This window comes from Pinus tabuliformis, chromosome 5_2 (assembly GCF_031772625.1).
Source record: "Pinus tabuliformis cultivar Carrire ecotype Pingquan chromosome 5_2, CPIR1, whole genome shotgun sequence".
In the NCBI taxonomy this organism is placed as follows: domain Eukaryota; kingdom Viridiplantae; phylum Streptophyta; class Pinopsida; order Pinales; family Pinaceae; genus Pinus; species Pinus tabuliformis.
The window spans coordinates 426,110,873-426,182,961 of record NC_142306.1 but is presented as its reverse complement, the minus strand read 5'-3'; the positions used below and the strand labels follow the sequence as shown (position 1 = coordinate 426,182,961).

At 36.9% G+C, this 72,089-nt stretch overlaps 1 protein-coding gene and 1 long non-coding RNA gene across 9 annotated transcripts; one reads left to right on the top strand and one right to left on the bottom strand.

The window, feature by feature from the left end:
* Nucleotides 1-3,152: 3,152 nt before the first annotated feature.
* Nucleotides 3,153-4,206, top strand: LOC149159426 (uncharacterized). Its single transcript, XM_089434307.1, has 2 exons — nt 3,153-3,302; nt 4,098-4,206. The coding sequence occupies exons 1-2, from the start codon at nt 3,178-3,180 to the stop codon at nt 4,204-4,206; spliced, it is 234 nt and encodes a 77-aa protein (XP_089290433.1). The 5' UTR covers nt 3,153-3,177.
* Nucleotides 4,207-21,193: 16,987 nt separating this feature from the next.
* On the bottom strand, nt 21,194-61,396 carry LOC149159425 (uncharacterized). Of its 8 annotated transcripts, none has more exons than XR_016261123.1 (3): nt 61,255-61,396; nt 50,010-50,076; nt 21,194-21,218 (listed from the first exon to the last, which is right to left on the bottom strand). It is a non-coding gene; the product is annotated as an uncharacterized LOC149159425 (long non-coding RNA). The 8 variants fall into 8 exon arrangements; XR_016261117.1 differs by lacking the exon at nt 21,194-21,218 and adding an exon at nt 49,131-49,741; XR_016261118.1 differs by lacking the exon at nt 21,194-21,218 and adding an exon at nt 49,131-49,729.
* Between the last annotated feature and the right edge of the window lie 10,693 nt (nt 61,397-72,089).

The window sequence follows — 72,089 nt, the reverse complement described above, 5'->3', positions numbered from 1 at the left end:
ATAAAAACAAAACATTTCAAGAAGATCAACTTATGATTAAGAGAATCAATGCAATAGTTGCATGAGGACATGCAACATCTTCAATTTGGGGGTATGTTGGACCTACAAAATGTCATCCACTTTTACCCCCATTTCCATCATTTTACCCTCATTTCTCAACTCTATAACCCATAACCTTACATTAAGTAACAATTTTCATGAGTGTATGGATTTATCATTATTATTTTTCCAAGTCATTTATTTTAAGTATTTTAAGAGAATTTGTGATTAAATATTAAGAAATTAACATGATTTCATATATATCTAAAAGTGTAATGAGTTTTGTGGTATTGTCGACTTACTTGGAAATTCTAGAAGGGTCCTATTTGGCTACTACCACAAAATCGAAATTCAAATTCCAACTCATGAAGATTAGTGGAATAATTGTAGAAGATGTGGAACATTAACTATGCACATTCAAAAGAGAAAAATCATGGATGAGAGAATTTTGAGAGGAGTTGTATTTTACATTTTTAGGTGATTGGTTATAACCATAAGAGATAAATATGGATCTAGAAGAGATTTAAAGATCTATATTTATTGAATAGTTATCCTCAATTTTTGTACAAATAGGAGTGCACCCTTCATACAAAGGATTGTAAAAGTTATTAGAGGTTAGAGGTAGCTAGTGGCTAGTTGGAGGTTCCAAGTCCCATCCAAGATGTGATTTGTAAAGTGGGGATAGAGATTGTAATTCATTTTATGAAATACATATTGCCACTTTGATCTCCAAGATGTGATAGTTGTTTAGCGTGTTTTCTATGGAATGGAGGACCCCCATCAACCATAGTTTGCACATATTTATACATATTGGTAACATAGTGTTATGTTATTTCATTTATTTTCAGCGGGTGTGATTTTCTTTCCAGCAATTGTGATTTCAATTATGCAAGTGTGGTGTGATTTCAATTATTCAAGTGGGATGATTTTCATTTATGCAAGTGTAGTGTGATTTCAATTTCTTTATGTTTGGTTTAGTTTGAATTAGATTGATTTAACTTGTTTTGTAATTAGTTTTAATTGCATTAGATTAATCTATTATGTTAAATAATCATCTAGTACATATAGTACAAGTATACATCGTCACTTCTATGAACCCCGGGTTTACAATTGATGACAGGGATTTAACTCACAATTAAATCACCCAACAGATGGTTAGCTTGATATTGCAACATTTAGTCATAGAACAGAGCACCATTGAAATATTTGTACGAGGTCTATGTACGTAGATATTTCCTTTAATGTATATTTTCAATGTCAAAACTAAAGATTCAATGAATATAAACTAGGTATGAATGGATATGTTGTTCTTTAATCTCATAGTTTGTTCAGTGTTGTGAAATATTATGCACAAGTTTTGAATTGTCTCTAATTTGTTTGATTATTAATCATTGGTTGGAGATTTGTAATCAAGTGAAACAATGTAATCTTTGAAACGGGAACTATATACTCAAAACGAGAACTCTAGCCAAAAGAACATGAAAAACAACCTAAAAAAGAAAAATATTGATGTTGGAATATTGGAATGTCAGAAAATTTTAAAATTTTGACAATTTTTCAACCATGACATTATGAAAAAAAATTATGACTAAAAAATATTTTAAAATGAATCCTTGAATGAAAGATCCATTATACAAGGAGTAATTTTTTTTTTTTAAATGTTAAAAATGTGACGACTTTAAAATCTTAGTCTAAGTCAACTTGACACACTGCAACAAAAATTTAGAAGTCAACCATCAAATTTACACACAGTGTAAGCAAACTCGACCCATTGTAATGAAAACTTAAATATCAACCATAAAATTGACACATTGTAAGGGCGGACTCGATCCTTTATAACGAAAAATAAAAAATCAACAATCAAATTAAAACATAATGGGATTGGGTTACTAGTCGTGAATGACACAAACCGTATACAAAAGAATAAAATAATAAAAATGAAAAATATAAAAGAACACACAAATTAAACATTGAAAAAAAACACATACACAAGTTTAAAAAATAATAATTAGTAAATAAAAATATACATAATAAAAAAATAAACATGACAAAAGCAAAAAAAACAAAAAAAACATTGAAAATATAAAAAAAAAAAAAAAAAAAAAAACACAAAAATAAATAAAATAATAATAATATATATTAAAACATATAAAAATTAAAAAACATAGCAAAAAACAAATATAAAAACATGGCTAGAAAAACACAAATATAAAAAATATACCTAAAAGACAAAAATAAACCCAAAAAAATGCTTAAAAATAAAACATTAAAGAAAAATGTAAAAAAAATTATAAAACAAATATACAAACAAACAATGTTAAACCAAAAATGAAATAATTTTAAATAATTCAAAAAAAACATTCAAATTAAATTAAAAATAAAATAAAATACATATACAAAACATTAAAATATATATATATATATAGTCCCTGTCCGGACTATAGCGTTCGATCGAACGTTTGACCGCCTATTAATCCATCTGTTGACCATTTTTTTTTATGTTTTCTTGTGTTTTAACCAAAGTTTAATCGTAGCAATTTTGTTCACTTAAATTTTATCCAAAGTTTTAACTCTGAAAGCGCATTGTACCTCTTATTGCAGGCTTCATGTGGCCCGATGCAAGAAAATTGTGGCAATACTATTTTAACCAAAGTTTTGTCATTTTATATACCATTTCCAATTTGTATTTTATCCAAAGTCTGGAAAATTATGGTGACAAACATGAAACTTAGGTGCATGCAAAGTTTATTATATAGCTGCCACCTCTCACGCAGCTGGCTACCACTGTCTGCCACCGTCTGCCACCTCTCAAGTAGCTCGCTACCACATTAAGGTACCTTCCTAATTTCTAAAGGAAAGGTGATTCTGTAAGCCAAATTGATCGACACAATTTCCATTGCTATGCTGGATGGATGGATTGAAATCTTTAATTTCTCTGGTTTTAGTTTAAACAATTCATGGAATATTTCTACATTTTCTGCAATAATAGTTCTTCGTTTATTTATTTATTCTTTCCTGTTTCCTGGGCAGAGCACTGAGTGCAAAGAGTTGATTCATATTTGCAAGGTACCTAGCAACTCCGTCCCAACACTTCTGATCCAGAAGAGAGAGCTTTAAACATAATTTGCTCTGTGGAAGATGGCCATGACAGCCAGGAAAGAGGAAGAAGCGAAGGAGGAGGAGGAGAAATTTGGAATAAGATTTATTGAAAAATATCCCTCACAGTCTCGTTTGGCTGAGCTTGGCATCCAGTCATGGCCTAAGTAAGTTTTTCTCTTATGCTTTCAAAATTTAAAAAACTTTAGTGTTTTTAGTTTTCTGCCGGTGTCTCTGTATTGTTTTTAGGACTCTAAATTCCTTCTTTTTTTTTTAATCCCTGCCGCAGAGAGATGTTAGTTATCAGGTTTCTTCATTGCGTACATAAAATAAAAAATTAACATAAACCCATTTAACCTTCAAAATATGCTAAGAGATTCTGATTATTGTGTTCATTTTTCAGTTTATTTTTAAAGTTTAAAATTAACTTCAAAATTTTAACTTTCCATAACCTCATCTATTTTAATCTTCTTAATTTTTTTGCTTTAAATCTATTTATCTTTTATTAATTAATAAATATGATGTTATAGGTTTAAATTCATTTCCAGAGAGTTTAATTCTCAGAAAACATGTTATTTATTGTCAATAAATATTAATTTGAGTAATTTAGTGAACAATTCATTTCCAATAAATTCAATTTTCACAAAACATATTGCTATTTACAAATTTGTAACATTTATAAAATAACTGTATCAAATTATTTATTTCTGAAAGCTACCAATTTTCCAAACAATTATGGTTATAACTATATATATTTTGAAGGTTACCAATTTCCCAAACAATTATTGTTATAATTATATATAGTTAATTTCTATTTTTTTCTCAAAAAATATGTGTTATTAATTTCTACATGTTTTATATCGAATATGATGTAGCTTGTGTAAATTTTACAGTGTTTATAGATGTGGTATGGTGAAAATTTTCAATGCGTAAAATGGGTGTGCTTTTTTTTTTCTTGGCAGGTGGGGCTGTCCGCCGGCCAAGTTTGCTCTGAAGTTTGATGCAGAAGAGACATGCTATCTTGTCAAGGGGAAGCTTTTGGTCGTGCACAACAGCCAGCTGTTGGTGTGACTTCTAGCAGGTGGCAGCTGCCGGTGCTTGTAATACCGTCTTGTAATACCGTGTTGAGGGCAACCGTTTTCCTTTCTAATTTAGGAGATTATGACAAGGAGAACACAGCCTGGCGTCCATACAATGTATCAGACCGTGGTTGGCTCTGTCTATCTCAAATTTGATGAAAAAAGCCCTTGAGATTCTTCATTTCCGTGATCGAAAGGTTTGTATTGTTATCCCCGTTACAAGTCTTATTGTTGGTTTTTTTTTTCTTCAAAGCTCTGACAGAGCCGCCCAGGGTCTTAATACGCTCTGATGTATAATCATGTGCAGTCCAAAGAGTCTCATGGCGCAACCTTAGTCTTTTGTGGAATACAATTTATAAAAGTATCTTATCTGCAATTTGTCAATTTGTTAACTTATAAAAGTATCTTATCTTATCTGCAATTTGTTCGGTGAATTTTATTTTTAGCTAGACGTGGTAGTTGGTATGAAGAGCATGGCGCCTCAAACATGAGGCTGCCTCGCATGGTTATTTTTGAACGTGGAAAGCATGGCGCCTCAAACATGAGGCTGCCTCGAACATTACTTAGCTTTCAAGTATTTCTCTTAAATATTTTTTTCCATCGTCGAGAATATACTAAAAATATATATAAAATTGGTATTCCACAATATTCTTTATCTTATCTCTTTGCTTAATATATGCACGCAAATAATTGATAAATCTTATCTGTTTTCTTAATATATGCACGCAAATAATTGAATTTATCATATGTTAATATGCTTCTTCAATTTTAAAATCTTTAAAAATGGTGAAGGCATTTTCTCTATCTATATTTAAAATAGAAAAAAACCCAATCAATTTGAAATTGGTATTAGGATTTATAATAATTAATTTAAATTTTAATCGTTATGAATTACATTTGGGCTTTATTTGAGACTATTTTAAGTGATATGTTTTATTCATTATAAAAAATAATTTATTTATTTTTTTTAATTCCATCTTCATATCTAAATTTAATTATAATAACTTAAAATAAAACATATAATTCATTTCACATTCCTAACCTTAAAATAACAAATTCTTTTGACATTCCTAACTTTTAAATAACAAAATTCAAAATCCGACTTTTAAATAACAGAATCCAAAATCCACGCAACGTGAGAAACATAAATTATATCTATATATGGGTTCATTTAATATTTTGAAAATTTAATTCCCAAATTCCCAATGATAATTGCACAGGAATATATGTTAATATCTTTGATTGAGATTATTAGACATTGATCTCATTTTGTGTATGTGCATCACCAAAAGAAGCCTATGTAGGGACATCAACATATACATGCTCTCTTCTTTTCCATATAACAAAAATATTGATAACATTTATGAATATTTAACCGCAGGTTTTGCACTCGAGATTGTGCTGCTATTAACTATTTTTTTCTTTTAACTTTTTTTAACCTTTTTGATTACTTTTCACTTTTATGATTAGAACAGTTCTAATATTGACATTAACATTCCCAAGATATACCTCAAAGGAAAAATTCTGCTATTAACTATTTTTTTATTTTAACCTTTTTTAACCTTGTTAGATTACTTTTCACTTTTATGATTAGAACAGTTCTAGTATTGACATTAACATTCCCAAGATATACCTCAAAGGAAAAATTATGTTACAAAAACTTACGTCTCTCTCATTAATTTCTCACTCTAAAATGTATTGCATACCCACACTTAGCCTTTCTTGGCACACTCTTAATCCCCACGGCCTGGGATTCCTACAACAAGAGGTTGCAATATGCGTGTACTAAATACAAATACAGGAAGCAACATATTTCTGCATCCCAACGGTATTATACAACTAATTTTCATGTTAAAAGTTGGCCACCTTCCGTGGAACGAAACGAGAAGTCTTTAAATAGTCTACTGACATGTTGACTGTTTTCACAACGTGTTGAGCTGACTTAAATAGATGGAGAGCGTTTGTATTGTTGTTGTGGCAGACTTCTGAATTTTTTAACAAATTACACATTGAATTCGCATGTTGCAGAAAGCGTTTGTATTGTTGTTGTAGTAGATCCTGGCTTGTTGTGGCAGACCCCGGCAGGGACTACCGGCTGCATGCAGCACTTGTTAACATCATAATAAAGAAAAACAAAATATGATCTCTGGAACCAAGGTCAATTTTTGGAATCGGCCTGCCAAGCCTTGGCCCGCTCGGTCGCTGGGCTGGGCAACTCCCGCGCATCTGCCAAGGCCGCCCAGCCCAGCGGCCGAGCAGTCCTGGATTGGACAGTTGGTTCTCAGCTGGCCAGCCCAGGGCCGTTGCGCTGGGTGGCCTTAGCGACTCTGCTCAGAACTGCCAAGGCCGCTCTGCCGCTGGGCTGGGCAGCCTTGGCAACTGCATGCAGCCGCTAAGGCTGCCCAACCCAGCTGCCGAGCGGGCCAGGGCATAGTAGACAGATTCCAAGAATCAGTCTGCCAAACCTAAGCATCCTATTTTGAATTTTTTTATTATAATTTTAATAAATTTCATTTTTAATTGTGTTTTTTTTTCATATTTTTATTTTTTTTATTTTTTTTATTGTTTTTTATAACCTGTTTTATGTTTTTATTATCACAGTTTTTATGTTTTTTATTTAATTTGAATGTTTTTTAAGTTTTTTTTTAATTATTTAAAATTGTTTTTACTTTTAGGTTAGATTTTTAACTTTTTATTAATTTATGTGTGCTTTGAAATTTATTTATTTATATTTTTACATGTTAATTTTGTTCATTTATTTTCTATTTTTTATCTTCTTTTGTATTTTTGAGGTTTTTATATATTTTTTTTTATTTGTTTTTTTAATATATTTTTAACGTTTTTTTTTTTTTTTTTAATTTTGCAAAAAAATAAAAACATAAAAATTTATTATAAAAAGCATTTCAAAAAAAAATACTTGTTTGGAAAACCTTTTAAAAACTATCATCCTAACACGAAGAGAAATAAAATAATTTTAAAATTTGTAAAATAATCAACATTATACCAAAGTGCCAAAAATGTCTTAAAAATAAAAAATAAATAAACGCTTATGTTAGTGTTTTTCAAAATCCTCATGAAAATCACCATTTAAAAAAAAATTGTTCATATACATAAAATAAAAATTAAGTTTCAAAAACATGTTAAAAAAAAGTATTATGAATGTTTTTCAAAATCAATTGATTTTTTTGCAACCTTGTAAAAACAAGTAATCATGTTAATTTTTGTTTCAAAATTTACATTGTTGTGATACTCCTAAATTTTATTCGAAAACAATAAAAAACCTCATAAATTTTCACATATCACAAAAAATAATTTTCATCTCATATAACATTTTCACCCATTAAAAATAGAGTTTCCTCCTTACAACAAACACTTGTAAATTTTCTTAGAGCCTAGGAAGTTTCCTTTTATCACAACCTTCTAAAATTTGTTGCGACGCAATATTTCGCACCCATACAAAGATTGTTGAAGTGACATATTACATCACAGTAATCTTTTGTTTGGTGGGACGTTTCACACATAAAAAAGGTTTTCTATTCAATATGTCACATGAGAAGATATATTTTCCAAATGCAACAAGAAACATTAGCATGAAAACTTTTAATTAAAAATTTTGGAAAAATTATGTGTCACACCACTTAAATGTTTAGTGCGATGCAATGTATCGTACCAAAATAAATTTGGTGCAATGTAATGCAAAGAGGGAAACTTTTCATGACCAAAATATAACACAAAAAGAATTTTCAATACAATACATTGCAAAGTTGGAAACTATGTGTCAACATGATAAACAAAGAGTTTTGAAACAAGATTAATTTTTAACACGTCTAAAACATGGTACGTCTTGAGGTTTTATTTCCATAATGAACCATAGGTATCACAACATCATAAACTTTTGAATGTTGTGATGTCTTGCACTAGAACATAAAACCCATGTGAAATGTTGTGTGTTGTGCCAAAACATAAATCTTATGCCAGATAGTGTGTACGTGTGTATGGTATGTAAAGAAAAATTAGGTGTGTCATGGTCCAAGTAGCCAGGTCACATCAACTAGCACATGTACCACATTAGCAAAATGTGCCACATCAACATGTTGATGTAGGAAAGAGAAATTACATAAAAACTACTTAGTCTTGGTTGGACAAATGCTCTGGAGCCCGATAAAAGTTGTGGGTTGAGTTACTAGTCACATAGTCAGGTTGGACAAACGCTTTGGAGTCCTGGATGGCTGGGATAGAGACCGATCTGATGATGGTTTTGTGATCTCTGACCGCGAAGTGGAATCATTGTTTGATGGGTTGAGGTGGATGGCCTCTAGAAGCCTTGGATGGTTTTTTATTGATGTGTTCTATGAGATCCCACGTTCATGCTTGGAATATGGCACACGGGTGAATGGATGAAGAGAAATTTGGCTCAGCCATTCTACGGTCGGGTGGAACGTGGAAGTCCCACCCTGGGTTTGGATTTTGCATCATTAATGAAAAGGTATTTCTCCTTGTATTTCTATGAGCATTTTGATGGATTGTATGTGATCCATATGGTTGTACTTTTATAAGTATTTTTGTCCCGATTATGATGGTTATGTATGTGTTTTATGACAACAACCATGTTTGGCTTCCCTCATGTTTTTACTTGTAATTGAATGATCAATATATCTAATGACTTAATGGATGGAATGGTAGTTGACGTGTTGAGGAATCAATGGCTCTTCACGATTCTAAGCTAAGTATGAAACCCATATGCTCAGAATTGTTAATTACCCTTGTAGATTACATGAATGCAATATGTTTGACAAAATCCCTATCATGGCTAGTAGGGGTCTAGTCAAGGTCTTGAACAAGTATTTGCTTTAGTACTGTCATTTCCATGTTATTTTACTAATCTCAAGAAATGGTTCAATTCTAGGTAGTGACCTGGGCTCTGGGCCTAAAAAAGTGGCTCAAATCACATAGTCGTTGGCATAGCACTGACAGTTTTGGTTTCTGATCGCTAGCAGGCAAACCTATAAGAGCAACTTTGTGTTGTTGGTCGCACTCATGCCTATAGCATGGGAGCAACTGAGCCTTAAATTGTTCAAAAGCTTAGTGGGACCCCAAGGCAAGTTGTTTAAAGTTTTGGATTGGTTGTTGAGGGTCATGTAGTTGATAATTAATTTTGTATGGGGTGTTTCCGTCGGTTCCACTTCCTTAACGTGACTTAGAAGGTTGAATCATATTAGAGTGACTTATCGCCGCATGTTTACCCCAACTGGTCAATTGCTTGGGTAGATATGGGAGGAGGGTGTTACAAAGTGGTATGAGAGTATGGTTCACCCCTCAGACTAGATAGGCTATGTGTTGGTCATGCATGCATGTCAGTTGCATGTGTCTATCACCCTTACATTCCATGTGCTTATTGCATTTGCATGAAGTTATTCATGGTTGTAGTGATGTCGTCATGTGAAATCTGAGGGTGGAACGCATCACCGTGAGTGTATGACTGGTTACATGTTGATTTATGCCGCTTACATGTATCGTTGTAGTATGCTTGATTACATTATTGCATGTTTGGTTACATTCTTGTATGCTTGGTTGCATGTATCATTCTTGTAGGTTTGATTTCAAGTATTATTCCTTCAAGCTTGGTCATATATGTTTATGCATATGTGTGGATGATTATGCATGCTCATGTTGCATGTGGTCAAATGTATAACGTTGTAATGATGGTGGTTGTTGTCATGCATGAAATCATGGTGTGTGTTGTTATTGAGGTCATGCATTGATAATTGGACCCTAACTAAAGTGACAGTTGCATGGTCGTATGCATATGTTTTATGTTTCTATACGCTATCATGATTATGTTATACATGTATCACGCTGATTTGTTGATCTTGCGGAGAAGATATCCTCCCTGAGCTATATTAAGGTACGTTGATTTATTGTGATTTGGTTTCACTAACATGATGTACCTTGCAGAAATAAATATCAAATGACTAGCAAGATGGTTGACTACAAAGACTCTCCTTATGAATCCAAAGAATAGTATGGTGTTGGGAACTCTTCCAACTTGGCAGTGACACTGAGAAGCTTAAAGGAAGAGATAAGGAGTTGTAAGGCAAATAATGACAATTATACAAGCACAAGAAAAGTTAGCAGGAGGTAAATGCAGTCATACTTCAGAGCTTGTCAGATTTGCAGTGACAGGGACTACTTCGAATCAACCATGAGCAAGAAGATAAAACTAATGGGGCATATGGTAGTAGATCGCGTGGTGGTCATCGATCAGAGAGATATTACACAATCAGAGATGGCAGATTGTTGGACACTCCGATAAGAGAAAGGATAGACATAGGTATGATTCTAATTCTGATTCAAATAAGCATTATGATCGTCATCGGTATCATCCTTACAGGAGGAGTGATAAGTGGTATTTGCCAGATGAGTTTAAGAAGGAAAATCCACCTACTTTTGATGGAGAGGTAAAGAAATCGCAAAATGCAAAGGCATGGTTGCTAGGCATGAAGAAGTTCTTCAGATTGCATGACTATTCAGAGAACGTGAAAGCTAAAGTGGCTACATTCAACCTCAAAGGAAAAGCAGACATTTGGTGGGAAGACGTGAAAAATGTCAGAGGTATAAATGAAGAAGATTTCACTTTGAGTGAGTTTGAGCAGCTATTCAAGAAGTATTTGTTGGAAAGATACTTTGATGACAGGGCTAAAGAATTCTATGAGATAAAGATGGGATCCATGACAGATGATGAGTACACTAGCAAGTTCTTGGAGTTACTAACGTATGTGCCTTACCTCGAGGAGGAGAAGGCTAAGATTCAGAAATTCATTAGTGGGTTAGCAGTTGCATTCAAAGATAGAATTGAATTTGATGAGCCTAGATCATTGGAGGAGGCCATCCAAAAATTGAAACATTTCTATGAACAATTGAAGCATCGAACTGAGATGAAGCCAGATTAGAGAAGTAATGCAAAGATCAAAGGAAATGGGACAAGAAGTGAGTAAGACCACAGGATTCAGGTAACAAGGAAAATGTTACACCACTTAAGAGGTTCAATGTATCAGATAGAGGACAGGGACATAGACTTTTCAATTGAGTTAGTGCCAAGGGCAGCGTCAATATCAAAAGCACCTTACAGGGTGAGCACACCTGAGTTAGTTGAGTTAAAGCTACAGTTGAAGGAAATGTTGGACAAGGGATACAATAGGCCAAGTGTATCACTATGGGGCACACCGGTATTTTTCGTAAAGAAGAAAGATGGAACACACAAATTATGCATTGACTACAGACAGTTGAACAAAGTGACTATCAAGAACAAGTACCCTTTGCCAAGGATTGATGACTTGTTTGATCAGCTGAAGGGAACAACGGTGTTCCCAAAGATCGATTTGAGATCTGAATACCAATGTACACATCAAAGAAGAGGATATTTACAAGACCGCTTTTCGGACCAGGGATGGGCATTATGAGTTTGTTGTTGTTCCATTTGACTTAATTAATGCTCCAACGACATTTATGTGCTTGATGAATAGTGTGTCGCGTCCATATTTGGATAAGTTTATTATTGTGTTACTGGTATATTCTAAAAAAGAGGAATAGCATGCCAAACATTTAGCAGTAGTATTGAGGTTGTTGAGAGAGCTTCAGTTGTATGTTAAGCTCAACAAGTGTAGTTTCTTTCAGACTGAGATACATTACTTGGAAAATGTTGTCTCCAAGGAGGGCATTGCAGTAGATCTAGAAAAGATAAGGGCCATCATGGAGTGTGTAACTCCTAAAAATGTAGATGAGGTGAGATCTTTCATGGTTTGGCAAGGTACTATAGGGGGTACATCAAGAACTTCTCACAAATTGTTTATCCTATCACATCATTGCAAAGAAAGGTAAGAAGTTCGAATGGATAGAGTGTGAGGTTAGCTTTGAGCAACTTAAGCAGTGGTTGACACATTCACCGATACTACAAATTGCAGATCTGGACAAAGAGTTTGTGGTATGCACAGATGCTTGCAAGAGAGAGCTTGGTGGAGTTTTTATGCAGGATGGACAGGTGGTACGTTATGAGTCCTGGAAACTAAACGAGCATGAGCAGAATTACCCGACACATGATTTGAAGTTAGCAGTGATCATACATGAATTGAAGATGTGGAGGAAGAAGATTTGTACTTATGAGTGATCACATTGGGTTGAGGTATTTGTTTGACCAAATAAATTTGAACACCAAGCAAGCTAGATGGTTGGCCACGATCAGCGAGTTTGACTTCGAAATCAAGTGCATTAAAGGTAAAGAGAACAAAGTGCAGATTTTCTCAACATACGGGTACAGGTAAATCACTTAGCAGCGATGAGCTCCTATGCAACAGATCTACAAGATATGATCTTGCGAGCATGTCAGCAGAATGTCAGATATATGGATAGTGTGCACAGCTTACAGCAGAGTAGTGGTACAGCTACAGGTACATGTACAAGTGATGGTACATGTATAGGTAGTGGTACAGGTTCTCAGGCATGATATATATGTCGGATAACAGTGAGCTTAAGAAGGTGATCTTGAGGGAGTTTCATGCGACACCTTATTCAGGTCACCCAAGTTATCAGAATACATTAACAACAGTGAAGAAATTTTATTATTGGTTGAATCTTAAGAAAGATGTAGCAAAGTTCGTGGCTAGATGTTTTGATTGTCAGTGAGTGAAGACAAAATGTAAGCATCCAGGTGGACTACTACAACTGATCGCGATTCCAGAGTGGAAATGGGAGGTCATTTCCATGGACTTCATCACAGGGTTGCCAAAGACAGTGAGACAACATGATTCCATTATGGTCATTGTGGACAAATTGACAAAGGTTGCACATTTTATTCCATTGAAGTCTACATTCTCAGCTAGCGATATAGCACAGGTATTAATCAGAGATGTGGTTAAACTGCATGGTGTTTCAAAGAAAATTGTGTCAGACAGGGATGCGAAGTTCACTTCCAAGTTCTGGAAGGAGTTATTTGCAAGTTTGGGCACAGAGTTGGCCTTCAGCACAACTTATCATCCGCAGACAGAGAGGATCAACAGGATATTGGAGGACATGTTGAGGATTTATGTGATGTATCAGCGAAGGAAGTGGGAAGGGTATCTCCCTTTGGTAGAGTTGGCATACAACAACAGTTATCAAGAGTCATTGAAGATGAGTCCTTTTGAGGCATTGTATGGGCAGAATTTTAACACTCCCATCAGTTGGAATGATCCGGTTAGCAAGGTATTGAATGAACCATATGTGTTGGCAAACATGGAATAGGAAACACAAGTAATCAAGTAGAATCTAAAGGCAACATAGAATAGGTAGAAGAGTTTGGCAAATAAGAACAGGTTGTTCAAAGAGTTCCAGATAGGGGAACAAGTGTACTTGCGTATCAAACCGAAGAAGAGCTCCTTGTGAATTGGATCATGTGCAAGTCGATAGGCCACTCGACTTGTTCCCCTATCTGGAACTCTTTGAACAACCTGTTCTTATTTTCCAAACTCTTCTACCTATTCTATGTTGCCAGTGGCCTATTGAGGATTGGGCCAGTGGCCTATCGACTTGCACTACCTCCAATAGTGAAAGTCCATGATGTTTTCCATGTATCATTGTTTAAGAAGTATGTAAGTATGTTGATCATGTGATTCACTGATTTGTATTGTAGGCGGAACCAAATGGAGAATTTCAGCCAGAGCCTTAGTGTATATTGCAGGAAAAGATGTTCATGCTCCAAAACCAAGCAATTGAGCAAGTTATGGTGCAGTGGAAGCACTTTGAACTCGATGAAGCTACATCGTAGATGGCGGATCAGATGCGAGCTATGTATCCTTCCTTGTTTGTCGATTGAGGCAAGGCAACGTCGATATGGTAGTTTGGTATATGCTTTATGGTGGTTTGGTATATGTTTTATGGTGATTTGATATGTGTTTTATGGTGGTTCGGTATATGTTTTATGGTGGTTCATATATGCTTTATGATGGTTTGGTATATGCTATATGATATTTTGATATATGCTTAAATATGGTGTTAATATATGTTTTAATATATGTTTTGGTATATATTGTTGGTAATGTTGCTTTCTGTACACATATATATAGATGTAAATACCGCCATGAGCTATGTTATAAAGATCCAATATGCGTTATGGGTGTCATTTTATTATGATTATGTTGTCATGTTATTATGATTATGTCATCTTACTATGTAATTATGTGGTTATGTTATCATGATGTTATGATGTCATGTGAATTGGTACTCAGCAAGATAATCATTGTAAATACCATAATGAGTTGTGTTATAAAACTCCATTGTGGTATGTTGTTGTGATGTCGTGTTATTATGTTGGTTGCTTCTCAACAGGTTGATCATTGTAAACACTGCATTGAGCTAAGTTATAAAGCTCGGCCATATATTTTGTTTACAATAGTTTTGTGGTTATAGGTGTTGTTGAACACCGAGGACAGTGTTCAACCAAGGGGGAGGATTTTGTAACAACCCTGGTGAAAATTCCATGTAATAAAAATTAAAAATAATAACCACGGATGAAGGGACACTTATTCCAAGTTGAATGTTGGGCATAATCCTAGTGATGGGGATCACTTGTGATTGTTTATGGCAAAAGCAATGGCTAAGGTTTTGGAAAGTCAAAATGGCATTTTTGGCACATTTATTTATGAAAATAATGGAAATTAGGAGAAAAGGGAGGTGAAAGGTCACAGGTTGCATGTGAGGGGGAAATTGAAAGAAAATAATAGAAAATGAAAAAAATAGAAGCCTCATTCATAAAAAAGTTTCTGACGATCAGTTGGTAACCTTTTATCAATTCAGTTTTGGAGCTCTCTCATTATTCTCTCTCTCTCATACTCTTGGAGACTTGGAGTTTTCTTGGATTACTCTTAGAGGGTGTGGCATACTTGAATTCTTGGAGCAAGAAGGTGAAGGAAGAGCAGGAAAACGCAAAAAGGCATCGAGAACAGCAACTACATCAGATTTGTTCTCAAGTATCGAGTTGCATGTATGTTTCCTTCACTAGTTTTAGTATGCATGGCATATGCATGTGGGTTGTTGGTTGTCATGTATCATTGGCATGGAAAATGCTCAAGATTGACAGTGGATTGCCTAGCCTTGCCATTTCCTGGATAGCCATGGTGATTGTGGGTTTAGTTCATTGTTGTGTTTTTGGTTGGTTCTCATGTTTCCTTAGCTTGGGTTGAATTATTAGTCCCATAGCCTTGGTTGGACAAACGCTTTAGAGCCCTAGAACAACTTGGGTTGAGTTACTAGTCCCATAGCCTAGGTTGGACAAACGCTCTAAAGCCCTTGGTGGGTTGAGTTACTAGTCTCGTAGCCTTGGTTGGACAAACGCTCTGGAGCCCAATAAAAGTTGTGGGTTCAGTTACTAGTCCCATAGTCGGGTTGGAAAAACACTCTGGAGCCCTGGATGGTTGGGATAGAGACCGATCTGATGATGGTTTTGTGATGTCCAACCGCGAGGTGGAATCACTATTTGATGGGTTGAGGTGGATGGCCTCTAGAAGCCCTAGATGGTTTTTTATTGATGTGTTCTATGAGATAACACATTCATGTTTGGAATATGGAACAAGGGTGAATGGCTGAAGGGAGATTTGACTCAACCATTCTACGGTCGGGTGGAACGTGGAAGTCCCATCCCGGGTTTAGATTTTGCATCATTAATGAAAGGGTATTTCTCCTTGTATTTCTATGAGAATTTTGATGGATTGTATGTGGTCCATATGGTTGTACTTTCATGAGTATTTTTGCCCCTATTATGCTGGTTATATATGTGTTTTATGACAACAGCCATGTATGGCTTCCCTCATGTTTTTACTTGTAATTGAATGATCAATGTATCTATGACCCAATGGATGAAATGGAAATTGATGTGTCGAGGCATCAATGGCTCTTAACGATTATCAACGAAGTATGAGACCCCTATGCTTAGAATTGTTAATTACACCTGTAGATTACACAATTGCAATATGTTTGACGAAATCCGTGTCATAGCTAATAGGGGTCTAGTCAAGGTCTTGTACAAGTATTTGTTTAAGTACCGTCATTTCCATGTTATTTTACTGATCTGAAAAGATGGTTCAATTCTGCACAGTGACCTGACCTCTGGGCCTGAGAAAGTGGCTCAAATCTCGGAGTCGTTAGCATAGCACTGACAATTTTGATATTTGGTCGCTAACAGGCAAGCCTGTGAGAGTGACTTTTTGTTGTTGGTCGCACTCATGCCTATAGCATGCGAGCAACTGGAGCCTTAAATTGTCCAAAAACTCAGTGGGAGCTCAAGGCAAGTTGTCTAGAGTATTGGATTGGTTACCAAGGGTCCTATAACTGATAATTAATGCATGTAAGATGTGTTTCCGTCAGTTCTGCTTCCTTAACGTGACAAAGGAGGTCGAATCATACCATAATGGCCTATCGTTGCATGTTTACTCGGCTGGCCAATTGCTTGGGTAGATGTGGGAGGAGGGTGTTACAAGAAGAGTCTTCATTTTCTTTTGTGAAAATAATGTAAGTGCAAAGCCACTTTCAATACAATCAAATTTGAATCTCAAAAGTTTTCAATATAAGGAATGATTCTAGGTTTCCTTAAAAAAAAATTCAAGTCATAAGTGTTGTCGTTCACAACCTAAGATAATAGGAAAGTTGCAAGTGATTCAGATCTTTGGTCCAGATCTCTAGGTGAAAAATACATGACTAGAGGGAAGGTCGTAATCTAACCAATGACTAGTTACACTTTTTTATTAAAGGTGGGGATGTTCTTAGCTTCACTCATTCAAGTGAGACTAAGCTATTCCATGATGAGTTTAGACATAATATTGGGGTAGGAACCTCTATAATTTAGGTAAGAGTATGTTACTTTAACCATGATTTACATGTAGGCATAAAAAAGAGGACACCTAGCCTCAAATTAGATCATAGTTGTCTCAATTACCTCTTCCTAAAGGTGGTCATTCTCATATCAACAATATTTGGATTAAAAAGTGTTATTGCCCCATTGTTACAACTAGTAATGTAGAGGCAATGAGTCTTTGTTGAGGTTCTACTATTGTTTCGAGGCTCAAAGGACATTTACAAAGATGAAATTTGCTTTAAGAGCTACCAAGTCATTAGCAACATTGTATGGTGAGTTACTAAGTGGAAAAATAACAATATATTTCCACAAAACAAGATTTTGGCATTGAATATCATGTAGCAAGTGTTGTTATGAAGCTAAAAATAAGTTAGATTTGTTTTTCTCCATAGTATTGTTAATTTTGGCAATTCCCAATTTAAGATTTTACACAAATTTGGATAAGTCTAGATCAGTTGACTTTGAGTCATCATAGCATATATTTTATCACATGGTTCCTGCTCTTCAATGACAGCAATGGTATGGGTAGATTTTTTTTTCCTTTGTCCCGCCCTTTAGCAACCAAGAATGTCTCGCAAGTCTTTACGTCATGAGGTTCATCATAGTAAATGCACCATTAATGAGAAGGACCTTCATGCTGAGAAGAATTAGGTCTTACTGAAAGATTGGGCATAAGACTAGTAGCAGGGTCAAGAACCATTATCAACGCATGCTCAAAAGAGATCATTTGATTGTGTGCATATTCAGATCATGCAACCGATGCTAGTTTTGGGACCAAAATTATCAAAATGTAAGCATGCTCCAATATTCTACTCTTCAAACTCTAAACAAGTTTGTAGACCAAAACAAACACTTTCTACATTATTTTCTTCCAATCGATGATGATGAGCAAGCAGCGATTATAATAATGGGCCAATGTTACTTGTTAAGTGGATAAGATAACTTCAAGAATCTTGTTAAGAGCTCGCGAACCTAAGTTTAAAAAAATTAATGATATCACCATATTTGAAGGATAGCTTGTTATAATTTATCATATGATTAGCAATAGTTTCTTATTGTTAAAGGTGGACATAAAGCAAGATATTTAGAGTACAAAAAATTGCAATTGTGATATCTAATGTTGCAAGCAAAAAACTTAAAATCACCCAAACAGAAACCAAGCACAATTGATAACACCCCCTTTTTTGGAGTTAGAAATGATTTGGAACCATGACTAACAACCCACACCATTGTGAACCAAAACCCTACAATCAATCATTGTATCAAAATGTTATGGTACTATTAGTGTCCTCTTTTTCATTTCAGGGTTAAAATCATAACTTGCTTCAATTTATGGCCTTGGCAATCAGTGTTGTTGCAAACCAAACCTCAAAATCAACCCTCAAATCAAAAGTGGTCTTGATTGTACTGCTCATTTATTTTAGTTTTGAAATTACAAAACTCAGACAAAGTAAAAAGAAAAAACAAAAAAAACGCAAACATTTTGTCTTAAAAGATTTGAAAAATAAAAATGAACATTTCAAATTAGAAAACATGTAGCTTATATAATAATTTTATAAAATGGCAACGAGGTAGAGAGTTATGTTAAGGCATTTCATGGTGAAAAGGTCACTAGTTCAAAACTTCATGGGAAAAAATCGAACCGCACTAAACGCTAGTGTGGCCCAAGGTGGCTACAATCCCCCAGTGATTTTGACGACTTAGATGCCCCTAGATTACAACTACTCAAGCTACAAGTTACGTGTGCCAATAATCTTCATTTTTACATAACCTAAAAATAATAAAAAATAAACAAATTAAATTAAAAACAAAATAAAAACATGAAATTAAGCAAATCTTTAAAAACTTGAAAATGAAAATATTTAATATATATATATATATATAGATAACAAAAAAACATATTTTATTGTTTTCATAAAAGAAACAAAATTAAAAATATTTACAAAAAGCAAGCCAGCAAAGGGAGGGAGGTTGGGGAAGGTCATGAGAGGGGGAGGATGAGGAAGGTGTGTGAAGGCACAAAGCATGCAAGGCATGGATGGAAGGGGCCAAAGGCCACGAAGGCATAGGGGAGGCAGAGTGGGGATAAGGGGCGGTGAAATGAATGTGTAGGGATTGAGGGGAGGGCAACTTTTGGAATGTCCCTTTTCAATTTGGTTTGTTTTCAAGTTTTTTATTTAAATATTTAAAAAATAAAATATAATTGATTTTGTTTCTTGATTTTCTTTTTAATCAACCCCCACCCTTAAAAAAGTCCTTTAATTTTATTGTTATGTTTTTATACATCTATTTTTTACTTTAAAATATCTACCTTTATTTTCATTTTTATTTCATTTTCAATTTACAAAAATAAAATAAAATAAACAATTGAAAAAGAAAAGTGTGTTTTCCCCCTTTGTTTTGCAATTTCAAAACTCAAACCCAACAAACAACCAAAAAAAATGTTGCAAGCCCGCCATGTTTTAATTTAAGGGTTGTTGATGATGTTTTGGTTTGTAACAATATCAATTGTCATGGTCAAAGTGTCAAACAAGTCATAATTTTAACCTGAGGTAAAACTAAAAAAAAAAAGTCACTAGCAATTCTACTTTTTTATTTGAATATCAAGTTTTAAGAATTGTGTTTGCAATGGGATGAATGAGTTGCCAACGCTAGGTTTTCAAATGAGTTGTTATTTTAACCCCAAAGATAACGACAATGTTGAGTTTGGTGAGAACTAAATAAAGACTTATTAGTGAACAATTTCAATCTGGCATCCATTAAATCCAACATGCATTTTTTTCAAAACTTCACATGCACAAGGTTTCAAACTAGACAACCTTCACAATCAAATAGTATATATTTGATTTCAAATCCATAAGCATTGAATGTTAAATGCATTATTCTTCCATGTCTTTGGCAAAGCGTCACTAGTAAAACTCCCCACAAAAACTTGTATTGTTTTAGAACGTATGGGTTCATACTTCATTTTTTACATGTACACGGTTCAAATCATCAAAATCAACATGCTAGGCAATGCATAAGATGCATGTAGATTCATAATAATGAGTAGATTTTCCATATCACAACCCTTTTTGGATGAATTATATTCAAAGTGGAAAGTGGAAACAAAATTTGAAAGAGAGCTTGAGCACATATAGTTCATATAGTTCACCAAAAATTAAAGCCTTTCAATGGATAATTGCACATAGTACAAACCAACACCACCAAATATATAGGTATGAGTTCATAATCAACACACGAGGCAATGCCTAAGATGCATGTAGATTAATAGTAATGAGTAGACTTTTCACCTCACAACCCTCTTTGCATGCATTATTTTCAAAGTGGGACGTGCAAACAGATTTTCAAAGAGAGCTTGAGATATAGTTACCAAAACATAAAGCCTTTCAATGGATAATTGCAAATAGTACAAGCCAAAAGGACCCAATATATTAGCAAGCATGCATCTTGCTAATCTGCTATGCATATAACAAATACTTATACGAAGGAAACTCGATTTTTTTTTCAAACTTCTGCAGGGAAAAGGCCCAAACCTTTAATGACCTACACTCAATTCCTAATGGACAAAGTCTAATGTGATTCACATACATGAACAACAATAATCCAACCATGTCAATGCCATAAAATTTCTAAATGAAACCCTTCACAAAACAAACAAATCATGCCCAAATCATCAATAAGCTAAAGTTGAAACCATTGTCATTGGGTCAACTTGAAGTCAAAATCGATTTAATAGGAGAAAGATCAAAAATGGGCATGCATAGGTTGTTTGTTAACCACCGAATAAGTTCTGAGTGCTTGCAGGTTTCGGGCTCATCTTTTTTGTTGCTTTGTCTATGCTTGTCGTATTGGTATTTAGGAAATCAGACCTTCTATCAGCATGCATCGGCGTTTTTCTGTGTTCCGCTTAGTGCATTATGTTCCTATATGGATGCCCCAATGTTGTATGTGGTTCTCTTTTATTCCTCGTTAAATCTGTAAAAACTGTCTATCTATAGTCTGGTCACCGTTTTCTGGGAACCACAGGCTACTCCTTCAATGTACTCTTTAGGTTTTGCTGCATATATTGCCTCAATATATATATATATATATATATATATATATATATATCGCTTTTTCTTCTGAAAAAAAAAAGTTGTTTTTTAACCATTTCTTATAAGACACAAAATAGAAGGTTTGACCACCATTCACGTCCAAAAAATAGCAAATGTGGCATCCTTGACCATCACTCCCAACTTCAACACAAGTACCCACCAAAATCATAACAAATGCATGCATAATGCAAATTAAAAGGAAGAAGTAGAATAAAGCAGCATGGATTCTCATAATTTTATGACAACTAAATGCCCATTAATAAAATTACACATTGCTTAAAACATAATATTCTATAATAAAGAATAATAATAATTTTGCATATTCATAGACAACAAAAGGGGAATTATCCTTTTGCATACATGTATAAAAAACAAAATTGGTCATGTAAGAGCAATATTTGATGACCATAGGCATCCAAGACATATACCACCACTAAGCCAGATTATATAAGCCAGCTGATGAGGGCACCAAACAATGGATTCAACTATGAAAGCACCAAACAATGGATTAAATGATCGAAGGGAGGAGTTCCCGTGACTTAAAGAATGGAAAAACAGGAGACAAATTTCAATTTATAAAGTTTTCTTGCCTTCTATTTTCTGTGTACAAGTCAAAATGAAATTTGAAATTTTCAGAAACAATTGGTAGAAAATCGTTAATTGAGAAGATCTGGATACTAAAACTGAATAAAGACAAAAGATGTTCACGGCATATTCAGGTTAAGAGGCAACACATCATACCGCATCTCAGTGTTTAACATTACCAAGGCAGCATTTGGAATTCAGAAAGAAACCCAAGAGGAATTCTCATGGCTACCGAGTATGAAAAACAAAAGATCGGTGGAGCTTTGTGCAGAAGGATGCAGAAAGGCTACAAATAGCCAATTTTTCTATATTAACTTCATCGACCTTGGGAGAGTTGTCTTGCTCTAGGAAGGTCTCAAGAGGAGGTTGGATTAGGGTTTCCAGAAACGCTGCAAGACCAAAATTGCAGGGTCGAAGTAGTAGGATGAGTTGAAATATTGAAGTTGGCAAATTAAATTTGCAGTATTGAAGCTAGTTGGTGCAGAATCAAGGAAGGACTTGAGGAAGGGTTGACTTGGTACTAGGAGGACTTGGTCTAGGGTTTGGGTCTTTGTATCTCCTTTGAAGCAGATTCTAAGAAGAGAAGAGTTTTCAAATTTTTTCCTTTGGAGGAGTTTTGGCCTAGCTGAGAGCCTAATATCTATGTCCTCTTTTGTTGTTGTTATTGTTCTTGATATTGTTTTATGAAAAAATCTAACTAAAGAACACAAAGAAGATAAATAAGATTCACAAGCAAATACCAAGGTTAAGGAAAATAAGAATAGTAGTTACCTCTATCCATTTTCCAAGATGGTATCAGAGTTAAGGTGAACAAGGAAGGCAGCAGGAAGGACACTAGAAGGAATTACATGTCAAAGGGAAGGCAAAAGGAAACTCTCAAGAAAAGACTGAAGAAGAAGACTTCAAGAAGGATTGAAAACTCATTGGTAGAAGACCTAGAAGGAGGGTTTCTACTAAAGAAGATCAAGACTACATCAAAGGAAAAGTACAAGAAGGGTGTTGATCTCTCTTGAAAGAAGATCTATTATCTTTGAAGAAGGCATTAAGGACCTTGGAATTTTTTGTTGGAAGAATCCCAAGAAACATCTTTCAAAGACATTGTCGAAGACTCTTCAAAGATCTTGAAGGCATCAAGAAGATTGAAGACATCTCAAATTGGAGGCTTATGTGATTCATGATTTAAGCAAAGATCTTTTGGAGAAATCACATAGATTTCTTAGGGTCGACACTTCTTCAAGGAGAATCTTGGTCTCAAGTGTCATATTATTACATCATGTTTGAATCTTCAAGTCATATGGATTCTTTATGCAAGGAGAACAATAAGCTCATTGTGGCATTAAACTATCTAGCAAGGAAGAAAAGAATTGACTTGATACTCACAAAACAAGAAGTAATGGAATACGTTTTTGGGGAGATTACTGAACCTAAGAAAGATACAAAACAAGAATTGACAAAATACAAGAAAGGGGAAGTAAGGTCACGGAGGATCATATTGGAATCCATTAAAGATTTCTTTGTTCCATTCCTTGCAAATTTGAAGACTTCCAAGGCTATGTACGACAAGCCAGTGAATTTGTACTCGATAAGTACAACAAGACAAAAAATGTCATTGAGAAACAAGTTGTATAGAATGAAGAAATCAAAGGATGAGGATGTGGCATCCTTTCTCATGAGAGTCTCTCAACTAAGAGACCATCTACAAGGACTTGGGGAAGCAATTATTGATTCTGAAGTAACCATCTGTGTACTAAAAGCATTGCCGCCAGAATGGAACAACTTTGCAACAAGCATCTACTCCAAGAAGTATTCAACTCTCTTTGATGAGTTGTGGGTGTAGTGCATATTTATTAATTTTCGATAGCAATGGTATGTTCTATGCCTTAGCACAATTTACTTCAATGTTCCTTGTCAGCCCAATGACAATTTCCAATTATTTCCAGTAGCAATCACATTATCTTAAACACATTGACACTAAATGCGGATAGAACATAAAAACATGTGAAGAACACAAGCCAAGACAAGAGGACACAAGATTTGGCGGATGTCAGGGAAAAACCCTTTGATCAAATCTTCTTATTATTTTTCAATAGTTCAGCAGAAAGAGAGTACAAATATCAAATTTACTTGCCCAAAACAACCGTGTCAAAAACAGTCAACTGCAGCCCTAACAAGAAAGTCAAAGCTAGTCAAATCAGCACCTAAATGTCCTCCAAGCAATGCGGTCAACAGCAGTCCAATTCAGCCTTCAAGGAGAGTCAAATTCAACCCAAAACAGTGCGGTCAAATCCAGTCAAAAGAGAGAAACACTACTATAATTTTTTGTTGTGAAATCTGAAGTCAACTCTAGTCAAATTGTCCCAAACACCTCGATTTCTATGCCAATAAATGTGGCCTCAAAAGATCGAAATTTTTCCCTTGAAACCAAAGTCAACAAAGGTCAAATGAGCTCTAGTCAACATTGGTCTGTTACTTTGAAATTCAGCATGTTCTGTCCTAGAAAAATTTGGCCTCTTGCCACACGTGCGAAGAAGAGAGAGGTTATCCCGAAGCTGTAAGAACCAATCAAGAAAGGAGAGAAAGATGTATGATGTGATGAGTGATGTCCAAATGAGGAGAGAGGTCACTCCTATTTGTAGAATTTGTTGAAGAGACATATCCATTGGGCTTCTTGACCCTACATTTGACTGAGGTCGACCTTGACAATTTGTGCATGAGAGAGAATAAATTCAAAATTGCACTTCTACTTGTCAGAATGAGATGATCTTTATATCAAAATTAGACCTCCCGAAAAGAGGAATCCAATGCGATAATCATCTCCATCATATGAGTTGTCCCAAGGTGGAATTTGGCCTTAGTTGCCAATTTTAACACTCCCTCTCAACTAAGGAGAATTCCACCTGCCAATCCATCTGTCATCATACTATCCGGTCATCATGTACCATCTCTATCATCATTACCCTACTCTGCTCTGTTGAATCATGAAGTAATAATGAAGAAGAAGTGGTTGAGAGTGAGTCATAAGACCTTACCACTCTCCACTGACAAAAGTCAGTCCTTGATCCCAGATCAAGTTGTTGAACACCATGCATCCTAGTCATAGGGAGTACAACAATACACGATGCGTCCATCGGTAGTGCTATGGTCCCTAACCATCTTTTCCCAACTCATTGGCCAGATGAGAGGTACTTCCCATGAGTCTCGAACTCCATGGGTAGGATGTGTGTTGGGGCATCGACAGGAGAAGGTGAACCACTCATCTTGCTCATATGCCATAGGAGAAGGTGAACCACTCATCCTATGCATATGTCAATCATAGGGGAAGGTGAACCACTCACCCTACATACATGTGTCTGCAATTGTAGGGGAAGGTGAACCACTCACCCTACACACATGTCAACCATCATGGGGTATCACAAGGGAAGGTGAACCACTCACCCTGTATCTAGCGCACCACTAGGGGAAGGTGAACCACTCACCCTATGGTCGTTCATAACTCCAAGAAGTTACCCAAAGCCGCCAGGAGCTCCCAGAGCTCAGTGTCCAACTCATACGGGACCCTCATAGGAGGGTCATTCCACGACTCCAAGCCTCTCTCAGAAAGTTAAGAATTTGACCTTCCATAAAGGTTTTGTGAAAATGTATGTGACTTGTTCCTTCATCCTGATGTGTTGGAGCCTTATTACTCCCCATTGTACCATATCCTGAATAAAGTGGTACCTGATATCAATGATAGGTGAATCCCACTATGATTGTCGCAGAAGATCACGGTGGTATCCAGCACGTGCTCAAATAGCTCACTGAAGAGCTTCTTCAACCAAACAGCTTCACAACAGGCCATACTCGCAACAATGTATTCGGCCTCAGCGATGCTTAAAGCAACCGATTTTTGCTTCTTGCTCATACAAGATATAGAAGCAGTTTTTAAAGAGAAGCAGCGCCCATACGTGCTCTTAGGATCCACCACACTATCAGCCCAGTGAACATCTAAATATCCATGAAGCCTCAAATTCCCAACATTATATCTCAATCCATAGTGGATTGTGCCCAAGAGATATATCAAGAGATTCATAGCAACAATCCAATGAATGTGATGAGGCTCGAGTCTTGACCATAAATTGATTCAATGTGTTCATAGCAAAGCATATGTCAGGACAGGTGTTGAGCAAGAACATCAAGGGCCCCACAAGTTGACGATATTCGGAAGGGTTCACTAATCCGGGCCCAACAACACTTCCACATAGCTTCTTAAAGTTGAGTTCCATCAAAGTATATATGAACTTGCAATCCACCATCCCACATCTCTCAAGTAGCTTCACAATGTATTTTCCTTGAGAAAGGAAAATCTCACCTGGCTTTTGCCAGACCTCCAATCCTAGGAAGTAGTGCATCAGTCCTAGCTCCTTCAATTCAAATTCTAAAGCCAACTCCCTCTTGCATTGATGAATGAGAGGGTCATCACCTGTTAGAAAGAGATCATCCACATAAAGGACCAGAATGAGAGGCCTCTCCTTTTCCACCTCGAAGTATAGGTTCGGGTCAATGTCATTGCTTGTAAATCCCAGCTTCATAAGATAGCTATCAATTCTTCATGATTGACTCATACTCCTCGTTCATCGCATCCTTCCAAACTTGGTGTTTCACAGTGTCTTCGAATGTACAAGGCTCAAATTGTACAACATTACTCATGGCAGTTAAGTACCCTTAGTACCTGTTTAGTTTCTTGCTTTCACAAAATGTCCCCCTCTGTGCAATATGTCTCTCAGCGTCTTCAAGAGTATCTTTGAGCCACAAAGGTCTTTTTCTTGAAGTAGAGGGCTCACTAGGAGGTGGATCAATGGGATCCATCGGACCTTCCACATCGAGCATCGGGTCATCAAACGAAGGTTCATCCTGCTTTCCTGCATCATCATCATCATTGTCCTTCCTAGGGATAGGAAGATCTCAGACTTTCCTAAGGGGAGAATCTTCATCAAAAGTGACATCATGACTTATTTCCACTTCCCTTTGACTAGGCACATAGATTCTATATGCCTTTGAAGTTTCAATGTAGCCCACAAACGTTCCTTTGTTTCTTTTCTCTTTCGACACATGAAAATATGGGACAATCAAAAATTCTTAAGTGAGAAACATCAGGTTTCTTACCAGTGAATACTTCTTCGAGTGTCTTGAAGTCCAGTGCTTGATGTAGGCATCTGTTTTGAACATATACAATGGTGTTAGCAGCTTCTTCCCATAAGAACTTCGGTAGACCTTGGTCATGAAGCATGGCACGAGTGGCTTCTATGATAGATCGATTCTTCCTTTCGGCAACTCCATTTTGCTCAAGAGTATATATAGTAGTGGTCTCCCTCTTAATCCTAGCTTCTCTACGATAGTCAATGAATTCATTTTACTCATATTCGGTCCCATTATCGGTCCTTAATATTCTAATCTTCTTCCATGTTTGATTCTCAACCAAGGCTTTGAAAGAGCGAAACCATTTGAACAACTTGTCCTTCTTTTTTAAGAAATAGATCCATGTTTTGCAAGAGAAGTCATCCACAAAAATTGCATAGTACAAATATCCACCCAAAGATGTTATGGGCAACATCCCTGATAGATCAGAATGGACCAATTGAAGAATATCGGTCGTTTGACTTTGACTTGAGGGGAATGGTTCCCTTGTATGTTTTCCAACTGCACAACCCTGACACAAACCTTCATAATCTAAGTTGAATTCAGGCATACCTGTGACCCTCTTCCGTACATCGGGTAAGGCTTTGTAATGAAGGTGAGCAAATCTTCGGTGCCATAATTCAGATTGAAGAGAAGTATTAGAAGTCATTGCTCCCAACGGACTTCCTCCAACCTAATAGAGACCTTCAACCCTAAATCCAATAGTGAATGCATCTCTTCGGTTCCTTTGCCAAACACGAACCTTCCCATCAATGAATATCACTTTGAAACCTTTGTCTTCCATTGCAGAAATAGAGACCAGGTTCTTTTTCGGATCAGGTACATACAAAACTTCTTGTAGACGAAGGGTTTGACCTTGATTTAAGTGAAGAGTAACAGTCCCAATTCCTTCCACGGGATAAGTGGCATTATCCCCAAGTATAGTCTCCATATTTGTCTTATTTTTAATCAAGTTTGAGAGAGCCTCTTTGTACCCAGTGAAGTACCTTGAGGCATCACTATCAATCAATCAATGATCTAACATATCCAGAGGAATGATCTAACATATCCGGAGGAGAGGCAGTGATGAGGGCAGAAATAAGATAAAATTCTTTTTGTTTTTCACCAACATTAACTTCTTCATACCTGGAGTTTCTCGACCTCTTGGGAGGACAACCATTTCCATTTCGAGCAGCGAGAGCATTCCTCTTTCCTTTGTTGTTGAACCTGTTGTTCCTTTGATTGTCATTGCCCTTGTAGTTGTTGTTATGGTTGTCATCATATCTTGGAGTATCCTTCTTGTGAGGACACTCTCTAGCAAAATGTCCAAACCTATTGCAATTGAAGCATCTTCCTTTTCTTCCTTCTTTGAATCTCGGGTTGAACCCTTGACCTTGTCTTCTTGGACCAGCATTGTTCTTCCTCTTAGCATGAGCGGATAAGGCAGTAGGATTGTTTTCATTTGAGGGCTTGTCTCTTTTCATCATCCTTATTTCTTCTTGAATGCATCTAGCCAATAATTCATCAAATCCTAGAATCTTGTCATTGTTGAGGATGGTAGTGTTAAACACGTCCCATTCTCTTATAAGGCCTCCAAGTGCAATAAGAGTGAACTCCCTAACACCAATGACTACCCCAATAGATAGGAGATCATTTTTTATCTCGATAATCCTCATGAAGTAGGATTGAATGGATTCTCTTCTATCCATATTGATGTCTTTCAACTTGTTCTTAAGAAAGGGAACTTGATTTGCATTATTTACTTTGAACATCCCAACCATCTTGTCATACATCTCCTTAGATGTTTCCAAATCAAAAATGTAGGCAATAATTTTCTTAGCTTTAACTTCACCTTTCTTGTACTTTGTTTGTGCAGATGTGGATGCATTTGAAGGAGGCTCCACTACTCTTCCTATGACATAGTCCATGGCATCATTTTCTTGCAATATCAAATCTAAAGACATCTTCCATGCATGATAGTCAAATTTATCCTTAAGCTTGTCCTTGTATTTGAAGTAAGATGTAATCGTCATTGGGACTGGTTCCAAGTTTTAGTCCAACGGCTTCCCTTAGTGATTTCTTTTCTTTACTCTTGCTTGGGCTTTGTCTTCACCTGAGCTCTAATACCATGTAAATCTTAGATAACAATGGTATGTTCTATGCTTTAGCACAATTTACTTCAATGTTCCTTATCAACCCAATGACAATTTCCAATTATTTCTAGTCACAATCACATTAACTTAAACACATTGACAGTAAATGCAGATAGAACATAAAAACATGTGAAGAAGACAAGAGGACACAAGATTTGGGGGATGCCCGGGAAAAACCCCAATGTGGAGAAAACCCTTTGATCAAATCTTCTTATTATTATTCAACAGTTTAGCAGAGAGAGTAAAAATATCAAATTTATTTGCCCAAAACAACCCTGTCAAATTTAGCAGTCAACAATAGTCCACTGCAACCCTAACCAAAAAGTCAACGCTAGTCAAATAAACACCTAAATGTCCTCCAATTAGCTCAACCAATAGCAGTCCAATTCGACCTTCAGGGAGAGTCAAAGTCAACCGAAAACAATTCGGTCAAATCCAGTCAAAAGAGAGAGAAACACTACTGTAATTTTCTGCGATCAAATCTATAGTCAACGATGGTCAAACTATCCCAAACACCTCGATTTTTGTGCCAATAAATGCAGCCTCAAAAGATCAATATTTTGCCCTAAAAACCAAAGTCAACAAATGTCAAATGAGCCATGGTCAACGTTGGTTTGCTCCTTTGAAATTCGGCTTGTTCTGTCCCAGAAAAATTTGGCCTCCTGCCACACGTGCGAAGAAGAGAGAGGTTGCCCCAAGTTGTACGAACCAATCAGGAGAGGAGAAAGAGATGTATGATGTGATGAGTGATGTCCAAATGAGGAGAGAGGTCACTCCTATTTATACAATTAGTTGAGGGTGAGGAGACACATCCATTGGGCTTATTGAACCTACATTTGGTTGAGGCCGGCGTTGACAATTTGTGCATGAGAGAGAATAAATTCAAAATTCCACTTCTACTTGTCAGAATGAGATGATCTTTATATCAAAAATGGACCTCTCGAAAAGTGGAATCCAATGCAATAATCATCTCCATCATATGAGTTGTCCTAAGGTGGAATTTGGCCTTAGTTGTCAATTTTAACAATATTGGAAGAATCAAGCATCAAGGTCAAGAATGATATTGGATCATATGAGCAATCTCAAGCCTTTCTGGTCCGAGTCAAGAAGTTGAAGAAGGAGAAGTTGGGCAAGTCCAAGAAAAAATACTTGTCAAAGGTTCAATGCTTCAAGTGCAATGAATTTGGACACTTTAAGAGGGACTGTCCAAACCAACAAAACAACAAGAGAAAGGAAAGGAGTGAAGCTCATGTAGTCGAAGCAGTGGGAGAACCTGAGAAGAAGGAAAAGAAGGAAGAAGTGAAGGATCTTTACTACTAAAGAAGGTTCACTCACTGCCAGGTTCTTTGCAAAGATTATTCTTTCTTTTAGGATAGTATGTTTTGCATAGCATCATAGAAACAAGCATGTGATAGTAGCATGTCTAGTTCTACATGATTAAGTTGCTTTGTAGAGATCATCTAGGTAAATGGATAGATAGACCATTTTGCATATTGATCATCCAAGGATTATTTAACATTATGTTAGAAGAAGTCATCTTGCTTAGGTGGATCATCATGATCTTGGAAGAACCATACTTATGAAAGGTTCTTGGAAGAAGCACTATAACAAAGGTTAGTAGACATTCCATCCAATGTGGAAATATTGGAAAATGGATGAAAGAATGCAATGGGTCAGGATGCAGGCTCTTTATGAGATATATAAATAGCTAGATGATTGGATAAAAGCATAGGAATGCATGTTGAATATAAAACTTTAGATAAGATTCATATGTATAGAATCTTTTGGAGAAAAAGTTGGTCAAAAAATATGCTTAGGTATATGGATATATGATGCTTGAAAATAGTAAGATTTGACTTAATTAAGGATGTATATTAAGACTTTCTCTAGAATGTGTAAGATAATTATTAACATCCAGTATTGTCTTCGAAAGAAAAGTTGTAAATTGGTAATCAAGTTCGATCCTTCAGCACTCTGATGCATGAAGGAAGATTCATATGGAGATGGACTAAGAGGGGATATTGATGGAACAAGAAGGTCACTATGGTGAGGTAAGTCTAATTTTCATTATTGTTGGTTATCTGGTTAAAATATTATTTTTGGTACTTGGTAGAATGTTGTTGGAATACATAATGACAGTTGATGCAAGTTCAATTGTATGGATGAAAATGTATGAGGATTATTGAGGGAAGCTCAATATTTGGCACCTAGCAATTGTGAAGTCAAGATGTGGACATCTTGGGATTAAAAGGTAGCAGTACGCAAAGATAACCTGAAGGTCAAAGGAAGATCACTTTCAAGAAGAAGCTATGATCAGCTTGAAGTTTGGAAAGGCTCAATGTAATGCCTTCATATCAAACAAGAAAGTGATAAGCAAGAAGATTGGCCTGGAACCTGTCACAAGATTAAAGAGAGATGGTGGCTCCATGATACCTCGAAAGAAAGAAAGCTCGATGATGCAGAGCAAAGAGGGAACTAAGCAGCTATGAAAGTAGTTGATACTCTTATGAAGACGCGATATAAGGCTTGTGATGATGACTTCCCAAATAGAAAGGAAATCTAGATCTCCTCTGGTTTTGAGAGGGAGTAAAGGGGTCTCCTTGTATAGGAGCAAGGTTCTATTCTCAAGATTAAGGAGAATAGGGATGCCCTCTCTGGTTAAGAGCGAGTGATGTTGGACATCACATGTGCATTCTCTTCTTCAGGTGATGAATAAAGAATGACGGAGCATTGGATAAGCATTTGTGTTTCCTTGAGGATAAAACATCCAAGAAAGGAAAGGTACCAAAGAAGAGTGCTCGAAGAAGACAGATATTCTTTGAGGACTCAGGATTGGAGATCCAAGATAAGATAGTCTTAAAAGAATATACCTCGTAAACACTCGGATGGGGTATGTACCTTGTAGAGGTAGCGGTATCACACGTAAAGCCTCCCAGCCTAATGCTCTTGATTAAAGAAGAGCTTGTCTAGTTAGGCCTTAGAGGTAGTGTTGGTCTTGATGATGATGCTTACGGTATGGCTTATCAATCTGACTCTTCTTGTGAGAACTCTTCAATTTGAGATATGATGTTGTATTGGTTGTACAATTATGAATACCTCCCTATTTTTGAGGGTGTTGAGAAATGTAACTAGTTTTTGTCTTCATAATTGTTGCACTCATTTCAATATGTATCCTATGTAACAAACAAAAGAAGAAAAGAAAAAGTTATTTTTATTAAATCATTGGTTTCATGTTCATTATTGATGGTCTTCTAGGTAAAAACATGTTCTTCGTGCTTCTAGGTTTTGTGAGGTCTTAGAATTTATTGTCATGAGTCAAAGGAGTCAACATCATGTTTATAAGACCCTTTTTGGTAAAATGTAATTGTAAAAAGATTTATTTGAGTCTAGAAAGCCCTGGAAGCTACAAAGTACAAGTTGGCTTTTGAGGGTGTTGAGAAATGTAACTAGTTTTTGTCTTCATAATTGTTGTACTCATTTCAATATGTATCCTATGTAACAAACAAAAGAAGAAAAGAAAAAGTTATTTTTATTAAATCATTGGTTTCATGTTCATTATTGATGGTCTTCTAGGTAAAAACATGTTCTTCGTGCTTCTAGGGTTTGTGAGGTCTTAGAATTTATTGTCATGAGTCAAAGGAGTCAACATCATGTTTATAAGACCCTTTTGGGTAAAATGTAATTGTAAAAAGATTTATTTGAGTCTAGAAAGTCCTGGAAGCTACAAAGTACAAGTTGGCCCTTGGAACATCAAGTCAACTTAAAGGAGGGAATTTGACCCCTTGAGAAGGCTACATAAGGAAGCAGTTCGACCTCATTTGGGACTCACTCACTCCACAAGTTCGATCTATCAAGAAAAAGTTTGATTTGTAGCTAGGAAGTTGGAAGGAGAGCAAACGTCTAGGAGAAGGAAGAAGGACGAAATATCTTTGTTTCTGGGCTCTATCTCTCTCACATGTGCAAATATCTAGGGCTTTTGGTGCTGCAGAAGGAGGTCGAAATTCTAGGTCTGAGTTGCAGTAGAACGAAGTGTAGAATCTTGCATCTAGAAGGGAGGAAACTCTATATTGACCTTGTTTACCTTGGGAGAGTTGCCTTGCTCTAGGAAGGTCCCAGGAGGAGGCTGGATTAGGATTTCCAAAAAAGTTGCAACACTGAAACTACAGGTCAAAGTAGAGAGACAAGTTGCAGTATTGAAGCTGCCAAGTCGAAGTTGCAATATTGAAGTTGGTTGGTGCAGAATCAAGGACTTGGGCAAGGGTTGACTTGGTACTATGAGAAGGGCTTGGTCTAGGGGTTGGGTCTTCATATTGTTGGGCCGTTAATATGCCATTATTATTATCACTTTTGAACACTTATTCCGCCCATTTCTACTATTCTTCATCATGTCATTTATTATATAAATCCATTTTATGATGATTTATGCTTCTATGAATGAATATTATTTATTCTCCTTTATTTCTAATAAATTGATGATTATGCATGATTTTATCAATGATAGTTTTAATAAATCAGTTGTAACATTATTCACCATTTTTAGCCTCCAAGATAATTTCCAGATTGAAGATTTGATCATTAAAAGTGCCAACTCAGAAATTCGCTGGAATAAGAAGTGACGGTTTTGCGGTTGAGATTCTGAGCAAATGAAGCAGAATCTGGAAAATCCGGAACATGGGTTTTGTCCAGAACGGACCCAATTAACTTTAACAAAGAACGGTTTGCCCAAATTCGGCTTGTACTGAGAGAAACGCAGGGTTCTTTGAGCACGATTTTCTCAGATTTGTTGTTGCAGCCGTCCTCCAAATCTCAGCTGCAAAGCCAAATTCGTCTTGCTCTTGTTGAAAGCTGGATGGAAATATATCTTCTTGTTTATCAATTGGTTGGAAACAATCCAATTTTGTAATAGAAATCATGTTGTAGTTATCTCTATTGTAACTGCTCTCTGATCTCTCTCTATTTAAATGAAAACAGAGATCAGAGATGGGATGGATTCGAATGATGGAATTGAGGATGAATTAGAGATTCAGAATTGAGAATGGCAGAGAGAATGGATAATGGATGAGAGATTGAGAGACTTCTTGTTGTAATCCACTGTAACTCTGCTTTGATATTTTAATATAAATCTAGTTGCCATTCCATCTTTGATCCTGAAGTAACCCAGTAGCATCTGCTGGCGGCTAAGGGCCCAGCCTCTGGTGGAATACGCTGTTGTTGTATTATATCTTTATGCTTCATGTGCGGTTTGATCTCTTTCTTTTACTCTGTTCAATAATCTGACGCACTTTACTGTTTTACATATCAGCGCTATTAGATATACTTGATTGCATATTATCGTTATCTGCAACAGGAATGCTATGTTATCATTTTAACTTTGTATCGCATTGTTGTTCCTGTTGATAATTGATATAACATTGTTGTTCCTTACAGATTGTCATTCGATTACAGATTAACGGCGTTGTATGTTCCTAAATCGGTACAACTGTATGATGTATTCTTAAATTGTGACTGTTGTTTATTCGGGATTGTTGTTCCGTTATACTTGTTGTTACTTTATAGCTGTGATTCATGCATATTGTATCGAAACTCAGATTATTGTCCCTTTTAATGATAAGTTTGTTGCGTGCTTGATTTGGATTGTTGTACATTCATATTTAATCTGTTGTTCCATTTCCTGTTATTCGCATTATCTTTATTTTGGTGTGAGAGACGATCTGTGGTTGTAGTGAGCCTTGGCATTTATTGCCTAGCTCCCAGACCCGTGGTCCATGCTCTAATTTCCTTTCCATCAGTTTCCAAAGGGATGGGCTATTACTGTCGAACCCTTGACTGATACATTGCTTATTTTTCCGAATGAATGATTTAGGCTTCAAGGTATTTTGTTGTTGATTTCCATTAATTAGAGTTTGCTGTTCAGATTCCTTTAATTACAGTTTGCTACCCATTTACTTTGTTGTTCATTTCTGTTGATTAATTGCAATAGTTTGCTTTTAAAGAGTTTTCCTAGTTTACTTTCAATGGCAGCTTTAGTTCAATTTCGATTTCCTTTTAATTGCTTTAAAGCAAGACTGTCGACTATAGAGAACATTGGTTATTGCTTCCTCGTTCCCAGATTGATTGTCTTGTTCCGATTTGATTTCAATTGCATCAATATCCAGAGGAATGAGTTATTGCTACTGTATCCTCGATTGATGGTTGTTTGAGTGAATGAATTGGTTTAGAACATTTCAGTTTCTTGCTGCTCCAATTAGATTTTGTTTCCAGATTTCATTTACTTTTGCATTTTATGCACTATACTGCAAAACATTACTCTTGAGTAAATAGCCGCCTCAAACTGAGTACACTCTTGAAATAAAAAGTCGTCCCTGAGTTGATAATTAATGTGAAGGTAATTAGGAGTTAAAAATACACCTTTTTATCCCTCCACATTTTGGTACATCTTTGCGTGTTTGCATTTCATGCTTGTGCATTTTGTTGTTTCTTTTCTGAAGGGACAACATTTGTGTGCACTTTTGTCGTTTTTGCTATTCCTTTTTCAAAGGGACAACAATTTCATTTTACTATTCATTTTCTAAAGGAACGGCACCTTTTTGGTCAGCAATTCATTTTGCTGTTCCTTTTTCACGGTTCATTTTGTCGTTCCTTTTCCACGACTCATTTTGTTGTTCCTTTTTCACTTTTTGCTGTTCTTTTCCGAATGGAACAGCACTTCTGCACTTTCACGTTTTGTTGTTCCTTTCCAAATAGAACAGCACTTCTGCACTTTCATTTTTTGTTGTTCCTTTCTGAATGGAACAGCACTTCTACACTTTCACGTTTTGTTGTTCCCTTCCGAATGGAATAGCACTTCTGCACTTTCACTTTTTGTTGTTCCTTTCCGAATGGAACAGCACTTCTGCACTTTTACTTTTTGTTGTTTCTTTCCGAATGGAACAGCACTTCTGCACTTTCACATTTTTGTTGTTCCTTTCTGAAGAAACAACACTTTCACATTTTTGTTGTTCATTTTCAAAGGAACAACATTTTAGCTTCTTTTTTTTGTTCCTCTTAAGGAACAACACTTTTTCACATGCATTTTCTTTGTTGTTCCCTACACAGAACACCACTTTCTTTTTTAGTGTTTTCGTTGTTACTTCAAAAAAAAACAACATTTTGGGAATATTTTTTAGAGCAACCCTTCCTTCCTCTTGTGGGATTATTCCTAATTCATTTCAACCACATTTTAACTGATTCCATTTTATGGCATGAAGTACACTACTTTTATGAGGACAAGAATTATGGATTCTTTTGAAACGAGTTAATATCATTCACGCTATGGTCTTTAACAGGACAGCTCCTTGATGATAGATTTTTTTCAAAAGGGACACAATTATTTATATATTACTTTACTGCATTGTGTTCTGTTGTACATGATACTGATTGATCATCTTAATACCATGTTGGTTCCATCCTCCCTGGTTATAATCTTCTCTGTCTGTAATAAATGAAATTATGGGTATATTTTTTTTTCTATTGGCATGTTCAACTTCTTCCACCATCCCTGCTCTTAAGGAGTACTGAGCCTCCCTCTTTTTATCATAAAAATGTGTAATAACAACAAAATTTTGTTCGTAGATAGAGGATAGGGGGTCTCATTACGAGCCAGCCTACCATGTTCATAAGATTGTAAGAAAGTGGCATTCCCATTATAGCCACTACACCAGGGTTATGATCCATTGGATAGCCAAATTATCCTTGGAACAGGAGGTCTCATCACAAGCCGGCCTGATCACTTTTGCTACATCCCAGTGAATGGCAGTGTGGTTATCTGGTTACCACGCCAGCACACTGACCTCTTCTATAGAACAGCACTGTAACTCTCCATTTATAAATTGAGGATCCTGGCTCATATGGGTTAAAAAGCAACCCTGTCGAGGCTATGGACGCCTGCTGGCAACAGCGGCTCTGCTTATGGTATTGAAGTTATATTTTATCGTCAATTATTATTATAATACCCTTTTCTTATTTTTTCTTTTTATCAGAGAAGTTATTTCCTTAACTTTTTCCCTGTTTTGAACCTTTATGCATGAGAAATTGTTTTATGATCAATCGCATCATTTTCAGCTAGCATCATATCAGTAAAGCATCTTTTTGGCATATTGTTGTTCTTTTTCTCTTTTTCATCACTTATCATCAATTCAAAGCGTCCTATCTCTTATTCATAACTATCTTTACACACTCTGCTCTCATTATAACCATAACTCTCGTCGTCCTATCATTGATATGTGTACTCTACTGTTGTATTGTTCATTCCCTTGCCTTGCCATCAGCATAACACCTTTCATAGGCTTTATGGTCATGAAATCCCTTTTTCAATTGGAGAGGGGAATGTATGCATTATGGGATTGCATGTGACATGATTACTGCACTCTGCGATAACTTGTTGATTTGACAAAATATCAGTATTGCATGTATACAAAAGTTTTTCTGATTGAAATTTTTGCATGCATCTTATCTGTTGCTATTCAAAACTAACACTATGGATTCAAGAACATTGTATGCCAAATAGTGCTTTGTTTGCAGGAAAACAACAAGTATGGGCAGAATTTTATTCATAGCATGACCACACTATTGCACTTAACAGAAGAGGCTCGCGAACGTGAACAATTCTTCAGACATGATGTGCTTACCTGGATTCCACCTTTTGTATCACTTTCAGCACCAACTCTGCCTACATCAGCTTCAACAAATGCCAGTCCATATATGTCATTCCACATTTTTGGAGGTAAAACTTGAGGTAAAATCGCATAATTTTTTGATTTATTACGAATTTAAGAGAATTTCATAAAAATCCATTTTGAGCATTATTTATCATCCTTCACTCCACATCTGTACCACTTCCCATTTTTCAACGACATATCATCTTTCAGTTTGCAGGAGTGTTGTTTTCATTCATTTCTTTCTTATAACCATGTTATTCATATTCTTTATCATCCATTGCTATTCTTATTCCTTCTCAACACCTCCCTTCTTCCATGTTGTTTTACACCAAGCATAGAATTCAACAGCTGGTAGCAACCACCTCTATTTGTTTTCTAGCATCACATGAGGGCATGCTAATTTTTCAGAGAGGGGAGGAATTGCTACGCATGATGGATGTTTTCTATTTTCTTTCTCATTTAAGGCATACAATTTCAGTGTAGAAATTGATTTCCATAATATTTTTAAAACTATGAACTCAATTCTTGTGATCTCTAGAAAACAAACATATTATTAAAATACACATACCTAGATAATTTCAAGATAAATTGGTTCATAAAATTTCGGAAATCATGCACTCTCACCTACAGCCATTTTGTTTATATCTCATGATCTGTGCATCAAAACAGTCTGATTTTTTGGATCATAAAAGAATTCATATATTATAAATTTACTTGCCAAATTTTAACAAAAGCTGGTTTGTAGTTTTTGAGAAAATGGTTAATGAAGTTTGATGTTACTTATATCATATTTTGTTGCAACTTCATATATACATATAGTTGAATGACAATGTAAAAATTGTTATGCCTTCATCAAGATTACTAAAAGTGAATATTCATTAATTAAGGAAGAATTCATTTGTTCTATCCATTTCATGAGCTGAGATGAACATATTTTTTATTGCTTGGTTAACACATGGTTTTTGTCTTTGGGTTGCATGAGGACATGCAATATATTCAGTTTTCGTTGCATGAGGACATGCAACATATTGAGTGTGCGGGTATGTTGGGCCGTTAATATGTCATTATTATTATCACTTTTGAACACTTATTCCACCCATTTCTACTATTCTTCATCATGTCATTTATTATATAAATCCATTTTATGATGATTTATGCTTCTATGAATGAATATTATTTATTCTCCTTTATTTCTAATAAATTGATGATTATGCATTATTTTATCAATGATAGTTTTAATAAATCAGTTGTAACATTATTCACCATTTTTAGCCTCCAAGATAATTTGCAGATTGAAGATTTGATCATTAAAAGTGCCAACTCAGAAATTCGTTGGAATAAGAAGTGACGGTTTTGCGGTTGAGATTCTGAGCAAATGAAGCAGAATCTGGAAAATCTGGAACATGGGTTTTGTCCAAACCGGACCAAATTAACTTTAACACAGAACAGTTTGCCCAAATTCGGCTTGTACTGAGAAAAATGCAGGGTTCTTTGAGCACGATTTTCTCAGATTTGTTGTTGCGGCCGTCCTCCAAATCTCAGCTGCAAAGCCAAATTCGTCTTGCTCTTGTTGAAAGCTGGATGGAAATATATCTCCTTGTTTATCAATTGGTTGGAAACAATCCAATTTTGTAATAGAAATCATGTTGTAGTTATCTTTATTGTAACTGCTCTCTGATCTCTCTTCTATTTAAATGAAAACAGAGATCAGAGATGGGATGGATTTGAATGATGGAATTGAGGATGAATTAGAGATTCAGAATTGAAGATGGCAGAGAGAATGGATAATGGATGAGAGATTGAGAGACTTCTTGTTGTAATCCACTGTAACTCTGCTTTGATATTTTAACATAAATCTAGTTGCCATTCCATCTTTGATCCTGAAGTAACCCAGAAGCATCTGCTGGCGGCTAAGGGCCCAGCCTCTGGTGGAGTACGCTGCTGTTGTATTATATATTTATGCTTCATGTGTGGTTTGATCTCTTTCTTTTACTCTGTTCAGTAATCAGACGCGCTTTATTGTTTTACATATCAGCGCTATTAGATATACTTGATTGCATACTATCGTTATCTACAACATGAATGCTATGTTATCATTTTAACTTTGTATCACATTGTTGTTCCTGTTGATAATTGATATAACATTGTTGTTCCTTACGGATTGTCATTCGATTACAGATTAACGACGCTGTATGTTCCTAAATCGGTACAACTATATGATGTATTCTTAAATTGTGATTGTTGTTTATTCAGGATTGTTGTTCCATTATACTTCTTGTTACTTTATAGTTGTGATTCATGCATATTGTATCGAAGCTCGGATTATTGTCCCTTTTAATGATAAGTGTGTTGCGTGCTTGATTTGGATTGTTGTACATTCATATTTAATTTGTTGTTCCATTTCCTGTTATTCGCATTATCTTTATTTTGGTGTGAGACGATCTGTGGCTGTAGTGAGCCTTGGCATTTACTGCCTAGCTCCCAGACCCGTGGTCCATGCTCTAATTTCCTTTCCATCAGTTTCTAAAGGGATGGGCTATTACTGTCGAACCCTTAACTGATACATTGCTTATTTTTCCGAATGAATGATTTAGGCTTCAAGGTATTTTGTTGTTGATTTCCATTAATTAGAGTTTGTTGTTCAGATTCCTTTAATTACAGTTTGCTACCCATTTACTTTGTTGTTCGTTCATGTTGACTAATTACAATAGTTTGCTTTTAAAGAGTTTCCCTAGTTTACTTTCAATGGCAGCTTTAGTTCAATTTCGATTTCCTTTTAATTGCTTTAAAGCAGGATTGTCGACTGTAGAGAACATTGGTTATTGCTTCCTCGTTCCCAAATTGATTGTCTTGTTCCGGTTTGATTTCAATTGCATCAATATCCAGAGGAATGAGTTATTGCTACTGTATCCTCGATTGATGGTTGTTTGAGTGAATGATTTCATTTCAGTTTCTTGTTGATCCAATTAGATTTTGTTTCCAGCTTTCATTTACTTTTGCATTTTAAGCACTATACTGCAAAACATTACTCTTGAGTAAATAGCCGCCTTAGACTGAGTACACTCTTGAAATAAAAAGTTGTCCCTGGGTTGATAATAAATGTGAAGGTAATTAGGAGTTAAAAAGACACCTTTTTATCACTCCACACGTATCTCATTTGAAGCAGATTCTAAGAAGAGAAGAGTTTCCGAGTTTTCCCCTTCGAGGGGTTTTCCCTTGGCGAAGAGCCTAATATCTATGTCCTCTTTTGTTGTTGTTACCGTTCCTGATATTGTTTGATGAAAAGATCTAACTAAATAACACAAAGAAGATAAATAAGATTCACAAGCAAATGTCAAGGTTAATGAAAATAAGATTAATAGTCGCCTATATCCATTTTCCAACAGTGTGAGCCAATACGGATTCGATATTGCACATGAGGAGCAGGCCGAGAGGGCTAGGTCGAGTCCAAGCGGGTGCAAAAGGGTTTTGGAGATTGTTGAGTGCTAAGGGAAGTTTCACCTCATCCATGTATTTTTTCTTAGAAAAGATATTGTTGAAGAAACCAATAGACAACACACACTTCGTAGGTTTACCCCAATTGGGGTTTCCTAGGCAATTTCTGGTATTTCATGTTTTAATGTGCTTGTGTCTTCAAAGTTTATTTTCCGCTACAAATTTTCAGTTAGAATACTTAGCATATTTAGTGAATGCATTTGAAAATTCAGTTTCAGTTTCTTTCACTTTAGAAAATTCATTAAATTAGTGTTTAGTATTTAAAATCTAACATGGTATTAGAGCTCAACCTCTTATTGAAGACCAAACGCAGTGTTTATTTCCTCATGAGCAGGTTAAAGGCAATAAAGGCGCAATTTATTAGTCAAGACCAGCACTAGGGTTTTCCTGAAGCAACGTTGCGCTAGGATTTTTGAGCAATTCTAACAACATGGCATATTTGGGCTTGATATTTGAGGACTGCCTTGATGAGGCCTCAAATTTCTATTCTTGGAGAGAAAGGATTGGTGTAATGCTGGAGGAGCAAGGAATTTGGGAGTTTGTGGACAATCCACCAGTCCAACCAGCGGACCTCAACAGTTGGCTCAACACAACAAGAAAGATACGAAAGCTAGAAGAATTATCCTTGAAGGAGTCGAGGACTACATCATACCTCACCTTTCGGAAAGAAGACCGCTCAAGCCATGTGGGGAGACATCATAGAAATGTACTAAGGTTCGAGTGACGCCAGGAAACTGGTTCTCAAGGACAAACTCATAAACATCAAGATGGCGAAGTCTAAGTTTGTGGTCTCCTATCTTACTAGGTTCACTCAAGTGAGGGACGAGCTAGCAAGAGTTGGGGAGACAATCTCGAATAGAGACCTTGTCAGTTTTGCATTGTTGGGTTTTCCCAAGTCATGGGAAAACTTCACTGATGCAGTAAATTGCAGCAAGAAGCTTCCAAATTGGGAGCAACTACGGAGTGACTGTGTCCAGGAGGAGATTCAGAAGCCAACTAGATCTAGGTCTCATGTCAAGACAGAGCAAAAGGAGAACTTTGCCCTAGCTGGCAAAGGGGGCAAGGCCAAGGGCAAGAAAGGCGCAGGAGGTGTCGAGTTTAGCTCGAGAGGCGAGATAAGGAAGAAAGATCTCAGCGAGATAAAGTGCTTCTCATGTCATCAGTGTGGGCACCACTCGACCAAGTTCCTAAACAAGAAGAAGGGTCCTAGAAGGACCAGTATCAGTAGAGGTAGAGGAGTTCTCTTCTCACTTTGGGAAGTACTTCTCGCTCATAGCTTGCATGGCAAGCTCACTGGCTAGCAGCATATGGTGAGCATCCTGTCATACGACCGGGAACAAGGAGTATTTCGGCCAATTGACCGAAAAGGACATGTAGTTTCACATAGAGCTAGGAGATGATGTCAGGTACCTAGCCATGGGCATAGGTATTGTCAAGTTTGGGAGGGAGTCTGGGAACACTCTCTATCTCAAAGATGTCCTCTACGTCCCAGGTTTGAAGAAAAATCTTGTTTCGGTCTCAACCCTATAAAACAAGTGTTATAAGGTTACTTTAGCAAAGGAAAGGCCTTGATCAAGCCATCCAACTCCGTAGCAGCCAAGCATATTAGAGTTAGGGTGAAGAACATCTACAAACTTCAATTTGAGACAGTTGGAGCCTCGAGCAGCAGAGGAGTTAGTGAGCAAAGTTGTGGTCTTGGGGAGCTTTGGCATAGGTGTATGTGTCACTTACACCATGGAACGTTGAAGATTCTCAAGGAGATTACCACTGGGCTACCACAATGTCATGTAGACCAGCAAGACCTGTGGAAGGGTTGCACACATGGCAAGTATGCCAAGACGTCCTTCCCCGACAAAGACAACAAGGCCAAGAACATTTTGGAACTAGTTCATTCGAATGTTTGTGATCCATTTTCCTCTCCATCCCTTATGTATTATGTCACCTTCATTGATGACAGCTCGAGAAAGACTTGGATCTTCTTCATGAAGAAGAAAGATGAAGTCTTCTTGAATTTTGTGGAGTTCAAAGCCTTGGTGGAGAACCAAAGAGGTGAGAAGATAAAGTCAGTAAGGTCAGACAACGATGGGGAGTACACCTCCAATGCCTTCAAGGATTTGTGTGCCAAAAAGGGCATCAGGAGACAACTGACCACACCATATAACCCTCAACAAAATGGGGTGATTGAGTGCAAGAATCGGTGCATAACCAGGGCGACTAAGGCCATGTTGCATGACCAGAGGTTGCCAATATTCCTTTGGGCAAAGGCATGCAATACTGCAATCTTTCTACAAAACAGGAGCCCACACAGGTTGCTAGGCATGACCTATCTCAATTTTGGATTTTTGGCAACCATGTGCCTTCTAATAACCGGATTAAGCTAGATCCCACAACAGAGAAGGGCATTTTTGTCGACTAAAGCGAGACATCCAAGGCGCACAGGGTGTACGTCCCAACACTCAAGAAGACAATGATCAAGCGTGATATGAGATTTGTGGAGGAAAGGGCTCTCAAGAAGTCCTTCGAGCATGAGCAGGCAGCAACACAGGGTGAGGAGCAGCAGGAGGTTCAGCTAGCTCCATAGATTCAGTCACGGTCAGTTGTTAGGTAGGCCGAGCAGCACGCAGATGAGGACACAACACAAGAACAGGAAGAGAGAGCACAAAGAGTGTAGCCCACTTAGCCAATGACTCCCAACACAAGGAGAGGGCTAGCCAAGTGGGTAGATTAGTTGATCAGGGAGGCTCAGGAGAGAGTTGGAGCCCCTAGCTCCACATTCAAACAAACTAGATAGTCACAGAGGTATACGAGGTAGACAGCACTGATGACTAATGCTAGACTCATAACCTTCTTGTTGCAAGGAGGCATCCTCTCAGCAAGTATGGTGAGATGCCATAGTGGAAGAGTATTCCTCCATCATGAAGAATGACGTCTGGGAGGTAGTGCCAAGACCAATTGGCAAATCAATGGTTGAATCGCGTTGGATCTTTAAGATCAAGCATGGCGCTGATGGGAGTGTGGAGAAGTATAAGGCCAGATTTGTAGCCAAAGGGTTCTCTCGAGTTGAGAGAATAGACTATGAAGAGACATTTGCACACGTGGCCCCATACTCATCCATTAGGACCATGTTGGCAATTGCAGCACAGACGGGGTTGAAGGCTACACCAAATGGACGTAAAGATTGCCTTTCTTAATGAAGTTGTTGAGGAAGAGATATATGTTGAGCAGTCCAAGGAGTTTGAGACCATCAGTAGAGACATGCATGTCTGTACTTTGAAGAGAGCTCTTTATGGGTATGCCCAAATAAACAACGATCTTCTGGGATTGGGTTTCACTAAGAGTGAAGCAGGCCCCAACCTGTATTACATCGTGGTTGAAGGTCTTCCGCTCATTCTAGTGTTGTACGTGGATGACCTAGTATTAATGGTAGCGGACAATCTGATCTAGGACTACAAGAGAGAAGGATGTAGGGTTGATGCATTATTTCTTTGGGTTGGAGGTATGGCAGGGTGATGGGGAGATTTTCTTGGGACAAGGCAAGTACATGCAAGAGTCTCAAGGGATTCCACAAGCAATATTGCAGGCCCCTGACCACACATCTAGTCACAAACTAGAGGAAGGTGGACGTTACCAGAGTAGAGCAAGTTGATGCCACACATTACCGGTAGCGTATAGGGTCGTTGATGTATATGGTGAACACATACACTGACATTTGCTTCGCAGTTACCCAGTTCATGGTTGAGCCTACTTGAGTGCATTGGGTTGTTGCCAGACATGTGTTGAGGTATCTCAAGGGCACAGCAAATTATGGCTTGTTGTATAGGCAAGCTGCTGGAGTGAGGCTTCGAGGCTTCAAAAACGCAGATTGGGCAGGGGGTTCCACAGACAAGAGGAGCACTTTAGGTTGCACATTCATTGTTGGGTTAGCAGTGGTTTCCCGGTTCAGCAGGAAGCAAAGATCAGTGGCACTAAGCTTAGCCAAGGTTGAGTACATAGGGCATGTTTGCCAGCTTGGTAGCTTATGAAGCCATCTAGTTGAGGAAACTACTTAATGGGATGTTCAGTGAGAAGTTGGAGCCCACAGTCATACTCTATGACAATCAGAGTTGCATAAAGCTCTCTAAGAATCCAATGTTTCATGACCGCTCCAAGCATATCGAGATCTCATACCACTGTATCAGTGATTGTGTTTAGAGGGGTAAAGTCAGAATCCATTATGTGCCCACAGAGGAGCAGACAACAGATATACTCACCAAGGCATTGGCAAGTGGCAGATTTGTCTACTTCAGAGATAAACTAGGCATAGTACAAAACACTTTCCTCTCTAAGGAGTGTTGAATGGAGTTAGAGAGCAAGGGTTCTGTTTAGTCTATGATGCCTACACTAGCAAAGGGACTCACAAATTTCCACCTTTGCAGATTTATTTATTTCCTATGTATTGACATAGGAAAGATATTTTTTTCCTAAGGTCAATTTATAATTTTATCTCAGCCTAAATTTAAAAAGTATTCTTAGCCTTGTGAGTGCTCCGTGGGGCCCAAGTCGAATTATAAAGGGGAGATTAGGCAGCTGGTGGAGGTGGTTCGAAAAGGCATCAAAAGTGTGTGATCTCTTCAGCAATTGCGGGACAGCGAGTTCAGCCCTAGGATTTTACTTCCAACACAGAGAGGCAGAGGAACAGAGACCATACGGCCCTCAGAATTTCCAGATCAGCATTTTAAGCAGAAGGCGGAGAGTACGAGCCAGTAAGGGTTCCATACTGTGCAGTAGGTGCAAGCCAAGAGGGCTAGGCTGAGTTCAGTAGGGCACAAAAGGGTTTTGAAGGTTGCTGAGTGCTAAGGGAAGTTTTCACTCATCCATGTAATTTTTCTGAAAAGAGCAATTGCTGAAGAAATTAATAGAGAATACGCACTTTGTAGGTTTTCCACAGTTAGGGTTTCCTGGGTAATTTCTAGTGTTTCACGTTTTAAAGTGCTTGTGTCTTCAGAGTTTATTTTTCCGCTGCAAATTTTCAGTTAGAATACTCAGGATGCATACAGGTTCAATTCCAATAACATTGAATCTAATTGAACAACTCTTTGGCAAAAGACTTCCCCACTTTATAAACCTTCACTAATGCAGAGTAGAAATCAAATAGAGACTGTGAAAAGCAAAAAATATAGACAACGCATAGCATTCATATAAAAGGATGATCAGGGAATACAAACCAAATAATCAATTTCATTCTGCAAAACAAGTTTGCACACTTGGCTCATAACTCATCAATGGATCCCGTCAAACTTGCAGCTAATAGTCAACATACAAAAAAGATGCTCAGGGAATACAAACCAGATAAACATTTCATTCTGCAAAAAAGTTTGCAGTCAGCGCATAATTCCTCATCAGTGCATCCAGAAAAACACTCAACTTTAAATCAATAAACAGCATATAAAAGGGACAAACCATGAGCTTTAACAAAAGAATTCCCGAGAAATATAATCCAGATAATATGATTCTTCCCGCAAAAAAAAGTTTGAAATCACTAGGACTTCAAACAAGGCAAAGAAAATTTGAAATTTTTGGAAATAATTTGCAGATGATCACTTAATTGAGAAGAGATGTTGATTCCAGAACCATGGTGCCTGCCTACTAAAATTGAATAAAAATATTCAGAGTAGAAATCAAATAGAGACTGTGCAAAGCAAAAAATATAGACAAATCATAGCATTCATATAAAAGGATGACCAGGGAATACGAACCAAAATAATCAATTTCTTTCTGCAAAACAAGTTTGCACACTTGGCACATAACTCTTCATCAATGGATCCCGTCAAACTCTCAGCCAATAGTCAACATACAAAAAAGATGCTCAGGGAATACAAACCAGATAAAACATTTCATTCTGCAAAAAAGTTTGCAGTCAGCGCATAATTCCTCATCAGTGCATCCTGAAAAACACTTAACTTTAAATCAATAAACAGCATATAAAAGGGGCAAACCAGGAGCTTTAAGAAAAGAATTCCCGGGAAATATAATCCAGATAATATGATTCTTCCTGCAAAACGAGTTTGAAATCACTAGGACTTCAAACAAGGCAAAGAAAATTTGAAATTTTTGGAAATCATTTGCAGATGATCACTAAATTGAGAAGAGATGTTGATTCCAAAACCATGGTGCCTGCCTACTAAAACTGAATAAAAATATTCAGAGAAAAGATGATCATCTGCGTTCACATTTCCAAACCTACTGAAATTAACAACAACACAGCATATTGCTCCCTAGAATTTAACATTACCAAAGCAGCACCTCGGAATTCAGAAGGAATCCACAGTAAGTTCCCATGGCTGTCCTGATGAAAATGGAGGAATAGAAAGCAAACAATTTTATATTCTCAAAAAGCAGGACTACATTCATTGAATGAATCCTCATCAATGAACCCACTAACATAGTGGGTGTTTGAATTCTGGAAGGAGATAGGAAAAAGGAACAATGCCCGTTGCAAGAGAGAATGCTCAGAGAATACAAACCAGTTAATTAGGCTCTTACTGCATTTACAGCTTTACAATCACTGGACAATTAATCATCAATGCATACCATAACGTAAAATTACAATTAGGAATATCCATGGTCATCTTAAATAGTTCTCCCCAGAATGATTGAAGAATACTGATCCGATTGAGCAACTCATCAGCGAAAGACTTTCGATTCACTTTATAAAACTTCACTAATGCATAGCGTAGAAATCAAATAGAGATTGTGCAAAGCAAAAAATATAGACAAAAGCATAGCCTTCATAAAAAGGATGATCAGGGAATACAAACCAGCTAATCAATTTCATTCTGCAAAAGAAGTTTGCTCACTTGGCACATCACTCTTCATCAATGAATCCCGTAAAATTTGTTGAGTTTGTAGCTCGGGCAGGTACTTCTGCCACTGGCCTTGTGTCTAGGAGTGCAGAAGTAGCTCACATATCACCTTATAATATTTTCTGATGTAACTTAGCCTAAGTTTTAACTTAGGCTAAAGCACAAAATTATATGTTGGCTTATTGAGCTCAAATAAAACTTAGGTGAAGTAAATTATTTACTTTAGTGATTAAGTTTTATTCTTAGCCGTTGATCTCAAGTGAGGTAAGATCTAATCTCAGCCGTCCATCACTTTGAGATTAGGGCTAGGGTTAGGGTTAGGGTTAAGATTAGGAGTTTAGCTCAATGTAAAGTTATAAAGCAAGGCTAAGGTGAGGAGAAAAACACAACAGCAGCACACGATTGAGAGAGGCTTCTCAATGAGCATGTGCTGGGTCGAAGAGATTACAGTGAAGCTGGTGATCAGTGTTGTATTTTCTCAGTCGGGCCATTATCCCGGGACAGGAGTCCAAATAGGTTATGTGATTAATTTATTGATTAATTTATTATCCCGGGACAGGAGTCCAAATAGGTTATGTGATTAATTTATTGATTAATTTATTGATGAAGAACTATTGAATGGGCAGAAATATGTTTATGTGTACGTGATTCAGATCAAGTAATTTTTGCTTCTGCTAAAAAGTTTGGTTAGAAACTCAGTCGTGTATTCCTTCAATTAATAATTGCTGGGAATCGAATACCGGGCGCTGGGTTTCGGGAAAGTCTAACAAATATCTCAGGCAATAGTCAACGTACAAAAAAGATGCTCAGGGAATACAAACCAGATAATACATTTCATTCTGCAAAAAAAATATTGCAGTCAGTGCATAATTCCTCATCAGTGCATTCCGAAAAACTCGTAACTTTTAATCAATAAACACCATATAAAACACCATATAAAAGGGACAAACCATGAGCTTCAACAAAAGAATTACTAGGAAATATACTCCAGATAATATGATTCTTTCCGCAAAACAGGTTTGAAATCACTAGGACTTCAAACAAGTCGAAGAAAATTTGAAATTTTTGGAAATAATTTGCAGATGATCCCTTAATTGAGGAGAAAGGTTGATTCCAGAACCATGGCCCCTGCCTAATAAGACTGAATACAAATCTTCAGAGAAAAGATGCTAATCTACTTTCGCATTTCCAATCCTATTGAAATTAACACCAACACGGAATATTGCTCCCTAGAATTTAACATTGCCAAAGCAGCACTTTGAAATTCAGAAGGAATCCAAGTTCACATGGTTATGCAGAAGCATGCAGAAAGAAGACAAAACAAACACTTTTGACACTTTTCTTCGGAACCATTTAAAAGTTAATAAATAACCATTCATTAATGCATTATAAAACAGTCCAACGCTAAACTCAAAAAGCCTGTGAACCTAGAACAAACATGGAACATGTTCTTGAGAAAACAGCTTTTGTCTTCTGCAAAACATGCCTACAACCATCTATTGATTTATCACCAATGCATCCAACAACACAGTTGAGATGGGAAGGAGATAGAACCAAGGAAATATGCCCTTTGCAGAGAATATGGTCAAAGAATACAAACTCGAAACTGGACTCTGCACAACAGGCTTCCAGCCACCAGAGAATTAATCATCAATGCACGTTGCATACCTTAATGTAAACTAAAACTAGGAATGCACACAAACATCTCAAAGAGTTCCAAAGAATGCTCGAGGAATATTGATCAGATTGACCACCTCTTTAGCAAAAGGATATCAGCTCACTGTACAAAACTTCACTAACACATATAGTAGGAATCAAATAGTAATCATGCAAAGCAAAAAGTACAGACAAAACCATAGCCCTCGTCCAAAAGGGTGCTCAGGGAATACAAACCAGATAATCTATATCATTCTGCACAGAAATTTTGCAGTCAATGCATAATTCCTCATCAATGCATTCCCTACAGGGTAAAACTTTTTAATCAATAATCAGCATACAAAAGGGCATGCTGCAAGCTTTAATTAAGAGAATTAACAGGAAAAATAATCCAGATAACATGACTCTTCCTTTAAACAAGTCTGAAGTCACCAAGAAATTCTTCATGGATGATTCTTGTAAATTTCAAATCACAGTTACCAACAGAAAGACAAAACAAGTAAATAAACATTCCCACTAGGAGAAGACGGTTTTCAGATGACAAAATACCATTTAATAAGAGCAAATAGCTTGCAGTGTACAAGGAAAACAAATTTTGAATTATTTTAAGAACTTCTTAGAGCAAATACAATTACCGCAATCCGACAAAGAGGGTTACAATGAGATTCCCTTTCTGGAATAACCAGAAATGTAAACATATAAGCTTGAGCCCCAGTAGGAAGGGAGTCTGCATCTTTACACCAAAACAATAAAAAGACTTTAACAAGCAAAGCCAATTCCTGTTTATAGAGCCCCATTTACTATAGACTTGGGGGAAGATCTCTCATGAAAATGTAGGCTTATACCAATACTTCACCAGAAAGCCAATACTTAAAGATTTGAAATTCTCATTAATCATCCCGTTTGCATATGTGAAGACGGAATTTTTTATAATAAAAATATATTGATTGATAGAATGATTGAATATTACAATGAAAGCCTCAATATAAATATCTAGGCGGGATGACTTTTCGGCGTGTCTTTTTGATAAGACACATCTTTTCATTACTAATTAACTTATCATTATTTATTATTATTATATTATTATTATTATTATTATGTTCATTGCATTGTCATCCTTTGGTCCTCAAAGCAATGATAATGTGGAAATTATCAGTGAAAATTTTGTCTCCAATGATGAATCTTATTAATTGATGTACCAATTCAGTGTTAATCTCTTCTCCTTGAATATTCCAGTTCCAGTTTAACGTAAATACCCTGCAACATATATTTGGGCAACCATTATAAGAGAATCTTCCTTTATCTCATTAAAACCCTTTTTTGGATTTCTTTTTCTTCATAGAACCACTTTTAATTCACTTTATAAATGATACATAAAGTTTAATTTATTTAACTTTATGTACAAATTTCTTTTTTCTGTAAAATAATAATTGTCTGTGTATATGTGTACTTTATAATTTACGAAAAAAATAAAGGAAATTCAAATAATTAATAATAATTAATATAATGAAAATACATATATTAAAACACATGACTTTTCATGAAAGGGCATCCGGCCTAGATATATATATGAGGCCCTCATCTACAAACAATATCAATTCTCTCATACTCTATATATTAAATATTTATCCTAAATGAATTTCTTTGTTGCCTTCTAGAATCTAAATATTTTGGATACTCAACTCGCGTGAGCTAAGTTTGGCTATCCCACATCCAAATGTCCCCCAGACGACCTCATCACACATCCAAATGTCCCCCAAGACAACCTCTCAAACAAAGCAGGCCAGTAAACAAATACTCAAATTCAGCCTGAAACAAGCATCTCCAAAATACATGCTCAATTGTTTCATCCTTATCAAGAAGCGTGCATGCATCAGATGTAATACCAACTTTATAAGGCCTGATATTGATAGCCACAACGTTGTGAAGCATACACCTCCTTAACCAATCTGCTTCAAGATTCCAACTTTTGTTAAAATGTGAGGAAATGTGAAATGTGTTTTACACGGTCACAAAGGTCCTTGGTCACATATATGTAAAAGGGTTTCCCATACTACATCTGCAATCTCTCCTTAGTAGACCTAACTCATGAACTTGTGAATTAAAAAAAAAAAAAAGCCTTTCAGGAATCATACACATTTTTCAAGTCCCATCTTTCTTAGGTATTATGATGATAGGTGACCCACAAGGTGAAGTACTAGGTTGACTTACTCCCCATTCCAATAGTTGATGTTTTTTCACTTTATCTGCTTCTAGGATGGACTATCTTAACCATCCAACATTTGGAGATGGAGAGTCAAGCAATAGCTATATCTCGTGTTCCACTTCCCTCTACTAGAGCACTTATCCATACATTTAGATTTGCTCTAATACCAAGGAAAAACCTCACTTAGACTTTGGCAATGGAGAGTCAGAAATAACAATATTTTGTACTCCACTTCCCAACATATTGAGTATATTGTCATAATGGCTTCAAGATTTGTTATTGTATAGCCTTGAACCCTAAATAATATCTTACCTTTGCCTACTAGCTACAGAATGAGATGCTTGGTTACATGGCAAAAAAAAGGGTTGAAATGGTCCTCTTGATTAGATTCCAATACTACTTATGTATCCACACAAATAAAACATCACATACCTAAAAATACTTCAATTTGATTATATTGAAGTACATATTTACAGCCAATACACATATATGGTAATTGTTGTTTCTATTTCTAGATAACAAAGAATTTAAAATATATACATTGAAATTAAAATTTCCCTTTTTTATTTTCCAGGTTCAATTTCCGCAAGTGACAAGTTTAACTCATAATTGTTTGTGTATATGTGTGTACTTTATAATTTGCGAAAAAGTAAAGGGAAATTCAAATAATTAATAATAATTAGTATAATGAAAGGACATGTACTAAAACACATGACTTTTCATGAAAAGGCATCCTGCCTAAGTATATATATGAGGCCCTCATTCTACGAACAATATCAATTCTCTCATACTCTATATATTAAATATTTATCCTAAATGGATTTCTTTGTTGCCTTCTAAATATTTTGGATACTCAACTCGTGAGCTAGGTTTGACTATCCCACATCCAAATGTCCCCAAGACGACCTCATCACACATCCAAATGTCCCCCAAGACAACCTCTCAAACAAAGCAAGCCAGTAAACAAATAGTCAAATTCAGCCTGAAACAATGCCCAAAAGGTCTTGTCAAACAAGCATCTCCAAAATACATGCTCAATTGTTTCATCCTTATCAAGAAGCGTGCATGCATCAGATGTAATACCAACTTTATAAGGCCTGATATTGATAGCCACGACGTTGTTAAGCATCCTTAACCAATCTGCTTCAAGATTCCACCTTTTGTTAAAATGTGAGGAAATGTGAAATGTGCCTTACAGGGTATTAAAGGTCCTTGGCCACATATGTGTAAAAGGGTTTCCCACTACTACATCTGCAATCTCTTCTTAGTAGACCTAACTCATGAAAACTTGTGAATTAAAAAAAAAAAAGCCTTTCAGGAATCATACACATTTTTCAGGTCCCATTCTTCTTAGGTATTATGATGATAGGTGACCCACAAGGTGAAGTACTAGGCTGACTTACTCCCCATTCCAATAGTTGATGTTTCTTCATTTTATCTGCTTCTAGGATGGGCTATCTTAACCATCCAACATTTGGAGATGGGGAGTCAAGCAATAGCTATATCTCGTGCTCCACTTCCCTCTACTAGAGCACTTATCCATACATTTAGATTTGCTCTAATACCAAGGAAAAACCTCACTTAGACTTTGGCAATGGAGAGTCGGGCAATAACTATATTTTATACTCCAACTCCCAACATATTGAGTATATTGTCATAATGGCTTCAAGCTTTGTTATTGTATAGCCTTGAACCCTGAAAAATATCTTACCTTTGCCTACTAGCTACAAATGCTTGGTTACATGGAAAAAAAAAGTTGAAATGGTCCTCTTGGTTAGATTCCAATATTACTTCTATATCCACACAAATAAAACATCACATACCTAAAAATACTTCGATTTGATTATACTGAAGTACATATTTACAGACAATACACATATATGGTAACTGTTTCTATTTCTAGATAACAAAGCATTTAAAAAATATACATTGAAATTTTCCATTGGACATATATCATAATGCATGTGTCAAGCTTGCAAATTTGCAAAACAAAAAACAAGTGTGGGCTAAATATTAATATTACATAAATGTCACCTTCATTGTTTAGAAAGATCAACCAAACTATGTTATAGGTTGAAACCTGAAATGATGTTAATTAGGTTTATCACGAGTGGTTGGGAGGAATGATTGTTATTCTCTCTACCCAGGTTCAATTCCCGCAAGTGACAAGTTTAACTCATATTGAATATATTGATGTAATGGCTTTGGGCTTTGTTGTTGTACAGCCTTGGCCCTTGAGCCCTAAAGTATATTTTTACCATTTCCTATTGGACGCAAGGTGATGTGCTTGGTTACATGGAAAAAAATGGTTGAAATGATCCTCTTGGTTAGTTTCCAATGCTGCTTCTAATCCACACAATTAAAACATCATATACCTAAAAATACTTCAATTTGATTATACTATTGTATTAGATTGAGGTGATCATCTCCATAAAATGTAGATCCTCTACTATACCTTGACAGATTCAATCGCAATGGCGACGAGACACATCTCCTGAGGTCAAGTACATGTCTCAGACAGAGAAGATGTCTCAAGTACTTGAATACATCGCAACAGATGCCAAAAAGGACTCCCAACATCTCTTCTTTTTCCTTGCAAACATAGAAGCATCTCTCAAGATTTCTTCTATTAAAAAGGTAAAATTTTCAATTAGGAAAGGAAAATGGCCTACCTAAACCCTAGGGAAGATCTCACAACTCAAATCGACTTGAAAGAAAACATAACTATTTTTTCCTGTGTTTCACAAACCTTGGAGATCAGTGATCGATACATCTACAAAATATTTGTACCAAGCAGATCCACGATGGAGCCTAACCCTAGGGGTGTCGAGAGAATTGAACTCGTAACCTCTCAAGAACGAAGGTGCTTTAATGACAAGAACTCTCAGAGCTCGAAGAACATAACTATTAATAGCAAAAAACATTTATTAACAATGACATAGCCTGACTATTCTCTACTTGCCATTCCATTAAGCATTGACCTAAGCAAAAGAGCAATGAGTTCTTGTAGTGTATGTTGATTGAAAACATAAAAGATGCAAAGATGGAGATTGGGTTTTTGGTTGGAAAGTTGAATTGTTTAAACTTTAAGTTTTGTCACTACGATATTATATTAAAATCTTTGTAATAGGTTATTGGCATAAAGTATAATAAGGAATCCATAACACCTTAAATATACGGAAACCAAAAATTATGTGTGGAAGTGTACTGCTAAAGGAAAAACACTATATGCTAATGGAAATGCATCCTATAGTGACATGATGCAAAATAATAATGTAGCATCACCTTTTGGAAAGTGACACAATACAAAATAGTAATGTAGCATCCAGTGTTGCGGGGAGCGCCCCCCCCCCCCTTCGAACCCGCTCCCGAAGCGCGCTCCGGGTGGGAGCGGCTCGGGAGCGGGTCGGGAGCGCGCTCCCAAAATCGCTCCCGGACGGGAGCGATTTTCGGGAGTGCGCTCCCTTAAAAAAAATTACGCTCCCTGCTCTGATAGGGAGCGTTTCAGGGAGCGATCGCTCCCGAGCTCCCGAGCGTTTTTTAATGCCCGGGAGCGATCGGGGAGCGATCGCTCCCTAATCGCTCCCGGGCATTAAAAACGCTCCGGGAGCGATTTTTAACCGGCCGGGAGTGGTTCGGCGGAAAAAAATTCCGCCGGACCCGAAAAATTAAAAAAAATTAGCTAATTTTTTTTGTTTTATAAGCCCAATGGGCCAAAAACTTGTCATTACAACTTTGTTGAGCAAGTGATTGAGAGCTTGAGCAAGAGATTGAGAGCTGGAGCAAGAGTTGAGGAGCAAGGAGCCAGAGCTGAGGAGCGAGGAGCAAGTGCCAAGGAGCGAGGAGCAAGCTTGCAGAGGTATGTAACTTAATCATTTAGTTAGTTTAGCTGGTTAGGTAGTTAATTTGGTTAGTTTCATTTACCTGTTTGAGTTTAAAGATCATTAATTTAAATTAAATTAATAAATTAAATGAATTAATCCCAATAAACTAAATTAATTTGCAGATTCAAGACTCAAACCCTACAAACATCAAACACGATGGACCTGAGCATTTTTATTGGCATTTTCCTCTTCCTGGTCCCCTTTCTGGTTATTATGGTGGTGGAGAGTAGGAAACGGAGGGGGCCTGACCCTGAAGAGGTGGATGAAGAAGCCGGAGGAAGTCAAATAGGTGAAAACCCCAGTGAGGAGGATGTGGAGGGTGAACATGAGGGTGAAAAAACTAAACAAGACCAAACTCCATTGTGGAAATATGTTCAGAGGCCTGAAACAGGGAGAGGGGGTGGAACCACTAAATTTCATTGCCCCCATTGCAACACTGATTTCACAGGCTCATACACCCGTTTGAGAAGACACCTTTGCGGGAAAAGGGCATGGGATGGAGAGAAACAAATAGGAATCAGAACTTGCAACGCGGTGTCAACAGTTGATAGAGCCAAATACATAAAGGAAGAGGAGGACGCCCAATACAAAGCAAAAAGATCAAGGGGTTCTTTGAACCAAGCTCACAAAGAACTCCTTCAGCATCCTCCCAAGGCAGTGGATATGGACATGGAGGCTCAGGGTCATCATCTTTACGCCGTAGAACCATATCAGATTTCCTTGATGAGGGGTGTAGGAATGATGTGGATTCAAAAATTTACAGGTTCCTCTATGCAAATGGGATACCATTCAATGTTCTACGCTCACCTTATTGGCACGAAATGGTTTCTGCCATAAATGATGCCCCTAAAGGATACAAGAGCCCTGGGTATGACAAGGCAAGAACAGTTGGCCTTGATCATGAAAAAGCAAAAATATCACATTCTTTGAATAAAATGACAAGTTCTTGGACTGACAATGGGGTGTCCATTGTATCTGATGGATGGACAAATGTAAAAGGCAAGCCATTGATAAGTGTTCTTGCTGTGTCCCGAAGTGGTCCCATTTTTCTAGCTGCACATGATTACTCAGACAAGTTCAAGACCGCTATCAACATTGCAGAAGCATTGCTTGAAACAATTGAGCGTATTGGCCCATACAATGTCATACAAGTCATCACTGATAATGCTCCTAATTGTAAGGCAGCGGGAGCAATTATTGAGGATAGATACCCGAACATATTTTGGTCTGGATGTTTGGTTCACACATTGAACCTTCTGTTGCATGATATTGTCAAAAACAAAAATGAACAATACCAATGGATTGGGGATTTGTACAAGAGAGGAAAAAAAATGATAAAATTTATTACAAATCATAGCAATACCCATGGCCTTTTCCGCAGTCACTCGAGATTGGAGTTGCTGAAGATTGCGAGGACTAGATTTGGTAGCTATTACCTCACCTTCAGGCGCCTTTTGAAGGTAAGAGAGGGTTTAGCTAGCATGGTATCAAGTCCAAATTGGCAGGTGTTAAAGGAAAGGGCTACAAATGTAGCTGACATTGCAGGTTTTGATACGGTGGAGGAGGCCGCTCTTGATGGGCAGTTTTGGACAGCTGTGAGACAGGTATTGGATTTCACCAAGCCAATTTATAACATGATTCGGTTTGCAGATACAGACAAACCGGTGATTGGCGAGGTGTATGAGCAAATGGATACCATGTTGGGGGAAATAAAAGACATTGTTAATAACAGAGATCCCGACTTGTACAATCTGATTCACGATTGTGTGTGTGAACGGTGGAAAAAGCTTAACCTTCCACTACATTGCTTGGCGTATATCCTTACGCCAAAATACTACTCAGATTCTTGGTTGGGCAAACCCCATTTAGATCGAGAGGTAACTAAAGGATATCTGGATGCATTAGAAAAGTTGGTGCCTGACAGGGAGAAATGTGCAGCTGTGCGCCTTGAAATAGGCAGATACTTCACTGGCAGTGGTTTGTATGGTAACTTCCATGCAATGGACGACAAAGATAAATTTGATTCTCTCACATGGTGGGAAACATATGGCGGCGACGGACTTTTGCGAAAATTGGCATTGAAAGTTCTTGCACAGGTTGTAAATTCTTCTTCTGCAGAGAGGTGTTGGAGCACCTACAGTTATATACATAATGTGAAAAGAAACAGGCTCAACGAAAACCGAGCAGAAAGCTTGGTTTATGTGCACTACAATTTGAGGTTGTTGAGCCATTACTGTGATCGGGCCAATGAAGATCCCACATATAAAATTTGGGACAGTCACCCTGAGGACGACAATTTAGAGGATGGCATTGTACATATGGAAGAACTAGAAGATGAGCTTGTACGGGATGAAGCTGAAGCAGCTGCAGCAGCCATGCCACCTCCACCTCCACCATCCAGTAGCAGTTCTCGGGGCCCGAGTCTTGTTCCATTGCTGTCGCCACCTCCATCGACACCCTCGCGTGGAGGCTCGAGTTCTGGTCGTCGGTCTGGGAGGGAGACTCCTAGAAGACCGCCAAGACCTACTTATACTCCTGGAGACTCTCGTGGCAAGGGCCACTTGTAGATTTACAGTTTACTTGTCTTTTTTAGTTTCTATTAGACTTGTCACTTTAGTTTTCATAACTGTTCAGTGTTGAGTTTTGAGTCCTTGACTCTTGACTCTTGACTCTTTCATATCATTATGACATTATGATATTTTTTGTAAACATTATATCACTGTGACAATGAAAATTTGAAGTTTGAAGTTGGGCCTTGGCAATTATAACTCATTGGTAATGATTGTGAATTATGAATATGATGCTTTGTGAAAGACTAAAGTTGTTTCATTTCATCTCATTATTCATGTTTCATTTTATAAATTTTTAACATTTCATATCATGTTAACAGTTAGAAGTTAGGACTTAGAAATATCTTCGATATTACTTCTTGTAATGGTTAAACTTGGCTTACAAGTACAACTTGTTACTTTGGTGATCAATGATGATAAATGTTATTGAATTGAATGTTATTTTAATTTATTATTTTACTAAGGTTGATGACGATTATAATTTCTAGATGATTGATGTGATATGGTTCAATGATCAATTTATGTTTTTTTATGTTTTTTATGTCTATTTCATCATTCTACATGTTTTTGTTGACATATATGTATCAAAAATTAAAAAATATAAAAAATATATATATTTTTAAAAAATCGCTCCGGGATTCGCTCCCAAACCGGGAGCTTCTGAAAATGGTCGCTCCCGCTCCCGCTTCCGCTCCCGCTCCCCGCTCCCGCTCCCGCTCCCAAGTAACACTGGTAGCATCACATTTTGGAAAAACAGGAGTGAGATAATTAAATGAACAAAAACAGAAAAATCTAATTTTTTCATGGTGTCAGACGGTCAGCCATAAATAGCTGTTAGGTTAACATTCATCCAATGTTAGATCAACAATTCACCTTGGAACACAAATTCCAAATTATACACACTTAACAGAATAGTTTGCCTATATACTTCCCCTGCAAGGACACACCATAGGGAGCTTGTGATAACATATTTTGAGGGAACACATATTCAGGTTGAGGCAACATAGTGAAGATTACACACCCACGGGCTGCATGCAACAAAAGACCATCGAGGTTACTCTAACCACGTAGCCAATCTAGTTAATCGTTCATCCTTGCTGAAAACAAAATGGAGAGAACTACGTTTGTACATATGCCCTTATTCCATTAGAAGAAAGGGTAATGTATCTTCGATGGCATCTATCATGCTATCATGCCATCTACATTCAATTTTATGATCAACTCGTGTTAGGAGTATTGGACCGTCAGTCTTTCGATGAATGAACAGACCCGAGTAAGCAACATCCATTCGGTGTTTGGATTTGTGGCAAAAACCTAATCTCAATGAGTTAGTAGCAATCCTCTCCTAAAAGAACACTAAATCTTTAAATAGCAAACATTTCCCAGCCATCTAATGCAACAACGTATCACTACTAATACTCCTCACATATATCAAGCTATGATATTCTGCTATTATCATATGCATGATCATGAATATTGTTTCCAATTATGTTGCAGGAAACGGCTTCCGAGCTGGCATATCCATACACAAAACGCCACCAAAACACCGTCGGAGCATTTTGGGTGTGTTTCGGCCCAAATCTGCCCCGTTTCCGCAACTTTTTTGCTTCTCTAGGCTCACTTAACTATCCAAAAAGGGTATGGGGCCTTCTATTGGCCTAAAAAAGGTTTAATCTACCACCTAAATTTATCTCTAACTGCTCCACAAACTAGTTTATTTTTAATCAATCCATGCTCTAGTGCACCTCATTTTATTTTTGTTTACGATGATGAGGATTATTAGAATATTTAATTGTGTTTTATTTCAATTTGAGCACGTATATCAACCTATAAAAGCTGATTTAGCTGATTTTGGTTGTATAGCCTGATTTTGGTTATATAGCCTTATGTATAAAGGCTGATTTTGAAAAATTGTATGTAAGGATAATTTTGAACTTTTGCATCATGTATTTATCCATGAGAGAGTTAAAATTGGGATTGGCTTACACAAATATAACACACAGGTTGAGTGAAATGTCATATACGTACATACTCATATATATATATGATACTTTGCCAGAAGTTTCCATTACTCATATATATGGCAAATATTTATGATACTTTGCCAGAAGTTTCCATTTTAGGGTCACATTTCCAGCCATCCCCATTTCAGAAGCTTCCAGACGTTTCCACATTTTGTGCAACTTGGGTTTCTGACAGCACAAAACAGGATCTCTTAGAATAATTTCAGTGATTTAAACCTAGCCATATCAAGTCCTCCCAAAATAAACTCTTTATAACATAAAGCACTGCATGTTTAGCCCTACGAACGTACAGAAGCTCTTGATTGACAAAGTCTGTATTAGAATACCAATAAGTTTATCAACAATCGACCTGTTAATAGTGTCCTGGATGTTTTTTCTGTCTTTAGCGTTGCTAATGGCCATTCTGTGCCAGGCTTTTCTGGGGAACTGGTGGTGACCCGGGCCTTACACGTTGACCTTTTAGGTTGTTGGTATTGAGAAACTGATGCACAAAAGGGTTTAGGGACGAAGCCTGCAAAGGCTTCTAAGTTCCCACATACCACCGTCAGACCCAATAACACACTACCCAAATGAAAAGGAAGAATACCAAGTCCCCAGAAGTTCTAAAACTGAACGTAGACATTCGGATTAGATAGACCAAGTGACCCCAATGACACGCACTGCCCAAATGAACAAGAAGAAAACCCAAGCCCACAAAATTTTTAAAACTGACAGCAACCGTTAGTATCAAACAACCCCAAGTGATTGAGCAAGAATACCAATAACAATCTCAAAACCGAAAAATACATGAAGGCTTACCTTTGGCCTCTGGCTTCGGCTAGCAGCATGCCTCGTTGCCAAGCATATTGGTTGGTCTTCTTGATTTTAGGCGTATTGAAGGCACTTCTATCAGAACACATGCATTGAAAGACGAGTCATCTCACCCTTCGTGAAAAAGGGGTTTGGCATAACGAATTAGGGTTTATTGTAGGTATAAATTTTGAAGCATTTGACTATTTTAATTACCATTACATTTTCACTCTTCTTTTTGAAATTGGGAAAATAAAATTCAATTTGAGATTGTCTCACTATTAAGAAATTAAACTAATCTATTTATAGAAACAATGGTTGAGAAACACATCCATTCATAATAAATATTAAATATTTTATTTATGGATATGTTTTATGTTGTTAAAATTATAAAAATTATAAATTTATTTTAAATTATTATTATTATTAATTATTTTTGATGGGTTGTTAATGTGTTTACAGAGGGGCTTTAGGGGTTGTGTCCTTCGCTCTTGGATGTGATGTACATTAATGAAGGGGTGTAACCAGCGCTCTGTATGCATTCATATGCAAAATCCCAGATGGCGATGGCTCATTATATATCTGCCTAAATGAAGTATCGGGAAGTTGCTTGTGGTGGTTTGAGTGGAGGTGAGGATAGGTCCTCAACCTCCTTGTGCATGCTTTTTGTTCTAGCCAATAGTGATGGGAGCTTTGGGTTCGAGCTTGGGGTTGCAATTGTGACGGCGAAGATAGAGTTCACTGGCCCGCAAAGGTATTGGCAGCAATAGAATTTCCTTGTAGTCGTGATTCGTGTCTAGATGCTTGGAACCTTAGCGTACAATGGGATGGTGTGGGCATCACTTGCAACCCCCTGCGCTAGAATTATGGTTGATTACTTCCTTTGTCTAGAAATTTGTTTTAAATTTAGTTTTGTAGTAGGGTTTGAGGTGAGAGGTCTAATTTCTTTGGGCTTGGGGGGTTGTGCTTTAGCCATCTTGTCAAGGTTGGGAAGGCTTGGCAACATGTACATGTCTTTTTGTTCAAGGGTTTCCTTGAATTGGTTATGTTTGGGCCGCTTGTTATAGTTTGTGTTAATTATGGTAAGTGTCGTCATGTGAAATGTAACGAGTGGATTGAAGGGCTCCTATGGGTAGGTTTGTTTGGGTGTCTGAGAGTTTTATGTGACTGGGTTTTATTGTTCTATGTGAACTTGAGTATTTGTTTAATGGTGTTGGGGAAAGGGTCCTCTACAGATGTTGTCATGACCTTTGTTCAATACTTAGGTGCTTCATTTGAGTCAGAGGTCTATGTCACGAGTTTTGGGGACGATTTAGCGGTTTGGATCTTTAGTTTTGTGGTGGATGTGTCTGGTTTTATCTTTTTTTTTTTGCAAACATAGTTATTTATAGTAGTTTCCCCAGGTGTGCCCTCTTAGTCTCAGACCTATCGTTGAGACAACAAATGCGTTGTAGGCGAGTGGAGGGGGCAGTGGTCCGCAAGGGCAGAGAGGAGCAAGACTCTTCACTCGTGAGTTTGTTGCCACTTACTTCAATGTAGTTCCACTAGAAAAAATGAAGGATATGCGTAAATTAGAGACTCAAGTTGGGGTGGAGAGACAATCCCACTCTGATTCAGAAATTTTGGAGGATATGTTGACTTGGGTTCCTAACTTTGGGCACACCAGGGGAAGGAAGAAGAAATATCAAGATTTTGTGGCCTTGCATTGTCAAATGAAGACTTTCCTCGGACTAGTCCTGAAAAACAAGAAGGTGGAGCGGTAAAACATCTTCACCTCCCTAGAAGACATAAAAAGGATGCTCATAAATCAATGCCTTTGCTTGGACATGATTAATTCTCACCTTGCTCAGTGGAGGGGCATATTTCATGTGAATCTGATAGCGAGGATCCGCCAGATCCACCAGGTTCGAGCATGTGGGTGCCAGCGATGATTTCATCTTCATATAATGATTAAAGTTCTTGTATGTTTGCTTTGTAGTTCTATGGCCTTTGAGTTTTGGTTCCGCCTAATCATAAGTGTTTTTAACTTTATGATTTATTCAGTCTATAGTAGTCTATGTGCCAAATATGGCGTAGTGCTGGGTTTTTTAATTTTGTAATCAATGTTGTGTAGATAAATGCAGACATGTTAGTGTTAGGAGGAATGATTTGAGGAGGATTAAAATACTCAAAGTGCAATCTCGCAAAATTATGTAATCTTGTTTTTTTGGCAATACAAAGTATAAATTTACCAAAAAAATATTATTATTAATTATAAAGTGAATTAATATGTCATGGTGTTAGTTCAATTGACTACCATCATAGATCCATCTTAACTCTAGATCTACCACGCACCGAGAGGGATCAAATCTCTTTTCACTCTAAAAGAGGTTTGCATATCAACAGATTTGATCCCTCTCAGCACTTGTAGATCCAGCGTTAGGATGCATCTATGTTGGTTTAATTTCCTTCTTTAAATAGGCTACTTTCCACATGAATACTATGGGTCAATACCATAGGCCATTTTTATTTTTACTATTATTTTATATTTAGAGGGTTGTTTTTACATTTATTTTGTATTTTTTACTTTATTTTAACTTCGCTAAAATGTTTACATTACATTATATATATATATATATATATATATATATATATATATATATATATATATATAATTTTATTTTATTTTAATTACATTACATTACAACATTTCTATCATACTGGGCTGGAGAGCACCAATTTTGTGTTATGAAATATTATGTAAACCATGAGATTCAAAGTTCAAATCCCCCTTGGTCAAGCCTGAGAGAGATGGATCATGTAACAATATTTTTGAACATAGAGATTGATCAGGGGCTCAAAATTATGCTCAAAAATCAAGTCTTCAGAAAGGTGTGGAACCTAAACGACCGCGTAGTGCTCGTCATTCTAAATCTGGCGCAACTCGTTTCGCACAAAACAGACACCGTATGCTCCGAGAAACGCGATTTGTTCACTTTGTTAAATAGGTAAAAAAACTGCAGATACTGGAAGGGATATTGACTAGGCATCCATACAACCCAATCAGCGAAAGGAATATCCTTCGTATATTCTTGTGGTATATTCCTTCAGCATATTCTTGAATATTCTCAAGCTCGATGGCATCATTCTATTGGTCCACGTATTTTTTGTTTCGGGCCAATAAGGAGGTGACATGTGGCTAAGCCTGAGGGCGCCACGTGTCCTCCTCGTGGCATATCAAAATTTGTTATGGCAGACAGGGTGGAGGTCGGGGTCAACCTCGCAACCTCCCATACACTAATGCAACGGCTTAACAATACATTGCATGTTGTTACTTAACATGTAAGGGTGGCAGGTTATTATTATAGTTTAATGTTGCAAGGTATGGGGGGGTGGGAGAACTTAACCGCCCCCCATGTGAACGCTAACCATTGATTAATGTAACCGTTGATGGTCACCACCAACGTGGACCTCTAACAGTCACCGCCAACGGATCCGCATGTGAACGATCCTGCAAATGTTTAATGTGACCGTCAGAGGGAGGGGGGTATCCCTTGAGCGCATGCGCCCCCCCACCCCATATGACCATTACTTTGGGTTTTTAGGCCTTAATGGAAAAATTAATGGTCCTACAAATCCGCCCAAAAATCGGCAAAAATTTCACTCCGTTAGAGCGCTTGGTGGGCGAAATTGTAGGATGATGCCGGATTTTGGGAAAATGTAGAGCGGATAGTGGGAAAACTAAGAGAGGTCATAACTTCTCCAGTTTTCAACCAAATTGGATGCAAAAAGAGGCTAGGTAGCCATTTTTGGACATTTTGGACTCATTGGAGTAGGTTTTATAAGCATTTGAGCATTGTAAACACATCTTTTTACATTTTTTAGCATAATAGAGAGGCTCAAGCCATTGGAAACTGGACCAAGGAGACGTAGCCCAAGAGGGGTGAACTCCTTCATCATGTTCCTATTGTGATGTGTGTTTTGGTGATGTTTTGTACATTTTTATGTTGTTGTTCAATCTCTTAATTATGTTAAAATTGCTCATAAAATTAACATAAAAATTCATTTTACACTTGCAAAACTCATGAATCCTTAAGCACATGGAAAGCATTTTGTTTCTAATCTGAGGAGGATCTTAGCACAACAATCTAATATTCTTAATCAGATCATTTTGGTATCATAGCACTAGGTTTGCTTTGTGTAAGAATGATTTAACTATTTGCAAGTTCATGTCATGCTTACAAGGTTAAAACTCAAAAGAGAAGAAGGGAAGCTAGTTGGAAGCCCTGAAGTTACGTCAAGGGGAAGGAGGGCAAGGTTGCCACAATCTCCAACACCAATTCATCTTCAAGTTGTAGTTGAGACTCCAGAGAGCATGTCTCATGAAGGAGAACCTACAAACATGATAGAAGATGAGAAGGTCTTCAGGAAGGCTTTCTTTGATATGACAGAGATGGTGAAGGTCCTCTATGAAGAGAGGAATACCAGGCTGCAAGGTGAAAGTTCCAAACCTCCCAAAGGAGAAGGTTCTTCAGGAGGAGGTAATGGAAATGGAGACAAACCTCCACCCTCTCCACCATCTTCTTCATCTTCTTCTTCACAAGCATCTTCACCCTCTTCCACTAACACAACCCTTACTCATACTCATCAACATACTTCAAAAGGAACTAGTAAATCACCCTTTTTAAAACTTGATGTTAAATTTGAGTTGCCCATGTATAATGGTGAAGTGAATGCAAAGAAGATTTATAATTGGATTTGTCAATTGGAGGTCTATTGTAGAATTCAAAACCTTCAAGAGGATGACATAAAGATTTAGTTAGCTTCCTTGAGAATGGAGGGTGCAACACTAGTATGGTGGGAATTAAAGACACAAGAGGAGATAAAAAAACACGGTAAGATCTCGATTTCTTGGATTGATTTCATTTCTGCAATCAAAAGACAATTCTACAGTCTAACTTATATGCAAAAATTCATCATGAATTTGTAAAACTTTAGATAGCTTAGAGGTCAAAATATGCAATATTACACCCAAGAATTTAGAAAAAAGGTCTCTAATGTTAGGTGTATATTTGCAATCACAAGACATGTTGTTGAAGTACATAGGGGGTTTACACAATTACCTTAGGATACTATCTTAATGTTTAATCCCAATAATATAGATGATGTGTGTGTGAAAGCCACTCATCTTGAGGCAAGAGGGAAAAACAATCCAGAAGAAGGTAGTAAAAATCCATTTAAGAGTAAAAGAAAAGAAAAGGGTTTTAAAGGGAAGGGAAAGAAAAAATGCATCTATTAAAAAATAATGAGAGAAATTAACGTGCAAACATTGTTCCAAAGAGCGTCATGATGAAGCTCATTGTTGGAATCTTCATCCCGAAATGAAACCAAAAAAAATCAAGAACAAGGGAAAACAAAAGACAACTACAACCACTCAGTAGGATTTGGGATTCGATTTGGGTGATGAAACTAAAATTACAGCCATGGGTATAAAAGGAAAAGAATCCATTGTCGGCACTAGTTCTTCAAATTCACAAAATGAAACTCCAAATGAAAAGAGGAGGATAGAACTTTTTCACATAAGGGTGATCTCAAAACATAACAAGATTGATACACTTTTCGACAGTGGCTCTCAAGCCAATATTATCTTTGAAAACATTGTCAAAAGTTTAAACTTGGAAACCATTCCACATCATAAACCATATCCACTTGGATGGGTGTGTGACAATGCACAACTGCAGGTTACTAGAAAGTGTAAACTGAAATTCGCCATTACAGCAAATTTCTTAAATGAAGTGGAGCTTGATGTTGTGCCATTAGACATATGCGACATAGTTTTGGGCAACTCGTACCTCTATGACATAAAAGCTATCTTTTGTATACATGAAAATAAATAACATTTGTTCAAAGATGGAGTATAATATATTGTGAGAGCTCATAGCAAGAAACTAAATCTTTCACTTGTTAATGCGGGGCAAATGAAAAAACTAGTGAATTCAAGCGAGAATTTTGTGCTTTTAATGATCAAACCCAAGAATGATGTTGACAATGAAGCTTTTAAAGGTTGTGACTCAAAATTGAAATCTGAGGAGGATCTTAGCACAACAAACTAATATTCTTAATCAGATCATTTTGGTATTAGAGCACTAGGTTTGCTTTGTGTAAGAAAGATTTAACTATTTGCAAGTATATGTCATGCTTACAAGGTTAAAAATCAAAAGAGGAGAAGGGAAGCTGGTTGGAAGCCCTGAAGTTGGGTCAAGGGGAAGGAGGGCAAGGTTGCCACAATCTCCAACACCATTTCATTCTCAAGTTGCAGTTGAAACTCCAGAGAGCATGTCTTATGAAGGAGAACCTACAAACATGATAGAAGATGAGAACGTCTTCAGAAAGGCTTTCTTTGATATGGTAGACATGGTGAAGGTCCTTTATGATGAGAGGAATACCAGGCTGCAAGGTGAAAGTTCCAAACCTCACAAAGGAGAAGGTTCTTCAGGAGGAGGTAATGGAAATGGAGACAAACCTCCACCCTCTCCATCATCTTCTTCACAAGCATCTTCACCCTCTTCCACTAACACAACCCTTACTTATACTCATCAACATACCTCAAAAGGAATTGGTAAATCACCCTTTTTAAATTACTTGATGTTAAATTTGAGTTGCCCATGTATAACGGTGAAGTGAATGTAGAGAAGCCTGATAATTGGATTCTTCAGTTGGAGGTCTATTGCATAATTCAAAACCTTCAAGAGGGTGACATAAAGAATTAGCTAGCTTCCTCGAGAATGGAGGGCACAACACTAGTGTGGTGGGAATCAAAGACACAAGAGGAGATACAAAAACACAGTAAGATCTCAATTTCTTGGTCTGATTTCATTACTGCAATCAAAAGACAATTACACCCTTTAACTTATATGTAGAAACCCATCATGAATTGGTAGAACTTTAGACAACTTAAAGGTCAAAATGTGTAAGATTACACCCAAGAATTCAGAAGAAAAGAAACAAAAAAAAAAAACAGAGGTCCTTAATGTTAGGTGTAGATTTTCAATCACAAGACACATAGCTAAAGTACATAGGGGGTTTACACAGTTACCTTATGCATACTATCTTAATGATTAATCCCAATAATCTAGATGATGTGTGTGTGCAAGCCACTCATCTTAAGGCAAGAGGGAAAAACACTCCAGAAGAAGGTAGTAAAAATCCATTTAAGAGTAAAGGAAAAGAAAAGGGTTTCAAAGGGAAGGGAAAGAAAAATGCATCTATCAAAAAAGGAGGAGAGAAATTAGCATGCAAACATTGTTCCAAAGAGGGTCACGATGAAGCTCATTGTTGGAAGCTTCATCCCGAAATGAAACCAAAAAAAATCAACAACAAAGGAAAACAAAAGACAACTAAAACCACTCAACAGGATTTGGGATCTGATTTGGGTGATGAAAATTACAGCCATGGGTATAAAAGGGAAATAATCCATTGTTAGCATTAGTTCTTCAAATTCACAAAATAAAACTCCAAATGAAAAGAGGAGGATAGAACTTTTTCACATAAGGGTGATCTCAAAACATAACAAGATTGATACACTTTTTGACAGTGGCCCTCAATCCAATCTTATCTCTGAAAACATTGTCAAAAGTTTAAACTTGGAAACCATTCCACATCATAAACCATATCCACTTGGATGGGTGTGTGGCAATGCACAATTGCAGGTTACTAGAAAGTGTAAACTGGAATTCGCCATTATTGCAAATTTCATAGATGAAGTGGAGCTTGATGTTGTGCCATTAGATATATGTGGCAGAGTTTTGGGCAGCCCGTACCTTTATGACATAAAATTTATCTTCCATAGACATGAAAACAAATACCATTTGTTCAAAGATGGAGTAGGATATATTGTGAGAGCTCATAGCAAGAAACTAAATCTTTCACTTGTTAATGCGGGGCAAATGAAAATACTAGTTAATTCAAGCAAGAATTTTATGCTTCTAATGATCAAACCCAAGAATGATGTTGAAAATGGAGATTTTAAAGGTTTTCATTTAAAATTGAAATCTAAATTGGTTGTTGTCGTTAACCAATATGATGGCATGTTTCAGGAACCAAAGGGATTACGTCCCAAGCGAGGAATCCAACATGAGATACAGTTGCAACAAGATTTTCCTATTCCTAACATTGGCATGTACAGGATGTCAGTGATGGAAAGTGCATAAATTAAGAATCAAATTCAAGAGTTGCTGGATAAACGAATCATCAGGCCATCTTCCTCGCCATGTGGTTCACTTATTGTCTTGGTGCCAAAGAAGGATGGAACATGGCGCATGTGTGTGGACTTCTGTGCATTGAACAAAATTACGATAAAGAATTGCTACCCACTGCCTATAATAGATGATTTACTTGATCAATTGAAATATGCAAAGTATTTTACTAAGTTGGACTTAAGGATTGGCTACCATCAAATTAGAATAGTTGAAGGAGACATTTGGAAGACAACATTCAAAACAAAACAAGGTTTGTTTGAATGCCTTGTTATGCCTTTTGGTTTATGTAATGCTCCTGCTACATTCATGTGTGTGATGAATGATGTGTTGAGGCCATTTATTGATGAGTTTGTTATAGTCTACTTAGATGACATCTTAATTTTCAGTAAATCTCGTGATGAACATGTCATGCATGTAAGAAAAGTACCTGGTGTCTTGAAAAAAGAACGATTGTATCTTAAGATGTCAAAGTGTGAGTTTGGAAAAACTTCTTTAGTTTACTTGGGTCATATGGTTGGAGGAGGTGAGTTGAAAATAGATCCCTCCAAGGTTGATTTCATTTTGAATTGGCTAAGGCCCAAGACAGTTACTAAGTAAGGAGTTTTTTGGGAGCAGCCCAATATTGGATGATTTTCATTGCTAATTTTTCTTCTATTGCAGCTCCTTTGCATGCATTAACAAGTGTGAAAAAGGTTTTTCAGTGGGGAGGCAAACAGAAAAAGGCCTTTGATGCATTGAAGGAAAAGATCAATTCAACTCCAGTACTTGCACGTCCAGACTTGAGAGAGTCATTCAAAATTCAGACTGATGCTACTGACTATGCCATGGGTGCAGTCCTCATGCAACATGGTAAGCCTATCTGTTTTCATTCAAAAACTTTTAATGGTGCAATGATTAACTATCCTACATATGACAAGGAATTGTATGTATTGGTGCAAAGTGTGAAAAAGTGGAAACACTACTTGATGGGTAAGGAAACAATCATTCACATTGATCATCAACCATTGCAATACTTGCAATCTCAATCAAAGTTGTAGCAATCAAGGCACTTCTAATGGATGGGTTTTCTTCAACAATTCCACTTGGTAATCAGGTATAAGAAAGGTATCTACAATAAATTTGTTGATATGCTTTCTAGGCCGATTGTTAGTGCAGCTACTTTACTCAAGCATAATTATGTTTTGCATGAAAATTATATTGAGCATTATGCATTAGACAATGACTTTCAATATGTTTATGCAAACTTGAGTCAAGGTAACCAAGTAGAGGAATTGGATTATCATTTGCATGATAACTTGTTGTACCATCTTGGCAAGCTTTCTATTCCACAAGGAGAAAGAGTTAACATCGTAAGAGAGGCACATACTTATCTTATTGTTGGTCATTTCGGTGTAAGTAAGACGGTGGCACATCTACAGAGGTATTGTTATTGGCCTCGTATGCTTGAAAGTGTGTCACGTTTTATTAAAGGATGTTCATTATGTGCAATTAGTAAGCCTAGCAATAGGAAGTTAGGATTGTACACACCACTTTCGGTTACTTCACGACCGTGGGAGAGTATTTCTATGGATTTTGTAGGAAGTCTTCCTTTGTCAAAAAGAGGTAATGATTATTTGTATGTAGTTGTGGACAGGTTCAACAAAATGTGTATTTTGATGCCATGTAAAAAGCAAGTTACAAATGAACAAACTATTCAGTTATTCTTTCAGAATGTATGGCTGCATTTTGGATTGCCCACATCCATTGTTAATGATCAAGATACTGGCTTTGTTGAGAATTTTTGGTCAAGATTGTGGTGATTCATGGACACCAAACTGGAAAAGAGCACAACTTTTCATCCACAAACAGATGGTCAAATAGAGGTGGTGAACAGAATAGTGATACATCTTCTTCGTGGGTATTGCAACAAACATCCTAAGTGGTGGGATGAACATTTGCACTATATTCAACGTGTTTACAATTGGGCCAAACATTCTTCAACTCAAACATCGCCATTTGAGGCATGCTTGGGATACTAGACTAAATCTCCTTTAGATTTCATTTTTCGCAAAGATGTTGCTATTGGTGCTCATAGCAACATAGACAAAGCAAGAAAGTTCATTGAACAAATCCAATTGGTACACCAAAAAGTTCAAGAACAACTTGAAAAGAGCCAAGGCAAGTACAAAGCAAGGCATGACAAGCATCATGTAGATCACAAGTTCCAAGTCAGTGATGAAGTTTGGCTTTACATTAGGAAAGAGAGGCTCCAAGGAGAAGGTAAAAAGCTAAAACTAATTAGATATGGTCCATTCAGAATTTTGGAAAAGATTGGTAATAATGCCTTCAGGTTGGATTTGCCTTCATATATGCAAATTTATGTTGTTGTTAATGTTGAGAATTTAAGGTTGTGTGAGCCTCCATTGATTGAAGATCAAGGAGAGAATATTCAAATTCCATCTATTAAAGACTTTTCTCTAGAATTCCTTGATGAGCTTCAGCAAGACACTATACTTGACAGAAGAACAAGGACATCGAAAAGGGGAAATGTCGATTATCTTCGAGTGGGGCTCAAGGGAACAAATTTTTCAAAAGCCAAATGGATAGAGATTAGAAAGGTGAGGGAAC

Excerpts from the sequence above, each read along its gene's own strand:
- LOC149159426 (XM_089434307.1), top strand. The coding sequence starts at position 3,178 with ATGGCCATGACAGCCAGGAAAGAGGAAGAAGCGAAGGAGGAGGAGGAG. Across the intron at positions 3,303-4,097 it reads GGCATCCAGTCATGGCCTAA|GTGGGGCTGTCCGCCGGCCA; the intron begins GTAAGTTTTTCT and ends TTTTCTTGGCAG.